The 72,089-nt window shown below is 43.6% G+C and overlaps 1 protein-coding gene across 2 annotated transcripts; it reads left to right on the top strand.

The window, feature by feature from the left end:
* Nucleotides 1-22,363: 22,363 nt before the first annotated feature.
* Nucleotides 22,364-42,590, top strand: LOC127056491 (uncharacterized). Of its 2 annotated transcripts, XM_050964396.1 has the most exons (7): nt 22,364-22,443; nt 25,164-25,346; nt 26,777-27,184; nt 36,542-36,658; nt 37,609-37,652; nt 41,439-41,619; nt 42,502-42,590. In XM_050964396.1, the coding sequence occupies exons 2-6, from the start codon at nt 25,304-25,306 to the stop codon at nt 41,580-41,582; spliced, it is 756 nt and encodes a 251-aa protein (XP_050820353.1). In that variant the 5' UTR covers nt 22,364-22,443; nt 25,164-25,303; the 3' UTR covers nt 41,583-41,619; nt 42,502-42,590. The 2 variants fall into 2 exon arrangements, with proteins under 2 accessions (XP_050820353.1, XP_050820352.1); XM_050964395.1 differs by lacking the exon at nt 42,502-42,590 and having other exon boundaries at nt 41,439-42,459.
* The last annotated feature ends 29,499 nt before the right edge of the window (nt 42,591-72,089 follow it).

Raw genomic sequence — 72,089 nt, forward strand, 5'->3', positions numbered from 1 at the left:
CTGAAGTAGCAGCTGCAGGGAGGTGAAGGAGGGGCTGCAGGAGGGCACTGGGCCTGAGCTGCAGCAGTGAATTTCACCTCCACCTGCACAGACACCAACTACTCCAGCTGTACAGGAGCAGAGTGAATCCCACTCACATGAGCCTAGATCTCATAAGTGCAAGCTCACACCACCTTTCTGCTGAGTGGGGTTTCTCTAAGTGATAAAAGCTCTAAGGGTGAGTTTACGTTAGAGAAGGTGAGGTAGAGGCACAATGTATTTTATGATCATCTGTAATGTGCATCTGTCTTGCTTTAGTGTTATGTGTGGCTGTTGTTAGGGAAAAATATACAGCAGTGGCACAGAGAAGACAGGGAGGCACTGACAAGATAATGTTCAAAAGGAAACTGCAGTAACAATTGGGATGGAGGAAGGAGGGGTAATCCTACCCCTCTCCTGACTGAGCAGTTGCACGTACGGGGAGGCAAGGTTCCAGTAGTTGGTGCAGGACATCTGTGCCCCAGGTAGAATGGAATTCAGTTCCGGGGGGTCCTCTTACATGGGGAGACTAGGGGATGGGAAAAATCAATAAGTGAGGTGAAAATGCAGGTAAATGGAGTTTCCATGCTTCTCATTTGGGGAAAATGGAGTGTTGGTTAGGTTAGGTTACCCGCTGCTTTTCTTACCACTGGGAAGACTAGAAAGATCCCACTTCTCCCATGGAGAGGGATAGCAGATCTGGTCCTTTATGTTGTGTATAGCATGTAACACATTCACGTATGTATGCAAAGTATATGCATATACCAACTCCTGTATATCTATTTCATTTGAAGTAATCTTTGGTTGTATTTTTTTCCTTTTTCCATTTGTTTTACAATCTAATAAAACTACTTTTAAAACTAAACAAAATTTAAGAGTTCAAATTTCAGACCTGCTGCATCTAAAGTTTGGCATCTCAAACCATATTTAGGCACATAAATAGAAGCAGACTGATTTTTTCAGAAGTGCTAACCCCTTTTAGCTCCTACTGAAGACACATAAGTTTGAAAACATTGGCGCTAGTATCTAGATACTGTTGTCGAATAGAAGAAAAAGTACAATGGCATTTGGCAATGTGCAGTAGTTTTAATATATGATCCTAATCAGTGATAAGCTGCCAAAGTCTTAAGAACTGGTTCCCTACCAGTTCTTCGGTGGCACTTCAGCAGTGGGTCCTTGACTTGCTCTGAGTCTTCGGCGGCGGGCCCTTCAGAGCTGCCAAAGACCCAGAGTGAGTCAAGGACCTGCTGCAGAAGCGCCGCCGAAGACCTAGTAGGGAACCGCCCTGTGAGTACAAGCCCTCTGTTGTCCCCCTATCTGACCTCCATCCAACCCCCACCCAAGTCCTGCCCCCAACTGCCCCCCTCAGAACCTGCAACCCTTCAACACCTCCCCACTCCCTGTCCCTTGACCACTCCCTCCCGAGACCCCCCCACCCTAACTGCCCCCAGGACCCCACCCCCTACCCAATGCCCCCTTCGTTCCCCTTTCTCTGACCGCCCCCCAAGAACTTCCGCCCCCTCCAACTGCTCCCTTCCCCTTATCCAACCCCTCCTCCCAGCCCCGGCCTGGCCCCCTTACCATGCTGCTCAGGCCAGAGCATATAGATGCCGCTCAGTCCACTGTAGCTTGCAGTCCCACCCCCTTACCATGCTGCTCAAAGCGGCAGAAGCTGCAGAGCTGCCCAAGAGTGGTCCAGAGTGCTGGAGCTGGGCTCTGTGACAGGGGGAAGGCGGGGGAGGGGCTTGGGGATCCTCCCCAGCTGGAAGTTCAGGTGGGCCATATGTGGCTCATGGGCCGGTGTAACAACAGAAAAACCTCCCTCTCCCAATTGCCTACCTCTTTAACAACCAGTTCTAAACCTGCTTCTAAATTTAACAGTTGGTTCGCGCGAACCGGCTCCAGCTCACCACTGCTCCTACTGGTCCTGTACACTACTGGATTGCTTAGTTACTTATCTATCTACTTAATCATATTTGTCATCTATGACCTTTCAAGTTTCAGGCATTTTTTTAATTCTATTTTTGCTTTCTCTCTATTTTTGCTTAATTAACTTTGAATTAATTTATAGCATTTTAGCTAGATACTTATTAGATCACTCTAGCACCTCAGTGTATCACATACATCAATGAATATTATCTCAGAGGGGTGCTGTGAAGTAGAGGGTACAATACATTTTATGTTCATCTATAATATGCATCTGTCTTACTTTAGTGTTTATATGTGCCTGCAATATTGTTGAAAAGTGATAGTTAAATAAAACCACCTCACTGTTATTGATTTGTTCTTTCCCTTAATTGTGAGCTGCAATAAAGTTATAAACACTATCTGCTTGCCATGGACATATAAGCTGTTTAGACTTTGAAATTCTCTAGATTGTTTTCTATCCAACAGCTATACCAATCACCCAAAAGGTGCGTGTTGTGGTTCAGAGTGCCTCTGTCTCTCCACACGTGGGGATGGGAAGAAGGTAATGCTTTCTTCAGTTCAAAAGACAGTTTTCTATATTGGGGTTTACTGTATGCCAAATTGATGATGAAATAGAAAATATAATGGAAAAATGTGATTTCTCTGTACTAACCAGACATCTTACAAGGTAGCTAGCCCTGTCCTCATAAGATGATCTTAGCACCTTCTCTGTATAAACTAAATCAAGTAATGATGAAAAAGGAAGTCAAAAGGATTTTTGTAAAGAGTTCTAGTAGCTCTGTGTGCAGAGTCTAAGGCCACCAGAATGATACTATCTGGAGACCTGTCTAATACCTTACCCACTAAGGGATGTTTGAGAGGGGGAGTCACTGCAAGGCTAAAGTGACGTGGATGTTAGATCACTGGCCAAGCTGCCCCTGTTCTTACCACTGGTGGCTGTCCACTTGGTGGGTGCCTCTCTGTTGTCCTTTCAGGGAGGCTATCCCTCCAAAGGGTATTCCTATCCAGCAGGGAAGATCTAGATGGTGGTTTCCCTTGTTTTAGATCTCTCTGTGTGAAGGCACCTGATATAGTGCACTAGGTTTCTTTCTTTATTCTGAATTTCTTGCCCCTTTTCCTTCTGCTTGCTGCTGTAGGCAAGTGTATGTTGTAGTGTTGGTCAGTTTACATTAAGGCTGATTGAAATTTTTCTGACAAAACTTGGGTTTTCAACTTATCAAGATTTTTTGCTAAAAGAATCTTTCTGCAAAATCTTACTTTGTCACTAAAAAGGATTGACTGAAAATTGACATGTTTTGGCCAAAACCTGAAGTATTTTATTCAAAATGTTGGCTCCATGCCTTATATAAGTTTTAGGCCTTGGCTACACTCACACTTTACAGCGCTGCAACTGGGGTGTGAAAAAACACCCCCCTGGGCGCTGCAAGATACAGCGCTGTAAAGCGTTAGTGTAATCAGGGCAGCAGCGCTGGGAGCGCGGCTCCCAGCGCTGCACGCTACACCCGTAAGGGATGTGGTTTACATGCAGCGCTGGGAGAGCTCTCTCCCAGCGCTGCTGCTCTGACTACACTCACACTTCAAAGCGCTGCCGCGGCAGCGCTCCCGCAGCGCTGCCGGGGCAGCGCTTTGAAATTCCAGATGTAGCCATACCCTTAGTTTGGGTGCCGTCTGTTCCCATTCTCTTCTTTGGGGTCTCTATCTGGGCTACATATCCCATATGACACTTTGGCCCCGTAACTCCTATGATGCAGCCACACCGCTCACCAAGGGGAGAAAATGTTGTTCATTATGGGAGATGTGATTTGGCCCAACAGTCTGGACCAGAGAAAAGAATGAGAGCATAAGGCCAACCTCCATGATATGGGACAGTGCCATTTTGAATCAACATTCTAGTTTTTGACCAATGAAAAGTTAGATGAAAATGAAAAATGGATTTGCCAAAGCCACATCAGAAAAAGACCTATTTTTCCAAGCAGCTGTAATGTTCATAGAGGCTTTTTCTGAAGATAGGAAATATCTGTGTGTGTTACACACCTTTTCTTTCTCTAGGGTTGTTCATGAATTATTTTACTTACTTGGAAGAAAGGAATGTCTTCTTTTGCCCCCACTGCTCCCCTTGGAAGGCTGTTCCAGAACTTCACTCCTCTAATGGTTAGAAACCTTCCTCTAATTTCAAGTCTAAACTTCCTGATGGCCAGTTTATATCCATTTGTTCTTGTGTCCACATTGGTACTGAGCTTAAATAATTCCTCTTCCTCCCTGGTATTTATTCCTCTGATATATTTATAGAGAGCAATCCTATCTCCCCTCAGCCTTCTTTTGGTTAGGCTAAACAAGACAAGCTCTTTCAGTCTCCTTTCATAAGACAGGTTTTCCATTCTTCGGATCATCCTAGTAGACCTTCTCTGTACCTGTTCCAGTTTGAATTCATCCTTCTTAAACATGGGAGACCAGAACTGCACACAGTATTCCAGATGAGGTCTCACCAGTGCCTTGTATAACAGTACTAATACCTCCTTATCGATATTCAAAATACCTCGCCTGATGCATCCCAAGACCGCATTAGCTTTTTTCACGGCCATATCACATTGGTGGCTCATAGTCATCCTGTGATCAATGAATACTCCAAAGTCCTTCTCCTCTGTTATTTCCAACTGACGCGTCCCCAGCTTATAACAAAAAGTCTTGTTATCATTCCCTAAATGCATGACCTTGCACTTTCCACTATTAAATTTCATCCTATTACTATTACTCCAGTTTACAATGTCATCCAGATCTTCCTGTATGATATCCTAGTCCTTCTCTGTATTGGCAATACCTCCCAGCAAAAAGGGCAGCTGCCCCGGGGTCTGGCCTTTTAAATCACTACTAGAGCCTCGGGCAGTACAGGCCAAGCAGCCTGGAAGGGCTGGCTGGGGGAGGCTCACCCCAGCCCCGCCCCTTTCATCTGAGGCCTCGCCCCTTCCAGGCGCCCAGAGCCGGGCCCCAGTACCAGTAAGTCTTTTATGTTACTTTCACCTCTGGAGACAGATGAGTACTCTGGGGGAAGAAAAGAGAGGCCCAGGGTGAAACAGAAGCAGCAGCAGAGAGCACCATCGTAAAGAATATTCTTGGTGAGTCTGGCCAGAGCTGGGGAACCCCTGTTCAGTTACAGGAGAGTTTGTGCAAAGGCCTCTAAGAACAAGCAGAAGAACCAGTGTGCTCAGGGGAAGCTGAGCCCGGACAAAAGGGTTGATGCTGGAGGGTGGATTCCAGCTGTAAGGATAGGACATATGGACGAGAAGGTCTGGGGAATGTACGCTGCTGGAGTTCTTTCATGGGAGACCTGATGTGGGGCTACAGGAGAGATGTCATGGGCAAGAAGTAAATTGAGGTGCCCTCAGGTGGATGGCCTGGATAGCAAAGCCATGGAACAAGGGCAGAAAGAGTCTGGGGACGGACTGTTTAATGGCCCTCTTGGGAAGATGAGTTGGAAATGATGTCCCTGGATGTGGCATTGAAAACTGCTGTGCACCTGTTGTATTTTGTGAGAATGGTGTGATCAGAAGTGTTCTTTGGTAGCCTACCTTCACTGCTGCCCTTGGTGAAGAATTTCAGAAGCCAAAGCCGAGCATGAGCGCCAAGTGTTTTTAGGAATTCTGGAGATATGTGGTCATAGACCGCAGCTGTTCCACACTTGATGCTACCTGGTGTCTGTTCCAGCTCTGTTACAGTGAATGGTTCTGGGCAGCTTCTGATATGATGTACACATTTAAACATATACCATTCGTTCCTCACTTGTCTTCCCACCTATTTCTCCAAAGGTGCTCTGACCATTTTAAGTAGGTGTCCAGCTACCTGGTTGGGTGTCACTGAGAGTTGGCAGAGTGCAAGTGGCTGCTGTGCTCCTCCAAGACTTCGGAGCAGACTCCAACACTTGTGGCTGGAGGGGTAAAGCTCATCCTCTGGGTCATCTCCTCCCGTCTGGCTTGGTTAGCAGTGTCCAATGATTCGATCAGATGGTCCATGATATCTGGGTCACCAGATGTCTCATACTGCTTGAGCAAGGCAGTGCTGTCCTCATGGAGACAGGGGATGTAGACTTGGCGACAACTGTGTGGGATGGCTCTGCAGCCTGCTTTGCAGATAGCACCACAGAAGCGACACTAGGTCTCATTTACTGAGGTATGCCGGGCTGGTATTGTCACCACACTCTTCTCCATTGCTTCCTGATATTTTTCCCAGTCAGACTTTTCGAATGCTCCACTGCTTCTTTTTGGAACTGTTGACAACTGGGATCTGTAGCCCGATGCATCATTACCTGTAAAGGGTTAAGAAGCTCAAATAACCTGGTTGGCACCTTACCAAAAGGACAAATAAGGGGAGAAGATACTTTCAGATCTGTGGGGGAAGGTTTTTGTTTTGTGCTCTTTGTGTGTTTTCTCCGGAACAGCAAGGGACAAGGGTAGGGAAAATACATCTCCTAATGCCATACCTGAACTAAGCATCTAAGATTATAAAGTGTAAGGAATTGGAAGGAAACGCATTAGATTATCTTTTGTTTTAGCTTGTGAATTTTCCCTATGAGTAAAGGGAGATTTATTCCTGGTTTGTTTGTTTTTTTGTTCTTTTTTTTTTTGCCCAGAGGGGAATGCTCTGTGTTTTGAATCTGATTACCCTGTAAAATTACCTTCTGTCCTGATTTTACAGAGGTGCTTCTTTTACTCTTTCTTTATAATAAAGTTCTGCTTTTAAGAACCTGATTGGTTTTTTAGTGTCTGAAAAACTCAAGGGGCTGGTCTGTGCTCACCTTGTTAACCTAGTTGGTTGGTATATTATTCTCAATCCTCCCCAGTAAAGGGGGTGAAAGGGCTTGGGTGGATATTTTGGGGAACAGGAATTCCATGTGGTTCTTTCCCTTGAATCCCTTGGTGGTGGCAGTGATACTGTCCAAGGACAAGGAAGAATTTGTGCCTTGGGGAAGTTTTTAACCTAAGCTGGTAGAAATAAGCTTAGGGGGTCTTTCACGCGGATTCCCACATCTGCACCCTAGAGTTCAGAGTGGGGTGGGAACTCTGACACCTCCAATCTGTGTGATGGCTGTGGAAGTTTCTGACATAGACAGCTGGGTGTGGCAGGCTTGGTGAAAACCCATTGGCTCTAACTTGCAGGCTTGTAAACATTTTCCAGCCAGAAACTGCCAACCTGCATGGTGTCACAGAATTCAGTATACATCAGCTGAATGGCATCTGCAATATCGGACCAAATATATATGGTTCAGCTGTGCTTCGGGTGTGCCACATGGCACAACAGGTCGAAGCCATTGATACTGTAATGCCTGGCTTCGGCAGTTGCCACATGTGTCTCTTGCAAGCAAATGATGTTGATAGTATGTTGATGAGCAAAAACACTGAGTAAATCAAGCTTGGAAGCCAACAAACCCTCCACGTCGAGTTGTAACATGCATAGAGCTGGACCAATGACATAGAAGTCACCGGGCTGCACCTTGGGGTTGTCCATGACGACAGTGCCAGGATTCATTGATCTGGTGCTCATGGAATTGGGCTCATTGCTTGGATCATTAGCTTCCCTGACAGATACTGGGGGATGGTGCAATGGGAATGCTGTCCATTGCCCTCCCTGCTACCGAAGATATGGCTCATCTCAAAAGTCATTGGCCTCGTAAAGCCTGCAAAGGAACCAAGTCAAGCATAAAGCTATCATCCCATATCATTATTGTCAGTGTGTTTCAAGGCACTGGAGAATTTGGTCCTACAGCACATATTATCCAACGTAGAGAGAATTTTTGAGCCCTGACCAAACCGGCTTTTGCCGAGGCTATAGCACATGCCACCAAGTACTTGCTCTGACCACATCTACTGAAAATGGCTTCCAGAGAAAGTTGAAAACAGGCACTGTTTTCATTGATCTAACAGTAGCGTACGATATGGTATGGCACACTGGCCTGCTGTGAAGATATCATGGGTCCTCCTACCTTAGGTCACAGGCGTCGCTGAACTGTTGCTCTGTGGTAGGCAGTTCAGAGTCCATAAGGGGAAGAAGACTAGTGCTTGGAGACAACATAGCTATGGGTTACTCCAGGGCTCTGTGCTTTCTCCAACCCTGTTCAACCTTTACATCAATGACCTGCCAACAACAGAGTCATAAAAGTTCATTTATGCAGATGACATCTGTTGTGGTACCCAGGCCCAGACGTTCCATGAGCTTGATGCCACCTTAAACCAGACATGTCAAATTTATCTGACTACTGTGGGATTTGATGCCTCCAACCACGTGTCATAAAAACAATCTCCAGTTTGTTCCATCTTCTTCATGCCAGTGCAACATGAGAACTGAATGTTTATCTGACTGGTCAGAAGGTGAAGCATGAAGTATAACCAATCTATCTAGATGTGACCTTAGACCACACACTAAGTTACCAGGCCCACCTGAAGAAGACAGCAGCTAAAATCTTCTTAGCAAATTGGCAGGTTCGTCATGGGGTGCTCATGCTCTAACTTTGCGGACATCAGCTATTGCCACCTCGTAGTTGGTGACAGAGTACTGCACACCAGTTTGGAGTTGATCATCACAGACTGAACTGGTGGACACACAGTAACATGTCAACATGTTTATCATCTCTGGCACCCTGCATCCGACTCCACTCCCATGGCTTCCAGTTTTGAGCAATATTGCTCCTCCTCATATCAGATGAGAGGTAGCCACTGGCAAGTTACTGGAGAAAGTATGCACCAACCCAAGCCCGCTGCTACACAATGACCTTTCTAAATCTTGAGCTGCACGTTTGCCATCAGCTCGCCCATTATGGTCTCATCCACCACACCAGGATTTTGGGGGGAAACCCTGTGGTGAGAGGAACGGGGCAGTTTATGGCTATCCGGGCTTATCTAGACAAACAGTGTATGGCGAGCTGGAGTGTGAACCTAACTCGTGCTAGCTGGGCAAACACTAACTGTCCCTATGAACCCTGCACCTGCTCACTAACAGTTCCCTGGAGAACTTTGGTGTACCCTGCTTTGGAACATGAGTAGGTCAGTGTGCACCAGGGAAATGTTAGTGTGCAGTAGCATGGTCCACACAGACACCTGATGGCCAGCAGGCTAGTGTGAGATAGATTTATGCCCTAACTTCCCACTAACTGACTAATCATCTAGACAAGTCAACAGGGCTATTGTTATAGGCTCTCTGAAAACTCAAGCAGGCATCACTATATTAGTTACCCTAGGCTCATGTTTCAAGCTGTTCTTCACAACCATGAAAGATAGACACCTGTTTTTTAAAAACTGCTAAGATTCTGATGTTAACAGGTGTCTTCAGGAGCTGTGCCCATAGGTGTGTACCTATTGTGCCTGTATCTTAACCTGCACTTGTAGCAGCACTGGTGTAACTTAAAGCCATCCTTATGCTAATCTAAATTATGCCAGAGACCAAAACATCTCCCAACATCCTACAGGATCAGGGGAGTTGAAAGGGGGATTAGAGCCACTTTTCCTGCCCTACTCCCCTCAGTTATTCTGAGCAGAATTCAGCCACTGCTGGGGATCTGGCCCTAAGGTTATATGAGGATGTGGTAATAGGAACAAATTCCTAAAAAGTGAAAGGTAGAGAAAATTTCAAAAGATGGTCTTCATGTTAACTGACATCACTGCTCTCCAGTGAGTGGTGGGAACAAACTAACTCAACAAAACGTATTTCACAGAACAGCTCTATGGACCAACTTCTTTCTGAATGATTCTAACACTTCAGTGTTATTATTCTCTAATACAATATGTACCATTTTCAATACACCTTTCTCATTTATTTATGTAAGAATGCTGATGCGGTTTGAATGAGTCTTTATGATGAGCTAGAATTATTCCAGCAATTTAGGGAACTCTAGGACTGAGCCACAGCTGTAATCATTTCTCAGTGATGCAGTTCTCTGCATTCTGATTGGAAAGAGTTGGGTAACATATCAGGAAGCTTGGGATTAGGGGGTGTCCCGTGGTTGTAGAAGTTCATGCGCAGAGAGTTCAGAGCAGAAGGATTCACAATAGTCATGCTGAGCTCTAGTCTGAGAGGAGAGTATATCTCAGTATAATACATTGTAATAATTTGAGATTGCTACCTGTTGACTTGGTAATATTCAACTTTGAAATGTACTTAGCCCAAGCCAGGATTCAGTTAATACCTCTCCAACAGGAAGCAATCTGAAGCTATAAATGTCTAGGTAAATAGAACTTGCAATTTATCTGATGCCTCGGCTATCCTTTAACATTTAATCAATTGCAAATGCTGACACCATAAGCATTATTTCTTAATTCAATAACTTGTTCATTCTTTGCTTTTGATTATATTTATAATGCTGTTTTAGAAGTAGTTTTATCTTTTAAACTGAGTTCATATTTTTTAAAAAATACTGATACCTTTCAATTCATGGTTTTAAAACCCTTTAGCTTAAATTTGTCACTAACAATATCACGGGAAGGCAACAGCATAGTTTGGTGGCAAATCAAATTAATCTCTTTTTGATTGTGCAATATAATTTTTTCTGTGTTAATTGTTCTCCTGTGCTGCACTTTTGATTTCTTCTCACATTACCTCCAGGCTGGACAACAAAGGGACATCTTCCAGGAGCCTATGCATGAAACTTCCATGAACTGCAGAGGGAATGAGAGCTCTTAATGAGAGCAGCTCCAGGAAGAAAACAGGTATTGCCAGAACTAGCATTGGTGTTTCTGTATGGCATGCAATTCCTTCCAAGAGCAAGAGACTCAATTGCAGGGGATTGGGCAAGAAATAGAATATTGCCACTCTCTACAACCTAGCCTGATGTCAGAACTGCACTGATGGCCAAGCATGGTGTTGGAGGCATTGTGTTGCTGGATGCATTGTCATCTAGAGCAGATGTAAAATACAGAACTCCACTCTGCCAAGTCATGAAAAATGTAACGAGTGCCACTAGAAAAGCAGCAGAGCTGATCCCTCCCTCCTGGCTACAGTCCATCTTCTTTCATTACATTTTACTTCCAGAAATTCTCAGCTTTTCAATTGCATGTGAAATTCTTCCCTTCCTGGCCTAAAGAGATGTGGTGTTTTACTGGGAAATGTTAAACAATAGTCCTCTGTGTGTTTGTGTAACTCTATATATTTATACAAGCAGTTGTAAAGTGCTTTGAAGTACTGGAAGCTCAAAAAAGTTCTGGCTGAGTTAAACGGATTTCTCAGTTTTTGCTGTACTATGGAGAACCAATGAGAATATTTTCAAAGTCCAATGACAAGGTTTTCTGGGACACTGCATCCTTACTTCTGCAGGTTCTCTTTCTTGCTGATCCTTTTCTTGTTTTTTTTCTTCCTGTGATCTAGAAAGCATAGACAGATTAACTCCTGCTTAGTGTTTTATATAAGCCTCAAACCCAGTGGAAGGAAAAGATGTTACACAGAGAAAGTCACTGGAGACTGCGGTGTGAGAGTGAAACTAGAACCCTTCATAAAAATGGGATCTGAGAGTGGCTCTCTGATCCAAATTCCATGAGACTATTGTCTTGCCACAATACTAGAGAAAACAGGAAGATCTGCAAAATATTTTTGTAAAGAAGAAGTATGGCTGAAGTGATTAGTTTTTGGCATTTTGGTGTAATCAAAGTCATACCTGCCTGTGTCTCCCTTATTATTTCCCTGTTCCAGTAAAATGAAATCTGTATGCTTTGAAGTTAAAGGATTTATATTATCATACACACATATATCAACAGCTCCGACAATAAAATTATTTTGTGCTGGAAGGGATCTGACCTCTCCCATCACAACAAGATCATCGTCAATCTCTCCTACTCCCTCCAAAAGGAAATGATAACCAACAGCACCGGCGTACCATGTGATTGTCACCAATCTCTTTTTTCCTCCATCCATCTGCTTTTCTGCCTCCCCTCCACCCCAGCCACCAGAGAAAACAGATCTCAGAGCCCCTCCTCCATACAGGAGGGTGCTGGGGTCCCCCTGCAGCAGGGCACATATAGGTCCTCCAAGAGCCACCCAGCTCCCGAGGTATAGGCTCTCAGTGTTCTGAATGTGTAATTCCATTTTTTTAAAAATCCACTGAGGCTAGCAACACCATATGCACCTGGGAAGTGAGTTTGCTGCAAGGAAGTCCAGGAAGGTGGATTTCAGAATGTAAGCGGTGAGACACTTATAGTGATTGGTGAGGTTTTTTAATTATATAAACTTAATTATAATTATAAAAAAGAATAATAACAACATTATAATTATACAGCTGGGCACTATCAATATTTAACCTGCAGCCAGCAGCTGCCCTTGAAGTTCACTGTAAACAGGTTTCACCCCCCTCCATATTAAAAACGTTAAGGGAGGCCCCATACAGGCTGATTTGCCCTGGGCCCCAAACCCTGCTAGGGATGGCCCTGCCTTCAGGTGGTAGGGGAGAATTGTCCTGACACACCACTGCATATGGCTGTCATAAGCAATCCTATGCAGGCTTCTTTGCAAGCCCTGTTGTAGAAGGCTGGACAGGGACAGGGCTGGAGATGGGAAAGGACGTGCTGTAGGGTCCCTATAACATTGAGTGCTATGGAGATTCTCAGCTGCTGTGGGAGGAACTTGAAAGCTCTATTTTGCACCAGATATGAAATTCTACTGTACAAAAACTAGCACTGAGTCTGTATATAACTACATTCTCTTTTAAAAAAAGGAGGGGGGCATCTTTGCAGGAAACTACACAGTATAAATTTTAATCCGTGCAGGATGGGGGCTTACTTTGTAGATGCTGGACATGCTATATAAGGAAGATGACAAACAACACAAGTAGAATCACTCCCCCAGGAACTGCAGTATCCAGAATGACCCAGTGCACTTGGAGAGAGAAAAGAAATAATAAAATGCTGCCATATTTGATTGACACAACTGAATGTCGATGGAGATTGTTTTGTTTCTTCTCTTTGTACGTAGGATCATTCCTGCTTCCTGTACAATTGCAAAAGCCTTTGAAACCTGATTCTTGAGGTGAGTCTCAGCTCTTGAGACTTCAGTGAAGCAAGTAGCAACAGGAGTCAATCGGTCTGCAATAGTTTATTGAGTTTTGTAACATGTTATTTGATGTTAAGCTCTCTGTACATATGTTTTCTTTGTTTAACATTTTAAGGCAAAGCAGGTATGGGCAAACGTTACTAAATAACAGCCAGGAAGGGGGAAAGGTACAAAGTGCACCTTATCTGCTGCCAAATACTAGCAGCTGCTCAGGAGGCGTGGGGGCCTTGCCCACATCACAGTCCTGCTGGCTATGGAATTCTGCAGGCATTCAACTGTACAGCTTATTGCTGGGTCAGTTTTGTGTCTGGCTCCTTATAAGATGTGCTAGGTGAGGGCAGGAGAAAAATGTCCTTGTACCTTCTTCTCCCTCTAGCTCATGGACAGCCCTCAACATATGGGATACGTTTACACTCTGAGCTGGAGGTGTGATTCCCAGCTCGAGGAGACAGACCTGCACGAACTCTCATCGCGCTACCGTGCTAGAAATAGCAATTTAGCCGTGGGAGAGGCAAGTCGGCCTGAGTACTTACCTAGCATCTCTGATGGGCACGTGGAAGTCTATTACCTTCAACAAGTAGGGCACAGTGCTAAGCTCATATGAGCACAATTGGAATTGGGAAAAAAACAGGCCTAAGGCCACTAACTGGGGGAGTCTGGTTGTCACGCTTTAGACCCACTGTGCCAACAAAGCTCAGCATTTCAAGAAATGTATCATATAACCAATGATAATCGCTACAATACATTACAACTACACCACTCACTCTGAGACTCAGACATGTAGGGCTGGAAGAGGCCTTGAGATCCTCTTGTCCATCTGCCCGCACTGAGGCAGGAGTAATTACACCTCAACCATCCCGGATGGATGTTTGTCTAACTTTTTCTTAAATGTCACAGATATATAGGTACATATATAAGTAACCTATTACTTACTTGTTTTCTTTTTAAACATCCCTAGGTGCTGGGGACAAATTGCCAAGACCACACTTATGAGAAGTGTTACCATGATCACCCACGTGAGGAAGATCATATACAATACAAGGGCTGTGGAGAAACCTGTGGAGAAATGGGGAATGAAATTAGAATGGCTGTACCTATAATTAGGCTCTGCTCCTGCAAATCACTCTGCCTGGGCAGACCCCTGCAACCACAAAGAGTCCTCTTGGAGGTCTGCCAAGATGGAGTAAGCAGCAGGATTGGGTTTTAGTTACAATGACAGAAGGGCTGTTTTGGCTAATTCTGTTTCATTGTGGTTTAATATCTGCCAGCCAAAACATGTTAAGCTGGAGTTAAGGATGAGAATATGTATCAGTAATAAACATTCCATCCTCAAAAGCATTATAGACCCAAGAGATTCCTATTTAGCTAGATGTAAAATATCCAAATATGATAGGATATGGAAACGTACAGTTATGGCATCCAAAGAACCTTAATTGCACCCAGCAGAGATGTCAAAAGAGAAAAAAGTGGGAGTAAAAAACACTAATCTAGCTATAAAAACATATTAAAGCTAATGAAGGAGCAGTGGGACCGAAGTTCCTTGTCGTTAATTGTGTGGCATGACCACAGTTCAGGTTGAGGGAATGGGGATGCCAAATGGGTGAGGTGGTATGGAAGGGTCAGAGAGGTCCCAGTTGACAAAAGAACTTATTCAAGAACTCCCCCTATTGTTTGACAATGTCATGGGTTCCACTGGAAGATATCTGTCATGGGAGCACAGAGGGAGATCCCTTAGGTACCTAGGGTCAATGCTAGGTCTTGGAGTAGCCTCCTTTTGAAAAGAGATCTGTGTTCAGTTAGGAGCCAGTTCAGACCCGGAGCGCTAAGTAGTCATGTTTGCGCTTACCTACGTCCTATGCAGATGGGTTGCTACATTTTGTACGAGCTGGAACTTTTTTGGAGAGTTTGTTTCTTTTCTAGATATAATGATTTGCAATAATTAAGCCCGGAGATCATGAATGCATGGATCTCTGTGACCAGATCTGTGTCTTGGAAGTCCTGTGGCCTGAAGCTCTGAAGAGATGGGAACTTACTTCTACCGTCTATTGCTGAACAGGGGAAAGAGCAGTCCAGAACTGCTTGAGAACTCCAGGTGGACAGAGGATCCATAGGGGAGAGAGCTCTCCACTGACATCTGTTGGTAAACTGTGGAAAATGACTGAATAGTCCAGGCCTTATTTACATTTTTGTGTATGTGAAGGTTTAGGCAATGTTATTCAAAATTCAGTAATTTTTTAAAATTTTTTGTGGAGGGAATAATAAAAAGTTGTTGGGTAATGAAAGGTCAAGAGAACAGCACCAAATGTCCCTGGGGTGACAGGTCACCTTGACCATTACAGCAATCTGGCACAGTTGAGTAGCAGAGCCTAGAAAAAGTCAAAGAAAGAGGTTTTTATTTTCTGGCATGAGTGCACCCCAGGTGGTGAGAACTCTGTTCAGGGTCCTATATGCCACTGATCCCTCTCTGAAGAGTTTGTGGAGAGGTGACTTTGCTGTGCAGCTGCTACATTGTGACCTGAAGCAGCACGGAGGTGGTTTTTGGTGAAGCTGTAAAGGACAGCAGCAGCATAAGGGGGGAAACTGAGTGATGTCTATTGAGAATTATTAGAGCTTAAATCACCACAGCTGCATTATATCTTGGGGGCCCCAGAGCAGACCTGCCAGCATTTCATTTAGGGGCTGGAGATGGATTAACTCTGGCCTTCACTAACTCTAGACAACAAACAGTGAGCGGGGGTGCAGTGGAAGAGAGAGGGTGGACTGGCTATTGAAGGATCATTGCCTGTTTGGGTGTTTAGACCACAAGTGAGGTGGGGAGGTGGGAGTTATGTTTAGTAGTTATATAGAGAGACATTTGTGGTTTATTTTGCTAGTTTCTCCCAAAGTGATTCTGTGTCTCTTTTTCCACTTTTAATACAACGTTCCTTGCTTCATGCACAGACTCAGTGCTTGTGAGTGGGGAATTATTGCCCCAGGGGATGTATTTAGTTTTCCTAGGTTTTCAGGGAGAGGGAGCTCGAGCTGGTGGTGTCTGATAATTTTTAAAGGAACTACCAGCTAGCTGAACCTGACTCTTGTTGCTTCCAACAAAACCTGTCAGAAGGGTGGCAGTCTGCTAGAAGAGCACACAACCTTCTAGTCAGGTGCAGATAGAAATGGTGTCTTTGTTGCTGTGGGTATTTAGGTGTTCAACAGCACTGAGTCCAAGAGGACCTCGAGGCTATCGACTGCCTTAACATTCTGCGGGCACATACTCTCAATAACAGGGATAATTATGAAGGAAGGAAGCTATTTAAAGCATTTCCTTCTTTCTACCAGCATCACCTCAGACAGGCCAGTCTTCAGTATTTGCCTGCTGGTTTTCATCCAGGTGCTTATTTGGCTAACTAAACATTGAGATTAGTGGCAGAGGGTGCTGTTTGCAGTTGACATGAAGCAATTATAGACATGGGTGTTTGCAAATCACTGGCCTTGCAGCTTGTGTTGCGTTATTTGGTCCCTTATATGTTGAATAATAAGAAGGGGGTGGAGTGCACCTTGTGTAGGCAAGGGACAAGTAGGTGCCATAACAACCCTTGGGAAAGTCTGATGTGACCCTGAGTTCTTATGGTGCAGATGGACCATAGTCATTGCTGCACCATTTAAGAGGGTGCAACTGGCTAGTTTTACTGGGTAGCACAGAATCAGGAATGTCATTTCAGAAAAATTCAATGGAGGGAAGTAAAATTGTGTCAGCATATCAAATATAATGTGAGATTATTTTACATCCTGCAAGGTTTGGGGGTGAGAGCATGTAGATTCATGAAAATTCTGGGTGGGGGCAACTGCCCTCCTTGCCCTTGGCAAATAATTCTCCTGCACAAAATAGGGAGCTATAGCTCCATATCCTCCCAGGGGCACTAGTAGAAAATAGTCCTTGTACACAGGAGAGTGTAGGGCCTGCGGTATCCTGCACTTCATGTGTGAGAGGTGGGATGTTCTGCGGGGAACAACCACATCTGGCCCTGAAGCATTAATCTGGGCTGGGGAAGCAGTTTTGAGATGGCATCTTTTATATTTGATTAGCTTGTTTGTCTGTCTGGCCACTAAGTCTTTGATGGTTACATCATGGGTGGCCACCTCCCGCTTTTATAGTTTGTTCATAGCTTAATTCTTTTAACAATGAAGTGCTCTGGGTTACAATTTTTAGATAAATCAAAGTTAAAAATGGCTTGGTTGTTCCCAAAGTGCCAATGAATCCATCAACACCACCAACTCAAAGCGGCACCAGACCCTGCCACAACAACAGATGCAAAACTTGCAGACATGTATCCACTACTACAATGATCAACACCTCCACAACACCTTTCAAGATCTATGGATCCTACACATACCTATCACAAGGTGTGGTGTGCCTCATTCAGTGCACTAAATGCACCGCTAGCTACTATGTGGGTGAAATGAGGCCAATGTTACACTGTCAAATTCATTCACAAAGGAAAATGATAAAAGACAAAAACACCCTATCACAGTTTTTATAAAGCGATCCTACTATATCTGACCTATCAGTCCTGATCCTCAAAGGACACCAGCACAACACTCTTAAAAGATGAGCCTGAGAGCATAAATTCATAACTTTGCTAGACACTAAAAATCATGGTCTTAATAAAGACAGTGGATTGAAGGTTTATTACAACAATCTGTAATCCACTAACCTCCCCTCCTCCACCGCTTTTTTTTTGTCCTGTGGCTGAAGGTGTGTTAACTGGCCACTTCAGCCCTGAATGGTCCTTTACAATATGTATTATTTCTTTGATTTTGTATTTAGCTGTGATACTCTTGAGTACCTCTCCTAGACTTGAGAAAGAGCTCTGTGTAGCTCAAAAGCTTCTCTCTCACCAACAGAGTTGGTCCAATAAAAGATACTACCTCATTCTCCTTGTCGCTCTAATGAACCCATCACTCAGCCAGTGGGGGGGATCTAAAAAGGACCATTTAGTTTCTTAAACAAACTAGCAAACCCAACTTGCTGACTTTGTTACTTGTTTCCAAAGTCTGTATTGTGTTCCTGAAAGATGATCAAGTCACAGATATGATTCTAGTCTAGGGGGCTAGGAAGAAAGGTGGGAGAAGGTGATTGAAGATAAACAGTGGACAGCCACTAGGCACCAACACCACCCAGAACCTACACTAACACCAACAACTGAAAGGAGACAAAAGTATTACAGCCCATAGGAGACTAGACTTTTATGTGCCACAGGCAGAGAATAGAAGGGACAAAGGTGCACCAATGCCTAAGGCCCCCACAATGACAGGGAAATGATTGTGAGGTATATTCAGATAATCCTGGCAAGTGACCTGCACCCACATGCTGCACAAGAAAACTAAAACCCCTCAAGCTCACTGCCAATCCTACCCAGGGAAAAATTCCTTCCCTACCCCACACCTATGTCAATCAGTTAGAGCACGTGGTCATGAACCAGTCAGCCAAACACCTAAGAAAGAGAATGCTTGATGCCACCTCAATGTCCCATCTCCAGCTGTGACCATCCCTAAGGCTTCAGATGAAGGAGATTTAAAAAATCCTCCCAGAATATATTAGGGGATCCCTTCCTGACCCTTGCCAATGCTGGCTCAAACCCTGAAGCATGAGCTTTAGGAACAACAATATATAAACCAAAGAGAACCCCAGGACTGCCAAGCCCTGTCCCCTACCATCACATACAACTCTGTTATACAACTGCACTCAAAAATTTGTCCAGCTCTCTCTCCGAACTAATTAAATTGTTTGGTCCCACAACTCCTAGTGGAAGGCTGTTCCAGAATTTCACCCCTGATGGTTAAAAACCATCTTCTAATTTCCAGTCTGAATTTGTTCACAGCCATTTTATATCCATTTGTTCTTGTGCCAGCATTGTCCTTTAGCTTAAATAGCTCTTCACCCCCCTTAGTATTTACCCTCCTAATGAATTCATACAGTGGAATTTTATCCCACTCTGCCTTCTTATTGCTAGACTAAACAATCCAAGCTCTTCCAATCACCTCTCATAAGAGATGCCCTCCATTCTCCTGATCATCCTAGTAGCTCATCTCGGCACCTGTTCCAGTTTAAATTCATCTTCCTTGGACATGAATAGGTAGAACTGCACACAGAATTCCAAGTGAGGTCTTACCAGTGCCTTGTACAGTGGCATTTAAACTTCTGTCTCTACTGGAATGCCTCACCTCATGCATTCTAGGATCACATTTGTCTTTTTCACAGCTGCATCATATTGGTGACTCATAGTCATCCTGTGATCAACCCACACACCCAGGCCTCTCCTCTTTAAGTTTTTCTTCTACCTCAGATGTGGTAATTTCCATTTCTAAACATGTATTCCCATCAGCCATACTCTCTTCATGCACATGTTCCATATTATTATCCTAATTGAATACCAAGGCAAAATATTCATCTAGTTTTTGGATTAGATTTAGATTATTTTTCATCTCCTTCCCAGCCACACTGCAGAGTGGCCCAACTTCATCCTTCCTTATCTATTTTATTTATATAACTAAAAAACCTCTTCATATTTATTTTAGTTTCCTTGACTAGAGCAAATTCATCTTGACTTTTAGCAATTCTCAGTTATTCCTACATTTTCTAACCTTCACACTGTAGCTTTCTTTACTGATCACCTCCTTTTTTTCATTCCCTACAGGCTTTCTGACTTGGGATGCACATTTAATAGCCTTTTTGTAGTTGAGCTGAAGAAATTTCAAACTGCCTCTATATTTAAGTCCTTGCACTCTTCAGTCCAGCAGAATATTTTAGCTAATTCCCTTAACTTCCCAAAGTCTGCCCTTTTGAAATCATAGATAAACAGATAAAGCATGTTACAAAGGTGAATCAAACACTTTTGATCCAAAATTCCACTGCCAGGTTTAGTGCAATTGTTAACACCGGGTATAAATTGCACAGATAGAACAACTAATACTCAAGTGTTTTTATACTTAAATTGTAAGTTTTTCAGGGCAAGGACTGTCTCTCTGTACAAGGCCTAGGACAATGGGGCCCTTATCCATGGTCGGAGATCTACATGTTACAGTAATCCAAAATACAGATCTAAGCACAGATCTAAACCAGATGCTCAGTACTTTAGAGAAAGTGTAATTTGATATTCATTTCTAAATTGTGGACATAATATTGAAGGAAGGTAAAGGACAAATTGCCCAGGAGGCTGCTGCTTTCAATACATAAAACAACGTATCGACATTCCATTGTTAGCAAACACAAATATAAAGTGACCACTGGTCAGATAACATTTCAGTTGCACAGTAATCGAATACAATGCAACTTTGCAGCACAGATCTTTAAACATGCATACAATTCCCTTCTCATGTGCTGCAACAACATGAATTACTACTGTTCAGAGTTGCCAACTTTCTACTTGCACAGAACCAAATAACCCTGCCCTGCCTTGCTCCAACCTCTTCTCTGAGGCCCCACCCCAGTCCCGCCCCTTCTCTGAGGCTCCGCCCCTGATGATGCCACCTCCCCCATCAATTGATCTCCCCACCCTCACTCACTCACTCATTTTCGCCAGGCTGGCAAAGGAGGTTGGGATGCAGGAAGGGGTAAGGAGTGCGGGCTCTGGGATGGGGCCATAAATGAGGAGTTCTAGGTGAAGGAGGGGGCTCTGGCCTGAGGCAATGGGATGGGATGTGAGAGGGCATGAGAGTTCCAGATGGGGGTACAGACTCTGGGGTGGGGCCAATTATAAGGGGTTTGGGCTGTAGGTGGGGGCTCCGAGCTGGGAGGTGGAGCTGAGAGGTTCAGAGTATGAGAGGGGGCTCCGGGATGAGGCAGGAGGTTGAGGTGTGGGAGGATGTACATGCTGTGGGCTGGGGGTATGGGTTCCTGGGTGGGGCCATAAATGAGGGGTTCAGGGTGCGGGAGGGGGCTTCGAACTGCGATAGGGCCTTGGGGTGCAGGGTGAGTGAGGGATCTGGCTGGGAGTACAGGCTCTGGTGTGGGGATGGAGATAAGGGACTTGGGGTGTAGGAGGGGGCTCCAGGCTGGGGCTGAGGGGTTCAGAGTGCGAGAAGGGGCTCTGGGCTGGTGTAGAGGGTTGGAGTGTGGGGGTGTGTGAAGGCTGCTGTTGGGGGTGCAGGTTGGGGATGGGGATGAGGAACTTGGGGTGCAGGAAGGGGATCTGGGATGGGACTGAGGGGTTCAGAGGGTGGGAGGGGGATCAGGGCTGGGGCAGGGGATTGGGGTGTGGGAGGGGGTGAGGTCCCAGAAGCAGAGGCATGTCTCCCCTCCGGCTCTTACGTGGAAGCGTGGCTGGGTGGCTCTGCATGCTGCCTCATCTTCAGGTGCTGCCCCCGCAGCTCCCATTGGCTGGGAACCACAGAGCCAGCACTTGGGGTGGGAGAAGGGCGCGGAGCCTCTTGGCTGCCCCTACTGGTAGGAGGCAGAGGGGGGACATGCTGCTGCTCCTGGGAGCCATGCCGAGCAACGGCAGACAGGGAGCCTGCCTTAGCTCCACTGTTCTGCTGACCGGACCCTTAATGGCCTGGTCAGTGGTGCTGACTGGAGGCTCCAGGGCCCCTTATTGGCCAGTCATTCTGGTCATAATCTGGACACCTGGCAATCCCACCACCGTTGCACTACACAACTTTTCAGTGATCTAGTTCAATACACTCTGGTCACAATCACTGAACATCTAGATTAAATTCTCAAACAGTAACTAAGCTTCTAACAGTGTGGTAACAGAACTATACTTACTTCCTAAAATAGTTATCCTCCAAAAAAACAGCATAAGGGCTGTATTTCTTCCTATTTAGCTCAGTCACCATGGCTATCCATCCTCAGCTGTCTAACAATTATAGCTGAATATGCGACAAGGGTCATGGTCATGTCAAGAGACTCTAAACTATTAAACCCCAGTTTGCTGAGCAGAGCTGGTTGATCTATTTGATACAAAGAACATTAGTTAAGATTATGATCTCCATTTCGGTTAGCAAATCATTTGTGAACTGTTCCTGATTTCTGCATATTCATTATTTGTAAATATTCACCAAATAGTTTCTATGAAAAATTTTCATCCTATTGAATTACTTCAAATTGTTCAATTAGTGTATCTGACATTCAGCCTGGGTGTTGTATGAGTGGTTGCCTAAGTTGCATGGTATTGTTGCTCTTTTCTAACTTGATTGAAAGGTTTTAAAATTAACTTCTATAACAGGTTTTTGGATGAATAATCATGGAGACTAAATTTTGGGAAACTCCTGGCACCTGCAAGCATTATGAGAAATTTCCAGCAGTCGACTAAATAGTTGCAAGTGGTGGATAAGAGGACCTCACAAATCACATTGAACTGAACTAGGCAAAGCAATTTGCTAATCAGTGTGTTTGGGTTTTATGTCTTTCTGTTTAAGAATTTGAACAGCTTTGCACCTAGTGCACTCAGCAGACACTTCAGACTGGAGAGAATGTTTGCTTCAGAAAATATTAAGGTTAGTCAACAAATATGTTTCTTTACTTTAAGAGAGAATAAGAAAATAAGAACAAAAAAGTCATTGTAAACTCTCTGCTTGAGCTGATTTCATACACGTATACCCGTATTCTATTCTGGAGAGCAGACCCATTACCACATTTGCTCTGTCTACTAGCTGCTACTTGTGTGTGGGCTGAATTTTTGGCATATTTTACTACCACAACATATTTGCTGCTACTGCTTTGAACTGCTCTCTGCGTGTTAGTCACCTTTAGGCTGCTGCCCCAGAACTTGTATCTGTGTAGCTGAATTTACTGCTTTGTACAACTGTAATTACTTACAGAAATGTATGTGGGTTTTAAAGGCACAAGGTACAAATTTCAGGTATAGATAGTGGATGTTAACTCTATTCAAAATGGTTAGATCAGAATGAGAGGAATTGAGGGAGAAATGGAAGTCCCATTTCCATTCTCCTCATTGCTCACTGAAAGCAGTCCTAGCTGAGATCCAACTAGCTGGCCTCAGCATGGGACGAAACAAGAAAATGTGACAGAACGTGAGTTCTGAAACTCTTAACAATGATAGCTTGGAGTTAATCCCTTTGTTATCCTCAGTGCTATTTATTGCATAGCAGTATTACAAATGTAATATGTTCTGAGGGAGAGAATGTCTGTTGTCCTCGCTTCACACACCTCTTCATCAGAGCCTAGTTTACAGTACATTACTTGTAATACCCAGTGAGTGCAGCCCCACCAGTGGTACCAACAATGAATGCTACAGCATCAACAATATGCAGGCATTTTTACCACCTTCCCTGAGCAGGTCTAGATGACACAACTGGGAAAAAATGCATGGGCCATCTCCAAACCATCCACCCCTCTGCCATTGCCTCCACCAGTCAGTCTGCATCTGATAGAAATAATTATGGGTAAGACAAAAACTCAAATTCAGACACAACCTAGATGTGAACTTGTGGAGGGATAAAACCAATTGTTCCACTGCTACTAAATGAAGGCTAAACTTTGACTTCACTGTTCCTGTGGGATATTTGGAGGTTTAAGGTTATATTCTGCTCTCAGAACTCTGGAGAAATGCCATGGAAGTAAATGGAATTACTCCACAGTATGTGAGAACAGAACTGGATCTGAATCTGTTACTGCAGTAATAATGTAGGTTTGTGTGTTGGATAATAGAATTGGTCTCTTGTGGTCCCCAGCATGATGCAATACAAATTCATTGTGTAAAAGAACAGGCTTATCACATAGCTATGTCCACTGGCCACGGTAGTGACAAAGATTGGGTTAGGCGATAAGAGGGCTTTCTCTCTGTTTCAAACACCTGGTGGTCACAGCTCAGTGAAAACACATGGAGAGAAAGCCCCATTTTTTCTCAGTCTCAAGACCAGTGAAGCAGAAAGTTGGAGTCGCTTTAGCTAAAGCAGAGTTATCACTGTGGTTAGCATGAGCTCTTGAAGGGCTGTGTGTCTGAGTGAGGGGGCAACTACGTTGCCTACAGGGAGTTGTCTCATATATACAGAATTCCACACGAAATATTTACTGTCTTTAATACTCAGTACACTGAATTACATTAAATTGTTGTGTTCCCTATGTCCTTTCTGGTAATATGGAGGTTCCTCTTGGGACAATTAGAAGGATCTGTGCATGGGTTGATGTTAAGGTGACCAGATAGCAAGTGTGAAGAATTAGGACACGGGGTGGGCGGTAATAGGTGCATATATAAGAAAAAGCCCAAATATTGGAACTGTCCATATAAAATTGGGACATCTGGTCACCCTAGTTGATGTTGCACCATTTCATTCACCCCGTGCAACTAAGAGTTCTTGCTTGAGTCTCAAAGTAACTGGGCCAAATTCCACTGTCAATTAGAACTTGCAGGCTTGCTGTCACCTATAGGGCAGCACTCGTTAACTGATAGGAGAATTTGCTCCTCTAATTGAACCAGGTCAGTTCTATTTAGAAATGATGTCTCCTTCTCTTTTGTATCAGTTTCATGTCATCTAATATTACCAGTTCTTGACACCAATGGCCAAGGAATATTGCACACAGAGTTTCAGCTCCATGTGAATGGATGGACAGAATATTCATTATCTTCTCCCAAATGCACTCTCATATTTATACATTCTTACTGTATTTATTGGAAGCAGGACTAGTAGAAATTCTTATCTGCTTTGTTTTTCCTCCAAGAATCTATGAAAACTGGAAATAGAATTATGATATCATGGATACTAATGAAGTGTAACCAGGTAGAGAGAGAAAGTGATTTTTATTCCAGACAAACTTTTAAATAGTTTTACTATTGCATCTATTAAATGCAAATGCCCTGCCATAGCTTAAGAAAGAGTCTCTTTGTTAGAGAACGCTGCCTCTTCAGAGAAGGTTTGAAAAGTATTATGATTGATCTCCTTTCAGAGATAGCTGTGCAATACAGAGCTTGAGCGCAGTGGGTGTGGAATTATGAGCAAAGGGGCATATTCTGCTCTCTTACCCCAATATAAATCCACTGATTTCAGTGGAGTTACTGTGGATTTACACCAGTGTATCTGAGAACAAAATTTGGCCCAGAATGAGGTTCAGCCTTTACTTTAGTAAGTACTAACTTTAGGAAGAGGTCAGCTAGATTCTATTTTAAAACTTCTACAATTTTGCATACCTGTTTCAAGTGTTGGGGGCAAAAGCTGATTCTTTTCCATTTATAAACAAAGCCCTCTGCCTATTGTAGAGACCCTGAGAGCGTCAGTAACTTCCTTCCTGGCTGAGATGATATTTCAGAGACGTTCACTTGGACTATGAGGTCAGTAACGAGGGGCTTTCCTCCCGCCCTCTCTCTGCTGCAGTCACATATACTGGTTCTGAAGAGACATGAAGTCACGCAGGAGCTGCTGGTCTATCCTCCTGTTCGTCAGTAAGTATGGGAAGGGGAGAGAGCTGAAAATGCCTCATTGGAAATGTCCTCACTTGAATTTGACGAATAGGCTCTGCATTGTTTCTAAATTGTGATCAGCACTTACATAGTTTCACATCATGGGAGGAAAAGGGAATTGGTTGGTACTGTCCAAAAAAGGTTTTCTGTTTGTATTTGATTTAATTTAATGACCTGTAATGGTTTGATTGTATTAATCAGTTAATTTAAGCCTTGGGGGCACAGTGAGTATACAAGGTGCAGCATATGATAAGGTTTTATTGTACAGGCCTCTTTTCTGAATGGGTTCATTTGCTCTTAACTATTACAACATACCTTACCTTATTTCCCTGTAGATTAGTACAAATGCTGTTTGAACCGAACTGATTTCTGTTGGTTTGGTGCTCACACATTGTGGGCTGGGTTCACAGTAGTAGGCAGAGGTCTGTCACACGTACCTTCACCAAGAGGATGAAATTTGATTAACTTGAACTTCCAAGGAGAAGCTATCACTCCTTCCCCCGGCACCGCCTAGCCCAGTCCCTTCTTTCTTCCTTTCGATGTCTTTGGAAGGGAAGGACCCATCCCATACTAACCTAGTCCTAAGCAACTTCTTCCATCTCCCCGGTGGGGTTTCCAGGGTGTACCAAGGGGTCTCTGCACCAAGCAAAGTCTTTGTACCAATCTGGCCCCAAGCTATTACATCTCCAAGTCCGTAAAGGATCTTCTGAGAGGCAGAATTCAGCTGCACTTCACCCTCCCTCTTTCTCTCAGTGCAGGTGCCAAGAGAGTAACCCATCAGCCCTTACTCTTTTTATTAAATGAGTAAAAACTAAACATTTTTGAGAGCGCTTTGGGTTATTTTGAGAAAGCCTATTTCCCAAAATGATGAAACCACATTTCTTGCTGTTATGGTCATGCCCTGCCCATTGCTGGTTCATATGTTGACACCCTGGAAACAACTTTATTCTGAGAGATTTCATGGGGTCCAACCATCTCCTCACATGCACATATAGAATCTCCACCAAATTCAGTTGGAGCAGACCCAGGTGTCTCCGGGATATAAGCATACCCCTGGAGAGTTTTTGTTCAGCATGAACCAAGCTTACTGCCTTCTCCTCACATGCAGATTTCATTGTGTTCAAATTTCCACCCCAGTGTACCTCTGGAAAGTACTGTTCTTGGAGCTATAATACTGATGATATAACCATGATTATATTGGAATATAATAAAACATGACATATGCCACTAGAGTTTACCTCAGTGTGGCCAGTTTTGGTGCAGTGTGTACCACTGCATATTTTGTGGGAAGCTGTCGTTAACAATAGCATTAGGTTATTATTTTCCTACAGACACTGTGAATTATTCTAAGGAGGAAGTTTTCTCTGGTGCCAGTTGCAGATGATTTGCTGATCTCTGTGTGTTTTCTGCAGGTTTCTCCCATGCTCTTCTCATTGACATTCCTCAGGATTCAGTCAATGGAACTGTCGGTCTTTCTGTCCTCCTGTCCATCTCCTACAGACTCCAGGGGCCATTTTCCTCTCCTCTGTCCATTCAGTGGAATTTCAGTAACACCCCTAATCCACTCACCATGTACACAGTGATTAACTGTTCTGTCAGTGCGGAGGGGATTCCCACCCGCTGCTCTGGACTTAATTATACACATGAAGCATACCAAGGCCGGACTGAATTTTTTCCTGAAAATGCTTCTCTGCTCCTTCGGAACCTGCAGCTCAGTGACCGCGGAGTCTACAGCGTCACCTTCAAAGCACCACAGCAAACCAGACACATCACGTTAACTGTATCTGAATCTCACCTGAACCATGGAAATGCAGACGGTGGTATGTATGTAACTTACAATGCACACAGCACTGAGGAAGTCTGTCCCTCCATTGGTAACAGTGACAAGCAGTTCCCTCCAATGTGCATTATTTTGTGCTTATGTACATTAAACCACTTCTACTATATCATTACCCAAGCATCTAATTTAGCTAAATCTTTCTGCAGTTCTTCAGTCTTCTTTAATCATGATTAAACTAAATATTTTGTATCGTTTGCTAATTTGGCCACTCACTTCACAGTTCACTCCCTTCTCTAGATCATTCGTACATAAACATTGGTCCTGGTGTGGATCCTTCAGGCACTACCAAAGCAGATGCCATCTGTCTTGAATGTTTTGAGCATGCCTAATACATATTGGACACTTCCATTAATAATATTAACCATCTATACTTCATATTCAAGAGTTGTGCTTGCACTTTGTTTGCTTTATTTTTTAACCAGTTTCCAATATATGGCAGAACTTTATCTCTCACCCCTTCACTATTTAATTGCCATAATAGCCTCTTGTGAAGGAGTTTACAAAGGATTTTGGAAAGTACAAGTAAATAATACCAAATATTATTTTACTGAGGCCCTGGGAGAATTCTAGCAGAGTCAAGAGGCAAATGTTCCTTCCCAGATGCCAAACTGACTGGTTTCTACTAGATCATGTTAATTGTATCAAAGGTAATTTCATCACACCGCAGCTGTTGCCTCAGTTTCCCCTTTCTCATTAGGGTAGTGTAGTCCTTTGACCAAACCCCAAAGATCCTTCCCAACTGGGATAAATGCAAGAGTCCAAACAAACAAAACTGAGTTACTTCCAGGACCCTGTGATGGAGACCCATAAACAACTATTGATCTCTTCAGGTTTCCTCCAATCTCTAGTTTTCTAGTCCAAAAGAAAACTTTCTCATGTTGCTTTACCAAGTCCCTCTAGCCTTCTCCCCACCAAGTTTTTCCTAAACCAGTATGGGGCCTCTTGCTTGGAGAAACCAATAACAGGTCTTATTTCCTTCACGCAGAGACAATCACAATAGAGCCTGACTCTTCCCTGGTCTCTCTCTTAGTAGAGCAAAAGAAGTTCTTTTATAGTCCTGCCTCTTTACCCAGCATACATTGCTGCAAGGTCTACTATGCCCAGTCCCTTTGGATTAGAAATTCCAAGATACCTTTGTCTTGGGATCAGGAACAGGGACCAGGGGACCAGGAATTGAGAACCAGGACTGGAATAGGGCTAACATTGGACCTTGAACCCCTTTTATAGGACCAGCTCACCCGATGACATTCATCTAGGTGTCTTATAACATTCTGTAATTATTAGTTCCATCAGTTTACCTGATACTGAAGTAAGGCTTGTTTAAGAGTAATTTACAGGATCATCTGTATTGCATCTTTTAAAATAGGTACAAAATTGGCTATCTTCTGTTCCTCTGTAGTAGTAATAACATTTAGCATTTATTAATAAGTACATTAATAAATACTTTCCATAGCTCAATAGCTCATTTAATGATACAATTAGCTGGCTTTAATCATATGATTTTTAGCAGCTCAGCATCTTCATTCTTAGGATTTTTCAGAACTCTTGGATGAACGCTACCCAGTCCTGATGACTTTTTTCTCTTTGTCTTATCAATGTGTTCTAGCACCTCTTTGGCACGTCAGTCATTGACAGTGCCTCTATTTTATTACCTGAAATGAGTGCAGGTGAAATTCTGTTCCCATTGACTTCAATGGGGCCAGGATAAGTATCTCCCCAACATACACTGTGGGGAAGACTGATGCAAAGTAGTCATCTAGGCCAAAAGTTTCGAGAGTGTTTTCACTAATTTTGGATACCTTCATTTTGGATACCCAAACTGGGAATTCTTAGGGCCTGATTATCAGGGAGTACTGAGTACGCACAATTTGCAATTTCAAGTGCCTGTGAGAATTAGGTCTTAAGCAGTATTGTCAGCCCTCATGAAGTTATTGCAAATCTCATGATATCTGGTGCTTATCTGAAAGCTCCAGCTCCTGGAGTCATGTGAGAATCTCTGATTTACATTTTAAAAAACGGAAATTTCTTTCACCCATACTTGTGGAGAATACTTCAAGAGATGAATTCTAAAAGATCAAAAGCCAGAAGGGCAATAAAGATTTCAAATCTATTTTTTTTAATCTCATCATTTTTAAGCCAATTTTTCATTATTTTTTCTGGGCTCAGTCATGAATTTTGAATACTTGGGGTTGGTAATAGTGTTTAAGCCTCACAAATAGGGAGCCCAAAAACTGAAATGCCCAAAATCAGAGGACACTTTGAAAACTTAGGTCTGAGCTTTTCTACAATATCCTTAGTCTAGCATCTGATTCTCTCAGTCTTCATATACCAAACACACTTACAAAATTTAGTGCCGTTTCTTTTTATGACTTTGGCTAATTGTTTGTCATATGCCTTTTTAATCCTCCCTAATTTCTAATTTACAATTTATGTGCTTTAGCTCCTGGTCCTTTCAACTGGTTTCACTTGGATTGGACTTTTGAAGTACACTGTTCCTGCTTGAATATTCACTGATTCCCTAACACTTGACCATTTTTTCTTGACTTCCATTTTCCTTGTTTTATTTATTGGTATGGATGCCTCTCTTATCAGGACCAGCTTTAGGCCTATTCCACCAATTCCCCCGAATTGGGCCCCATGCCTAAGAGGGCCCCACACCTAGTGAGAATCCCTTCCCTGACTAGAGGCGCCTTTTTAATTTTTACTCACCTGGTGGCACTTTGGGTCTTCAGCGGCACTTCAGCGGTGGGTCCTTTACTCTCTCCGGGTCTTCGACTGCACTTCAGCGGTGGGTCCTTCAGTTCCGCTGAAGACCTGGAGTGAGTGAAGGATCCACTGCCGAAGTGCCACCAAAGACTCAGAGCACCGCCCGGTGAATACAAGCCCCACATGTTTTTTTAAATGTGTTTTTTTTTTTTGTCATCCCTGTGTCGGAGAAAAACTCAATTCTCATTTTTCTGTTTGGGTGCAGCAGAGTCAGATACTTTATTCTGTTTAGCAGCTACAACAGGGAGAGAGTGCACTAGGACATAGGGTCTCCCCTTCCTAGACAGGTCTCTCAACAGATAAACAATTACAGCAAGCATTTATACTTTTGTTACAAACAATAATAAGCAACAGCTGCATTTTTTTTATACATAGGTCATCCTGAAGTCTTGTTTTTCTCACTTAAGAGACTCCAGTCTACATTTCGTATTATCTACACAAGGTCGAAAAACAGCTTCTCACACAATTCTTTTCCACTCGCCTCACACAATCCTCGCTTCTACAAATCTCGCGTTATTAGGGTTATAGTTAGCCTAACTCTTGCTAACAAAAACTGTCATGCATTAAGATCCCCTACAAATCCCTGTCAGTTCTTTCTGTATTTCCACACCTGCCAGGACCTGGTCGAAACTGTTTGAATTGGGCCCCACACTTCCTAAAGCCGGCCCTGTCTCTTATTTGATATGCTGTTTCATTAGCTTGCAGGCTGATTCTAGGGATTTTAAACTCTTTACATTTATCTTTAATTTCTAATTGTCATCCTCTTTTTTTTTTAATCCCCCTTTCTAAAGCTTAGTGTGACAGGGCTAGTATTGGATATTTCCCCCTCTCACGTGGATGTTGAACTCAATTATATTTTGAGTATTATTATATTACACAGTTGCTCAACTATCTCAACTTCTGTAACTAGCTCAGGTGTGTCAACAGAGACTAGAGCGAAAATAGCCTCTCCTCTTGAGTTCTGTAGAACTACCTACTCCAAGAAGTAATGTTTGTAACATTGAGAAATTGCTTCTGCAAACTGTCTCTCAACATGTCATTTGCTTAGATGATATGCAGTTTGCTAAAGTTATCCATTGTCACTATAACAATAGATTTTGTGGCCTCTTTGATCTACTTTTTTGATCTGCCAATTGCTATCATTAACGTGGTTGGAAGGCCAGTAGTATAATCCAGTCATTTGGGATTTGTAGCCAGGCACATGCTACTGAATGCTGCCATCCCCTCAGAAATGCTATTTCTTTAGATTCAACTGGAATCTTTTAGGTACAGGGCTACTGCTCTCACCTTTACAACCAAATCTGTCCTTCCAGTATAGTATGTTCCTATGTATTACTGTATCCCTTTGGTTGTGGTCATCCTACTGTGTTTCTGGGAACACTACGAGGTCTTTTTGCACTGTTTTAGACTGTTCTTTCCAACAAAGCAGTCTGAAATTTGATATATTAGACATAGGATTAAGCAAGGTAGCTTCTGAATCTACTCATACAGCTAATCGCACCCAAGGTCTTATCACTGTATAAGTGAACATCAGGAAGGGACTAACCACACTCTTATCCTGTTCCAAGTATCACCGCCTCCAGGCTGAGATCAAAATCTAACCACAGTCCCATTAGGGGAAAGGAGCAACCATACAAACCCCCACTCTTAGAAGTAATGGATAGGGAAGATTTCCACTGCTTCCAGTTGGAGAGCTGTTTGTCTGTGGATCTGTCTACATTGCAAGTGAAGGTGTGATTGTAGCATGGGCAGGCATACCTGTGATGGCTTTAATCTAGTCAGCAGGGGTAACAACACTGTACATGTGGTTGCAGAGGTTGGCAACTTGAGTGTGTACCCAGGCTCCTGGGTGGGTTTGTGCCACCATGTCCTCACCATTTTTGTAACCCATGCTAGCTGGATTAAAGCTCTCATGAGTATTCCTACCTGTGCTACAGTCATACCTTCTATTGCAGTGTAGACATACCCTATGAGCCCAGTCTGTCAGTGGTCTGGTCTAACACTAAACTGTCTTCTAGCCACATCAATTAACACATTGTTCCTAAATGTCCCTATCCTCTCCATTACCTGTGCAGATTGTCATGACTTACTTATAAACAGTGATCAATGAAATGTGAGAACAGGAGACTTGATCACCAGTGGCGGAAGATCCACATGGAATTTGACCAACTATAGTGTAAGGAATATGTGATCCTAGACCATGATTGAGAAGGAAACAGAGATCTTTCTTTTCTAAAGCAACAGCACCTGGCAAATTTTGGCCAAAAGAATAGTTTTAGACAATGACAATGGGGTCAATCCAGACTGCCTTGTGCCTACCATAGAGCTGAACACCTTCTGCTGTGAGGAGGTCTCCTCATATTTTGCAGGGAAAACTGCACATACCCTAGACAACCTCTCACCCCTTGAGTTTTTACCTTGAATTTTGTGTTCAAATGAAACGTCAATTCAAAATCATCACATTTCATTTGGTTTTGCATTAGAGCCATGTGGAATTGTGCATGATTTCAGTTCAAAGCCATAAGTCAGCCTAGGTTTTCTGGAAAGGCATGTGCGCCATCTGAGGACCCAAGTCTGAGTTTCCAGGTTGTAACAAAATCCAAAAATAGCTGAGTTTTGTGTGGTTTCAAATTTTATTGCAACCATTTTGCACAGTGCCAATACTGAATCAAACTAATTAGTACTGAATGTAAATCCTTTTCCATGGTTTAGTTTCAGGCTCATCTCTAGATAAAAGTGAATTATGTCTAAGGCTAGCTGGATGATTCTCTTTCTCAGGCCATGTCTATGCTACAAAATTAAGTCAAGGTAACTTACTTCAGCATACAGCCACTGTAGTAATTACATCACTTGTGCTTGTCTAGACTTAGCTTCTTTTGTTGGCAGCGTGCATCCTCACCAAGAGCACTTGTATCGATAGTGTCGGTGTGAGGCATTGAGGAATGGCTCCTTAAAGCCAGTAACAGTTGATGTAAGTAACGCAGTGTCTACACTAACACTGCACTGACCTAACTACATTGACTTTGACGCTATGCCACTTGTGGAGGTGGAGTTATTAAGTCGGTGTAGTGGGGCAGTTATGTCAGCAAGAGTGAAATTTGAGTGTAGACACTTCCATAGTTAGGTCAATAAAAGCTGCCTTGTGTTCACCTAACCTAACTCTAGTCTAGAGTTCAACCAGGCATCAGTTTTGTTGTTATATCAAGTAAAAACCAAAATAAAACATAGAAGCAAAAATCAAAATTAGCCTGTGGCTGTTACGCAACAATGGGAAGTAAATATACATAATCCAGACAATGTGTAATAATAATCTCTGAGGCACAGTATTGCTCAAGAATGCCTCCTCACTTCCTGTCTCATATTGCGGCGTGCCATTCATTAAGCAGGCATGCTTGTGCCAGCTAAGGTCAAAGTTCTCTTCTTAGTTCTCAAAACTTTCCAAAACTTTCACTGATCAAGCTGAAATTTTCCAAGTGTGGTGTCTGACCAAAGGTTACTTGTTTTGGAAAGACTGAGCCAAAATAGTTCAGCAATTTTGGAAAATGGAAAAATATACTTTCTTCATGACAAAAAGTTTCTCACAGTCCATGTTTAATAGCTCTGGTGCCAAAAAAAGTTAGGGATAGAAAGCTGAAATTGGCAGGGAGCTAGTGCTCATTGAGGACAAATGCTATTAAACATGCCAGTGAACACTGGGTTTAATTCATTGGAGTTATAGTCCAACTTCAAAAAGGTCTCACAAAACTAAATGATTGGGCAAGAAAATAGCAAATGAAATTTAATGTGGATAAATGTAAAGTAATGCACATTGGAAAAAATAACCCCAACTATACATACAATATGATGGGGGCTAATTTAGCTGCACCTAATCAGGAGAAAGATCTTGGAGTCATTGTGGATAGTTCTCTGAAGATGTCCACCCAGTGTGCAGAGGCTGACAAAAAAGCAAACAGGATGTTAGGAATCATTGAAAAAGGTATAGAGAATAAGACAGAGAATATCTTATTGCCCTTATATAAATCCATGGTACGCCCACATCTTGAATACTGCGTACAAATGTGGTTCCCTCATCTCAAAAAAGATATACTGGCATTAGAAAAGGTTCAGAAAAGGGCAACTAAAATGATTAGGGGTTTGGAACGGGTCCCATATGAGGAGAGATTAAAGAGGCTAGGACTTTTCAGCTTGGAAAAGACGAGACTAAAGGGCGATATGATAGAGGTATATAAAATCATGAGTGGTATGGAGAAAGTGAATAAGAAAAAGTTATTTACTTGTTCCCATAATATAAGAACTAAGGGCCACCAATGAAATTAATGGGCAATAGGTTTAAAACAAATAAAACAAAAGTTCTTCACACAATGCACAGTCAACCTGTGGAACTCCTTGCCTGAGGAGCTTGTGAAGGTGAGGACTATAACAGCATTTAAAAGAGAACTGGGTAAATTCATGGAGGTTAAGTCCATTAATGGCTATTAGCCAGGATGGGTAAGGAATGGTGTTCCTAACCTCTGTTTGTCAGAGGGTGGAGATGGATGGCAGAAGAGAGATCACTTGATCATTACCTGTTAGGCTCACTCTCTCTGGGGTACCTGACATTGGCCACTGTTGGCAGACAGGATACTTGGCTGGATAGATCTTTTGTCTGACCCAGTATGGCCATTCTTCTGTTCTTATGTTCCTTTGGAAATTACATTTCGTGCATGTATAGAATGAACAGCAGGATTTTTAGCACTGTTTTGCAGTCATCTGAATAAAGCAAGGATGCACTACTGTGCTCAGGGAATGACACAGAGTGCTAGGGTGTGATTCTCTGAGCATGTGCTGTGAAGTGCTTGCTGCTCTGAACTCCCACTTAGAGCTGGGTGAACATCTTCGAACAAATCATTTATTAATCAAAAATGACAATTGCATCAACCAAAAACTATTTTCAAATTTGACATGAATTTACTGAATAGTTTCAGACAGACCATAATAAACAAATACAATTGGGGAGGGGGTCTAGATTCACAAAACAGCAGGAGGAGGAGTTGCTACTGCTTACCTTATAACCTTTAGCCCAGTGGTTAGGGCACTCACTTGAGACACGGGAGACCCAAGCCTGAATTCTTACTTTAGACCACAGATGTGAATGAAGATCTCCCCTCTCCCTGGAGAAAGCCCTGACTTCCAGGCTACAGACTAGTCTGGGGTGGCATTCTCTTCTGTTGAAGTTGTTCCACTTTGTGTTAAATATTTGAATGGTCTCTGGGTCAGAAAGTAAGAAAAAGAAGGACTCTCGCACTCACCTGGAAGGGGGGCAACATGAATTCAAGTCTCTGCTCCAGTGAATAGTCAATACAAAGTCCAACAGCTTCAGCAGGGGAGTTTAAGAGCCTTACACCAGAATAGCTGATAGCCTGGTGGTTAGGGCACTCTCAAAGGCGATTCAAGGTATTTTGCTGTCCCAAGTATGGCAGGCATGCTATCTTCTGCGGCTTGCCTGCGGGAGGTCCCCGGTCCCGCGGATTTGACGGCCCGCCTGTGGGAGGTCCGCTGAAGCCGCGGGACCAGTGAACCCTCCGCAGGCATGCTGCCGAAGGCAACCTGCCTGCCACCCTTGCAGCAACCGGCAGAGCGCCCCCCATGGCTTGCCGCCCCAGGCACGCGCTTGGTGTGCTGGTGCCTGAATCCGCCTCTGGGCACTCTGCTAGGAGGAAGAACTGCTGGGTTCAAATCCCTGTTCTAATGGGGGATATGAACCTGGGTCTCTGCCCTCCTAAGTGAGTGCCTTCACCACTGGATTAAAAGTCCTAAGGTGAGCAGCTTTTTCTTACCCATAAACCAAGAAATCAATTATTTGCCCAGCTGAATCCCTCTGCCTGTGTCTCCTAAGCATGCAGTGAATGAGGCAGGGCTCTGCAGAAGCCCTGGTGTCACTGAGTGACATCTTTCAAGGTGTAGTGGTAGCAAGGACTCCACAGCTGCATAGTCATCCAGGTAGCAAGTGCTGAGAAACATTACCTGAAATCACCACTTATGCCAGTGGTTCTCAACCAGGGGTACATGTGCCCTGAGGGTATGCAGAAGTCTTCCAGGGGGTACATCAATTCATCTAGAGATTTGCCTAGTTTTACAACAGGCTACATAAAAAGCACTAGAGAAGTCAGTAAAATTAAAATTTCATACAGAGAGTGCCTTGTTTATACTGTTCTATATACTATACACTGAAATGTAAATACAATATTTATAATCCAATTGATTTATAATTATATAGTAAAAATGAGAAAGCAAGCAATTTGTCAGTACTATTGTGCTGTGACACTTTTGTATTTTTATATCATATTTTGTAAGTAAGTCGTTTTTTAAATGAGATGAAACTCATTGGGGGTATGCAAGAGAAATCAGACTCCTGAAAGGGCTACAGTAGTCTGGACAGGTTGAAAACCACTGACTTATGCTGTCCTAGCACTGCTGCCTGAGTTCAGCAAAATACTGTAACTTACCAAGACCTTCTCTGAAAATATACATTTGCCATTATAGTTATTTCTTTATAAAATACTCAGACAACTTGTTTCCTTTTATATGCCAGGAAAAAGAGAAGAAACTAACCAATCTCCAGACCATCTTCTTGGACTTCAGATCACTGGTGGCTTCTGTTTTCTCCTACTTATCCTGTTGCTGCTCTTCTGCTGCAGACAGCATAAAGGTGAGTGGTCTTGCTTGTACACCTCACTCACTGCTGTTGGTGCTTCAGATTTTTCAAAAGTATTTTAACAAACAAATCCAAATGACCCTGTCTGACTTCTGGGAAGTCCATGTGCTGCCCTCCCAGCCTGAGTGAAGACCTCCCATGACATCATGCCCTGAAATATGCACGATACTTCTCATCCATTATGAAAGCGTGAGGAAGTTGTCACAAGACAACTCAAGGGACATGCATTTAATTAGGGTTCTCTGACACAGTGTCAGGTTAGAGATTCACAGCATGATCCCATGGCTTTTGTACATAAAGACATTGTGCTGGTTCCATGCAACATTGTCTCCATGTTGTGACTGAAGATGCAAACTTTGGCGTCTTTGTAGCTCAATATCAGGGCACTGCAACAATATATTGTCCCATATCACAAATAATAATAGGTGATGTCTCTAGTGCAATAGGCATGGAAAGTTGTGAGCAACACCTTAGGACCTCCCCCAAAAGGAAATATCACAGGGTGACACAGTATTTTTGAGGGATATGTAACTAAAATACTGTAGTTAGTTCAAATGATTAAACCTAAAGGTCTGATTCTCCTCTCACTTATACTAGTGGAAATCAGGAGTAATGCCACTGAAGCTGCTGTGGACAAATAGCATAAAACTGGTGCTAGTGAGGTGAGAATTCATCCCACACTCTTTAGACACCTTCCAATGGATCTTTCAAGAATTTGAGGTTAATTATTTGCAACTAACTTTTGCTCCCAGAATACACACAGAGAAATCTCTAACTCAAAGGCAAAAATCCATTTATCTTTGTGTCACTGTTGGACATCTTTGGTTTCAAAAGCACAGTGTGACTATTGATTACAAGAATTAATATATCTGCAAGTGATTTAACTGAAGCACAGAATGGCTACTGTCACTGTAATATATTAACTATTCAAACAATTTTCACAGGTGCAGTTCAACAGAGGAAGACAAGAGTCATAGAGCAAGAAGAGGTACTGTACAACATAATAAAACATGGGATCTGGTCTCCAAGCATAAGTTGCACTGGTTTGGCTAAAATCAGTTTTTAAGCTGAGTTAGTTACACGGATGTAAATTCCTGTGTGGACACTCTTAGATCAGTTTACAACTTGCTTGTGTTATTTGAGATCAATTCATTACCTGACCAAATTAAGCTAAACCGATTAGAAGGCCAGTTGATTCCAATGGAACACTGCTGATTTAGACCAGCAAGAGATTTGGCTCATAAGCAAGTTTGGGAGAATATTTAAAGAAGGCAAATTTTGAACAAACAAATATAAGCATTTACATCAGAAGCCTGGTTCTATAAGTGACATCATCCATGTATCCAATTAAGAATTTTGAATACTTGTAACAAGCTGTTTGCAAACAATCTGCACACCTAGAGTTACTTCCCAACAATATACATCATTCACAGGACATAACAGAAAAAGACAATTTCTGAGATGATTAAAGATTAAATATTTGCTCATCTCTAAAACTAACTAAGGTGATTAGTAATAAATATAGGTTGCCTTAGTGAGATATTTGTACTTTTTATGTGCTTAAATGATCAGTTCTACATTTTAATCTAGATTTTGGGAAATAACAAAAACAGCTAAATATGCAAATACATAAACATATGGCTGTAAATGTGAAATTCAAAAACAACAATACTCTGAAATGATGACAAAATGGGATCAGTAACTCCTCACAGCTCCAGTTTACCCTGCCACTCTTCTAATGCAGCTTCAGCATCAATGCAGTCCACTAGCCTGGTTCTTCCATGTTGGCAGCTGCTTTCATATGATCTTAGGCTCTTCCCTGCAATGCATGTGATCAGCAGCCACCATGGTATTGCTGACAATATTTTGGGACTTGGACATAACATTATAACAGAAAAGCTTATTACAAAGATTGAAACCCAATGAACTGAGCAAATGCATAATCAAACACTAACCATAGTAAATGCAAACTGCCTCATGCCCTGCCAGGCACTAGACTCTGACCCTGGTGGACTGCAAAGGGTGCGGTTGCCTTTGATTTGCACTTCTCTATGAGTCATTCTTGGCCTGTTTCCACAACTACAGAAGAAGCTTAGTTGGAAGTTCTCCTTTATGATCATTCACATCCCCTTTTCTTCTTGTTCTACCCCCTCGCCCCACACACACACACTACACAATGAAGCCTCTGGCCACTCTGCATACAAGCAGAACTACTTTCATTTTGCATCTCCATAGATTATCACATTAGCACAAATTAGATAATTGCACTTTGCCTCTTTCACTTATCTTCTGCCTCTGTCTCCTATCTATTGAGTAATTTACACACTGCATATATCACTCCTGAGCTGTGCTTGTGGCTACTGGAAATTATAGGGCTACTTTTTAATTAATCTGGGAGACTTACAGACACGAATGATAGGCTGTGATCAGGCTGCTCTTAACTTGTAATGCCTATTTTCTGTACAGTACTAACTGGGCTATGATTCTGCAACCCTTATGCACAATGGCTAGATGGGGAAATAGGTGGTTTAAAGCATTTTAACACCAATTACCATTTAGTGTAGACTGGGTTTAACACATTTAAAACACTAGTGGGAAACTGATGGTTGACCATGAACACAGAGCATATTTTTAAATAAGCTAAATCCTGTTTACACTAATATGTTGGCTAACACATTCTAAATCATTACCTGTTTTCCTAGCCTAGACATGCCCATTGAATAGTACTTAGAATATAAGCAAGCCTCATACAGTTTTGTATGATGTGAGCACTGAGGCGTATGATCGCCATATTTGGGGTCAGGAAGGAATTTTCCTCCAGGGCAGATTGGCAGAGGCCCGAGAGGTTTTTCACCTTCCTCTGCAGCATGGGGCATGGGTCACTTGCTGGAGGATTCTCTGCAGCTTGAGGTGTTCAAACCACGATTTGAGGACTTCAGTAACTCAAACATAGGTTAGGGGGTTGTTACAGGAGTGGGTGGGTAAGATTCTGTGGCCTACATTGTGCAGGAGGTCAGACTAGATGATCATAATGGTCCCTTCTGACCTTAAAGTCTATGAGTTTGAAGACTGAAATAGGCTGTTACCACTCCTCCCTCCCCCAGACACAGTGGCAGATACTGGAGGGTGAGCCTTTGCAGAAGAGGAGCACTTGACTTTTGTGCAGGATATTAAAACCTGGCTGCTGAAACTGTGGGTTTTGTGGCCCTGGAGGCCTCGTCAGCGAACCCTGCAGCCTTCCCCTCCCAGCTGCCTGGCCAGAGCGAGCATGAGCCCACAGGGGCTGAGCTCTGACACTGCTCCAAAATCATTAACTGGTTTGTTGCAGCATTTCTCTGAGTGATCAAAAGTGAATTCACTAGAGAAGGACACAGATTTTAATGGGAATTAGCATTTGTAAATGGGAAGGAGAATTGTTAATCTGAGTGGGAGGTCAAATCTGTTCTGTGATGCCTGGATAATGGTGATGATCATTGATTATTATTTAATATTTATATCATGGTAGCACCTATCTGCTATCCAGGCCAGGGCCCCATTTGCCAAGCGCTGTGTAAAAACTCCCCATTAGCTGGCACAGCATTACAGGAGTTCTCCTTCTCAGTCTTTCTTACTCTGATCACATTCCTCAGCATGGATGCTCTTGCAGCCCCTGACATTGGTCATTCTGGGTAGTTATTTCCTCTGGCTGAAGGTCAGCGTGGCTTCATGATTTTCTTGCAGCAATAGCAAGGGCTGCTATAGCTCTGCACGATGTGGTTTTCTGTGCTTCTCCTACATACCTCGGTGACGCCTGTCTTTGCAAGACTAAATTGTCTGCTGCTGGGAATGGAGGAACCAGCTTACTTTAAAACCAAAGCTGCACGAACCACAACGCACGTGCTAAACACAAACTTATATAAAACCGAGCTCAGTATGGATATTGGGTCCTCCATATGTCACCACTTCCATTCCCCAGCTCTCTCTGCCTCTCCTTCCTTCTCCCCATTGCTTACCTCCCACCAAGCTCTGCATGGCTGACTCTCATCCTTCCCACTACTACCCCTTTGCTCCCTGTGACACCCACTACAGACAAAAGCTCAGACTGTCCCACTGACCCACATACAAACAGGCCCATGACTAGAGCTGTGTAAACGAGTCAACTTGAGTCACAAATGAGCTTAACCTCAGTCCTGAGCTCAGATTGCGTCAGCCAATCAGCACTGCTCTGTTTTAACTGTGCTAGATTCTGTGATCTCTCCATAAAAGGCTTTTTGCAAATGTTTATCTCTCTCTGGATAGTTGTGTTCTGCACCGATCTGCTGTGCAAGGCATGTCCCACGTTTGGGCCTGGTCTTTAGAGATAGGTCCATGAGGTAAGCACATGGGAGAAATATCATGTTATTTCTATCATGTGATTTGAGCCATGTCCCTGATTAGCTGAGCCTGCTTTCCATAAGTTGACTGGTTCAGGGCCCCAGATCACAGTACTTTTGCAGTATGTCACAATGTCAGTCTTGGCCTTTGCAAACTTAATTTGTCCCTTATTTTAATGTTTGCAATGCAGTCAGTAGTTCCTGGCCCAACTTTAAGCTCAAGGGAGGAGGATGGGGAAGGAACAGCTGCTGAACCAATTGTTGCTCCTTGGTGTTACATGATAAAGAAATATAAATAGAGCAATATATAGTAGATATATCAATATACAAAGAAATTTCTTTTTCATTAAGACTGATCCCCAAGAACAAGTTTCTTAACTCAGTGTGTGTGTGGGGGGGGATGTTGTTTGTTTTTTATCTAGATCCCAAACCATGAGGAATCTCACATGGAAAGTTCATTACCAACAACGGTATCAACAATTTATGCAAGGATTGGAGAAGACACTGGGCAGCGGCAGCGCAGATCAGAGTCACAGACTGAATATGCCTCTATAAGCTTCTCTTAACAGCAGCTGTAACCTCAACATGCAGAGCTGGTTTTAGGTATGATCAGCACATGTAGTTACTCTGGGAGCCATGCAGTTCAGGAGCTGTGCTGTAAATAACCAGATTATCCTATTTAATGGGAATGGTACATAGTGGCAATATTGTTTAGATGGTTTTTCCAGACTTCTGAGCTTTCCAGAAGAGTATATTATACACATGTAAATAGATGATGGATTAAATCTAAAGTGTCTTTGTGAATTCAGGACTCCTCTGTTTTAAGGTGCAGCTTGAGGCACTGAAGCCTGTAGATTATCATCATTGTCTCTTCATATTGGGTAGAGCCTGGAGGCCCCAGTCAGGGATCAGGATACCATTGTGCCAAGCAATGTACAAACACAACCTAAAGACGGTTCCAGCCCCAAAGCATGTGGGACATCTTAAGCACTAATATGGGTTCCATTGACATGTATCCTGTGTGCCCCTGCTCCACTAGCTTTCTGAGTGCATCTGGTATGTAATGTGTGTAGCATTTGGAGCTACCAGGTGATATCCAGAATAAGAAATTTACTGTACCTTGTTCTAGGCTCTGCTGTTGTCTGTGTTCTCCATGAAAATCTTGGAACGAGCTGTTCTTTATTCATTTTAAAGTAATTTTGAAAACACAGAGTGAAAATAAAAGGAATTGGGTGTGTGGGCTGTGGAATTTCTACTTATCTGGAGAAGGAAGGATCTTCTTTTTGCAACTGTTAAAATTTTTCATTTAGCAAAAAGCTAATGTCCACGGGCTCCCCTTCATTTGGGAGCCTGGAAATGTAACAGAGAAGCTTAAATTCTTTTTAAAGTGAGTTTCTTTCCCTTTCACTGTGAAGATACCCTTGATACATTAAACTGATACAACTCGTGCTGAACATCTGTTGTTTATTTTTCCTGGCACCACAGCCTCTCCATGGTTCATTCTGCAGCCAAAAAGGCCTGACTTTAGGGATCCATGAAAATTGTGGCAACAGAACCCTCCATTTTGGTTCAACCCACATGGAAATACTTTGAGTTGAAATTACCTAAAACATGTTGGTGAGAGTCAGTTCAAAACAAAATTGTTTCTCTCTGTTGTGGATCATTGTGTTATGGGAGTCACAGTTCGGGTGCCCATTCTCACCTATGGGCTGAGCTCCCTGGTCACACTACTTGTCCCATGAGGCAACAGTCTTCCCAGTCACTGAATGCTGTGGTGCATCATGGGAGCCACATGGGTACAGGTATATCATGAAGATGCAGTCCAACCAGGGAGTCTGGCCCATTGGGGAGTGTGATGTTCCCCTCTGGTGTTATCTGGACTGGTGATCTGCTAGGTCACGTCAATCCTTGACTCTAGGAGCCAGCCTTACCCTGCTCTGCTATGAGAACCCCCACTCCTGGGCTGTTCACGCACAGCCTCTGGCATGTAAGCTGCTGCCAGCTACTTACAAGCGAATGACACTATCCAATATCTCTGGTCCCAGACACAACCCTAGGAATCTCTGTCTTGCAGTGTCCAGTTATGCCCACTGGATGCTGCAACCTTATATAAGTTCATCAATTTATCAAAGAAATTGATGTATACCAGGCTTGTTATCCCAAGGGGAGCCTCTGACACACTTCAAGCCAAACACACTGCTTCTGGTAGAATAAACAAACAGATATATTAACTATAAAGATAGATTTTAAGTGATTATAAGTCAAAGCATAACAAGTCAGATTTGGTCAAATGAAATAAAAGCAAAATGCCTTCTAAGCTGTCCTTAAAAACTTAGATGCTTCTCACCACAGGCTGGCTGGTTACTTTTCAGTCAGGATACCCCCTTTGACCAATGTTTCAGTCACTTGGTGTTGGTGGTGTCTGTAGATGTAGGTGGGAGATAGAGAGCATGGCAAAATGTCTCTCCCTTTTATCATGTCCTTTCTTTCCTCTTGGCTTTGCCCTCTCCCCTTCAGAGTCAGGTGAGCATTACCTCATCACAGTTCCAAACTGACCAAAGGAAGGGGGTGACTCTCTCGAGGGTCTAATAGAGGGATCGACAACACTTTGGCACGCAGCCCATCAAGGAATCTGCTGGAGGGCCGGGACGGTTTGTTTACCTGCAGCATCCACAGGTTCAGCAGATCACAGCTCCCACTAGCTGTGGTTCGCCGTTCCAGGCCAATGGGGGCTGCAGAAGCAGCAACCAGCACATCCCTTGACCCATGCTGCTTCCCACAGCCCCCATTGGCCTGGAACAGCGAACCATGGCCAGTAGGAGCGCGATCAACAAACTGTCCTGACCCACCAGCGGATTTCCCTGACTGGCCGCATGCCAAAGGTTGCGGATCACTGGTCTAACAGATTCTTTTCTTGCTGCCTAAGGACTCCAAAGACACCCAACATGACAAACTTTGCATTGGATACCACACAATCATTTTATAAAGATGAACATGGGGTGCAGGGTGTCCCTCACAAGGTACAGAGCATCACAGGGACATCAAGGGCATTGGGCAGCCTGAATTACAACCAATGAAGCAATGCACTGCAGTAGGGGAACTGACTGAAACAAAGTGTTTTCAGTCAGTTGAGCAAAGCAAAATGAAATGTTTCGATTTGGGACTCTTGAAATATTTCCTTTCAATTGATAATGTCAAAACAAAACATTTCAACTTTTCCAAATTGAAAATTTTCAGAGCTTTTCATTCTGCACAAACTTTTAATGATTCAAGATTGTTTTTTTCTCAAAGTGACCCCAATCTTTAAATATTGGAATTTCCTGGGGTGCAAAAATTCTGATTTTTGCTCAGCTCTGCAGATAAATTTATGGCTCTGAAAAGTTTAAGGAGAGTGCCCTCTTGTGTCCACAATGTATATAATTGTAAACAGGATTATTTTACACAGCCAGGTTCTTAGAAGTGTTCATTGATTGATTGATTTTTTAGTGGGGGGGTCCCTCCTCTTCTGAGAAACCCGGTGCCTGATTTTCAGATATACTGAGGACTTGCAATGGCCACTGACCGTAATGTTCACTAATCATAGGTACATATCTGGGGGCAGGGGGAGGAGGATGGAGTAGGTGATGTGGTGTGTCTTTTCCAGCCCTGTTACTATGGTCTGATACATTGTATACTGAATAGAAATAGAAAAACATCAGCTGGAACACTTTTGACTATCAACAAATATTGATTCAACAAAACTGAAACATTTTGGACGGACTGCATTGGTTTTGCAGAAGGTTTCAATGGGAAATTAGTGAAACACTTAATTTCTATAAGGTCAAAATGACTAGTTTTTAATAAGGCTGAAATCTTTCATTTAGACTTTATAAGTTATAACATTATATAATATAAATATGTTACCCCTTTTTTTGACCCAAGCCAGTCACCAATTTCTGAGGCTTAAGGGTTATTCTGGTTAGGAGGAGAAATTGATGATAAGGTCAAATGTATATTTGATGAAATCCTTTTTATTTACAAACAGTGTACCAAGTCCTGTTTCCCTGAGCATAGCAGGAATCAAACAACAGTGGATGGTTTCTTTGCTTACGGTTCCATGCCTCTTTCAGCCAGCACTCTGCCCAAAAGCTCTCTGAGCTAGTTCTCAGAGTCATGCTGCCAGGGTTTCTCTGAGGCTTTTTTGCTTCTTCTCAGAATGCTTCAATTTCCATTGTGTTTTTGTTCTCTCCACTGCTTTCCATAAGTTGACTGATTGGCTGCAGGTGTTCTAATCAGCCTGTCTGCCTTAATTGGTTCTAGCAAGTTCTTGACTACTCTAGTGCAGACCCTGCTCTGGTCACTCAGGGAACAGAAAACTACTCACCCAGTGACCAGTATATTTGCCCTCTACCAGACTCCTGCACCCCACTGGCGTGGGTCTGTCACACTACACTAGACAGCTTACAGCAGCACAGCTGTACCTCTGCAGCTGTGTCGCTGTAAGGTCTCCCATGTAGTCGCTCTGTGCAGACAGGAGAGAGCTCTTCCACAGTGTAATTAAATCACTCCCAATGAGTGGGGGTGTTATGTCAGCGGGAGATGCTCTCTCGCCAACATAGCACTGTCCACACCAGTGCTTGTTGGTGAAATTTATGTCTGTCAGGAGTATGGGTTTTTTTCATACCCCTAAATGAAAAACATTTTACTGGGTTCTAGGAATCTATGAGGTTATAAGGTCCCAAGGCTGAGGCTGCACCAAGCCCAAATGTCTACACTGCAATTAAATAGCCTCTTAGCCCAAGCTCAAGTCAGCTGGCCTGGCCAGCAGTGGGTATATAACTGCAATATAGACATACCCTGTGACTCTCCATCTGCTGTGACTCCCCATGACTCCCCTTTGCTGAAGTGGCAGAAGATTTCAGATTGATGGGGCAGTTGATCCTTCTGAGAGCTGCTGTTTCAAATTTCCTGTAGACTCATTGTATCGATTACACTTGGTCATATATTGAAGCTTTTCACAACCCCATAAACTAGAAACACTATCACAGAGCATTAGCTCCGCTATTATTCAGATCAAAGCCAGCTAACCGTTTTAACAGCCAGTTAAGTGCTTTGACCAAAATCCACATGTTTCCTCAGAGTGTCTTTGAAATTGCAGTGACTCATGGGAATCCAGACTGAAATCAGTGGTCCAAATTTGAGGTAGTTTAGCAAGAAATTCCTGGAACACACACTCCCAGAAGAAAAAAAAATCATGACAGCAACATGCTAAGATTCTTGTAATATTTTTGTGCCTCCTGTAGTTTAAGCCTCTTTTAATTTTCAAAGTGCTCTAAAACCCATGTGCACAGTGGGATTATCTTGAATACTGGTGGTCGTCTTCATGCAAATATCGTTTTCTCACATAGAGCAACCAGCACCCCATAAGAAGCAACTTTTAAATTCTGATTGCTCTGAAACCCAAGACCATAATGAGATTGTCTTGAAAATTGGTGTTCCACAGCATGGCCTGGTGTAGATGTGGACATCTGTTGAGATGAATGGGCCAGTTAACACCTTTTGCCTCTGCCCTCTTTTTAATAATGCCACAACTTGTCTCTGGCTGACATCTTAGCACTTTTTCCTTCCAAATATGGAACACCGTGGGAACACAGCATGTGAGAGAGATGGAAACTGGTTAACCACCAAAAACAAACAAATGAACAAACAAAATTATTATTCAACATGATGTAAAACCAGGACATTTATAAATGAAACAAATAACAGGAGGAGAACGTCTAGCTTCTCCCCTGCTTGAGCATCACCTCCAAAAGTAACTGTGTCCATCATGGTAAACTTGAGGCTGCCATGCCAGGAGTGGCTTGGGAAAGGCTAGTAATACCCCACTCTGGCCACCCTCGCACCTCCTTATGCCCAAATCTCAGGCAGGATAGAACGATGGGAAGCATCCCTTGTACAAAGCAAAAAAAAAAAGTGAACTGGTGCACTTTTAGCTACAGTAACCACAGACATTAAACATCTGCTCCTGGAAGCAGTGCTGGCCCTTGTGATCTCGGTACAATAATCCATAGCGCCTGCCCTGAGCACTGTGCATGGGTGCAGTGCGCTGTGGGCACCTGATACGAGATGGCCTGTGCTGGGTCAGTGCCACTGGTGCAAGTTACATCGGTGCAATTTTCTAGGGTAGACGCATCCTTCTGTAAGAGATTCCTCCTATTATACTTCAAAAGTTCAGTAGCTATAGTTGCCTGTTGCAGATGATGGGCAAAAACTTAACTCCTTTACATTTACAAGGAAAGCCCTTCTGCATAGTGTAGAGATCCTCAGAGCATCAGTAACTTCCTTCCTGGGCTGCAATGACATATCACAGGCATTCATTTGGACAGTGAGGTCAGTAACGAGGGCTCTCTTCTTGCACTGTCTGCTGTGGCCACTTACACTGAGTCTGACGAGCCATGAACTCTCACAGGAGCGGTCAGATTTGCTGTTCTATCCTGCTGGTCTTTGGTAAGTCTGGGAAGAGGAGAGAGCTGAAAATGCCTCATTAGAAATGTACTAACTGGGACTGGATGAAACCCAGTATGTGACGTATAGCAATTGAATAGTTTGACATCATGTGATGAAAGAGGAAACGAGATGGTGACCATTGAAGATGTTTCTATTTGGATTCAATTTAATAGCCTACAACACTGTAATTTTAATCATCATTTTATTATTATAATCTGTTAGCTCCTAGGAGGTACAGTTTGTATGAAAGATAACATACACAGTAAGGCTGGTGTATTATACAGGGATCTTTTCTACATGGCTCTGTTTGCTGTTAACTCCTTAAAATGTCCTTTGTCTTTCTTTGGCATTAGCTATTGAAGAAGATTGTTGGTTTGGGAATCACAAATTAAAACCCGCCTGTTAGACTTATACCAGTCGGCTCAGGTCCATCACATGCACGGTACTTTGGAGATTCAAGTTCACACTGTGCGTGTATCTATGTCCTGCCCACTTCCCCACTCCAATCCTGAATTGTCAGGAGCATTTCAGAGCTTCCCTCCCAAGCAGGCTGATAGATCTACACATTGTTAAAGGGTTTTCTGGGAGGCAGGATTTGCTTTGACCTCCTCCTTCCCTAATGATGCAATCTGGGCACATCTTCTCCTATGGCAGATAGCAGCTCTTTACTGCAGTGGTTCTCAACCAGAGGTACATGTACCCCTGGGGGTATGCACTGCAAGGGTCTTCCAGGAGGTACATCAGCTCAGCTAGATATATGCCTTGTTTTACAACATGCACATAAAAAGCCTTTGCAAAGTCAGTACAAACTAAAATTTCATACAAACAATGACTTGTTTATACTGCTCTATACACTATATACTGAAATGTAAGTACAATATTTATATTCTCTCCAATGCATCATCAGTGATCTGCAACCCATCCTGGACAATGATCCCTCACTTTCGCAGGCCTTGGGAGGCAGGCCAGTCCTTGCCCACAGACAACCCGCCAACCTTAAGCATATTCTCACCAGCAACCACACACCGCACCATAGTAACTCTAATTCAAGAACCAATCCTTGCAACAAACTTCGATGCCAACTTTGCCCATATATTTACACCAGCGACACCATCACAAGACCTAACCAGATCAGCTACAACATCACTGGTTCATTCACTTGCATGTCCCCCAATGTAATATACGCCATCACATGCTAGCAATGCCCCTCTACTATGTTTATGGGCCAAAGTGGACAATCCCTAAGTAAAACGATAAATGGACACAAGTCAGATATTAGGAATGGCAATATACAAAAATCTGTAGAAGATCACTTCGACCTCCCTGGACACATGAAAATGTATGCTCCAATACTTCCGTTAGTCTATAAGGTGCTACAGGCCTCTTTATCACTTTTTACAGATCCAGACTAACATGGCTACCCCTCTGATATATAAAGCAAAATGTTACCCAGCAAGGTTATCTGGAAACTACAGTGCAATTAGCTGAGTATTTAAAAATGCTGCTGGACTGGAACATGGATTAATATCTCACAGTTGAGAAAGTTAAGTAGCAAAAGGTTTTCTTGCATTTTTTTCTTGCAAGTAAGATTAGGGGTGAAGGTGCACATACAGGATCCCTTCATCCCAAGGGTGCTGAAGTCTCATTCTATTCCCTCAATCTCTTATCCTTAGTCCTGTACAAAGAGAAGAGGAATAGTTGTGCCAACAAGAGAGTAAGCACTGAAATGGCAATGATTTAAAGCCTTTGGCTAACTGACCACTGGAACTCACCCAGTGTAAGCAACGCAGGAAAAGGGCCCTACAGGCACAGAGCACATGGATGATAAATTTGACACAACTTCCGACGCATCTTTCCTCCTGCATTTCTTCAGTTCCTCAAATATTTCATGGGAACAAAGAAGAACAAAGAGGTCACTGTGGGCCTGGTTAATCCACATGTTGATGACTGAATGACTAATTTGTTTGGTTGGGGCCCTTTTCACTAGGGAACTTAGAGCCTCTCATTCTTTTCTGTAGTTTGTTTTCTCCTAAGTGCAATGGTCTTAAATTTAACGCAAAATTTATTCACAAATATTAGTCATCAAATCATATATGAGTATTAGACACAACAAAACACATAAATGAACACTATTAATGTTGCAAAGTCAAGCACTCAAAGTTAGGAAATGACAGAATTATGGTTGCCTGGTCACCCTTAGTTTGACTGCCTTGTGTATATGCATATACAGTCTTTAATTACATGATCACATGCAATTTTTTTCTTAGGAACCCTGCCACATTCGGTGCACAGACTAATGAGTCATGATTATGTAGTGAAGAAAACTGTGCCCTTGAAGGGCTTGACTTTGCAACCCTTAATAGTGTTTTAATATAGTTTTTTGTCGAATAATTTCCTAGTTTTTTAAAAAAGCAAATTGCACCCACCCCCCACATACCTAACAGAATTTTAATCATGTGGTTTTATACTGACACCCACATGGGTCATTAGCAGGGATGAAATGTTTAGTTACACAGCACAGACCTCTGCCCCTTGAGCTAATAGAATAACTGTTAGCAGTAGTAGATTGTCATCCTTTATGGAACCAGCACTAGAGGGGATGGGACATTTTGCCAATGGGCTTCACAGGCATTTGCTGGCAGCAGAGGAATGGTGCAAATGAGAAATGTTGGGCCCCTTTTCAGGCTCCCGGAGGGTGGAAGTGATCTACTGGACACAGGTGCTTCTGCTCCATCCCCTCCAACCTGTCTTTCCTCCAGTCCTGGATCATCATCCCAGTCCCAATCTCTCTCTCCAGGCTCCTCATCCAGTCTCAGCAACTCCCCCAGGCTCATTGTCCCAGTCTGTTTGCCCAGTCACTGCCATCAATCCTCCTTTACCCTGGCTCCTCATCAGATCAGTCTTCCTTCCCATCTTACCCAATTCCGCCTTCCCCACTGGTTCTCAGTCTCAATCTCCTTTCCCTATCCTAATATCCCTCCATCTTCTCATCTGATCTGTCACCCCCTTGTCTACTAATTCCCACCTCATATTTCCCTTCATGGCTCCCAGTCTCTGTCTCCTGGCCTGGCCAGTTCCAGTCTCCCCATACCCAGACTTTTGGTCCCAGTTTCCCACCCCCCGCTCCAGCCTTCACTCCCAGTTTTTGTCCATTCTTAGGCTCTTTATATCAGTCTATTCCCCTGCTCCAGCCTCCAGGTTTGGCTCTTGTGCCCTCTGCATTCCAGTCAAACAGCTTCCACCTCCCTACTGCTTGGACATCAGCAGGGGAGTCACGGAGAGCACAGGATGGATCCCCTTCCTTGGCTGAGTACAGGTGCCCAGATCCAGCCCAGTGCTGTAATTACAGGGAAAGTCCTGCTCAGGGCTGGAATGTGCTTAGTATGGATGGAATCTTCAGGGAATTTAGCTGTTAAAATCCAAGCCATTTCTACTGAGTATGTGCAAACCCCAATTTTTCAGAGGAGGATAACTTGACCAAAATTGGGCAGGTTTTAACAGGGCTGGCAAAAGGTTGCCCCCTCACCCCCCACTACAAAGGTCACCCACACCAAATTTCATGTCCCTGCTCTAAACTATGGGGGCGCTAGAGTTTTTCAAAGAAGAGGTAATATGAATGTTTTAACATGAGCAAAACAATGTAATTTTCCTTAGCTTCATTCTCTGAAATGGTTGAACTATTTTCACCTGAGGCAGACACCCAGCATGGACATTTTTGAGCCCAAATGGTTAAAAGTTTGGAAAAGTTGTAAGCAACTGAAAACAAATGTTTATACTGGAAGTTACAGGCAATATTAATAGTAGGCTAAGTTCCCTCTAAGTTGCGTGGCCGAACAACAGGCTATTAAGGGCAGTGCAGGTGGGGAGAGGTGCCTCTCTCCCGGCCCCAACCGCAGAGCTGCTGAGGCCTGGGAGAAGTGCCTCTTGGCCCTGGATCTGCCGTGATGGGGAGAGCTGCCTTTCCCCCAGTCCTGGCCCCAGAGTTGCTGCAGCAAGAGAGGGATGGGGGAGTCTTCTCTCCCCGCCGTAGCCCCAGGGCATCCTGAACCCCTAACCCCTCATCCCCAGCCCTCCCCAGAGCCTGCACCCCTAGACAGAGCCCTCAGCCCCCCAACTCCAACCCTCTGCCCTAGCCCTGAGTCCCCTCCCACACCCCAAGCCCCTTATCCCTGGCCCCACCCCAGATCCTGCACCTCCAGCCAGTCCCTCACCCTCTGCACCCCAACCCTCTGCCCCAGCCCTGAGACCCTTTCCACACTCCGAACCCCTCGGCCCCTCCCCCACCACACATCACCTCCATGTTGGTGCACAAAACAAAATTCATTCTTCACATCGATGAAAAAAATTAGAGGGAACATTGATAAGTGGTGCTGCCTGTGCTGCCTTTAATTATTTGTTGATACTGTTGTTAATTTAATTATCTACAATAAGCCCCAGAGCTGAGAAGCTAAAACTATATTCAGAGGAAAAGTAATAGTCACAATGCATGTGCATGTGGACATCTGGCTGGTTGGAAATTAAAGGGTATTGATGTCACCGGAAGCAGAACTGGAACCAAAATCAAAGTTACCATTGAAAATATTGAAAATACCATTAGCATAGGCAACCCTATAACAGTTCTTTTTTCTTTTTGTCAAGGAAGATCCCTTTCTTTTTTCTAGAAAAAATTGAAAAAATATTGATTTCTGTCATTACCCCACCCCGGCTAGTGCCAGTGTAGATATTATACTGTTACCTCCTGGCTTCTTGCAGGAACATTATGTTCCAAGCTTCAGGAGATGTATCACATTGCCCCCTAATTAGAATTATTCTAGTCTGACCTAAATCTACATCCTTGACTGGAGAATGTCCTAATTTCAGAACACCTATTGTAAATAGCATCAGTGGCTGGTCAACCCACTCCATGTTCTGCACATTATAAATGACAAACATTCCATGAACTACCCTTTCCTTGGTAAGAGGTTCAGATACAATGAATGTGACATGCCTGGTTTGCTGTGCTGCTCTCCTTTGAAGGTGACTCCACAGACACCATTGACATTGAGCTGCAGGCTTCAAAGCAGCAGAGAAAATTTCTCATGGACAAGTACAGCCCAGCTTTGGTATGTGGGATGTGCATAATTATATACAGCCCGCAGATGGGAATCCCTTCTGCTCTGCCAGTATTTCATCCCTGTGTAGTTGGCAAGTGGATTAGGTGTGTTACTGAAATCCCACTGAATTGACCAAGGACACTGAAAAGTCCTCTTGAGTCTGTAGGTGAGAGGTGGAAGGACAGACTGACTGATGAGTCTACTGACCGAACTCTGATTTCAGTGAGGACAGGCTCAGAGAAACCTCCAATTAACAGAGACAGAGATCTGCAAATCACCTGCGCGGGCTCCCTGAGAGATACTGCAACAGAATTGTATTGTAACTAACATTATAAATGGCAGAATTGGTTTCCAGAAAGTAAGAGCTAATTTGGGGCCCTTTTTAGATTCCCAGACATTTGCTATGGTGGGGCCAGGTGAGCCTAGATTGGAATGGAGTAAAGCTCCATCCCCCAGTGTAGGTGGGATGACAAGCTGGGCTCTCTTCCCCACGCAGGACTGATCCTAATGCTGTGTCTGTGCTCATCTGTCTGTCTGGAGATGTGCCAGGAGTGGGAAGCCCAGGGTAACTCTGCCCCAGGAGTAGAAGAAAGATTAAGCTGTTCCTATGTAAAACAAGCAATAGAGCAAAACTGGGAGTGGTGGGAGCTCTTACAACTCTCTTCTTGGACTAGTGAGACATGTGAGTGAGGTTCTTCAACCCTTAACTGGGCATGAGCAGAGGAAGCTACTGCTCCAATGACTGCTGGGAGGGAAGGGGGTATCCATGACCATAGCATGCTCTTTTTTCCACAGGACAGCTTCCCTAGTGAAAATAGGCTCTGTCTTCTGGGAGGAAGGATAGCTCAGTGGTTTGAGCATTAGCCTGCTAAACTCAAGGCTGTAAGTTCAATCCTTAAGAGAGCCATTTAAGGAACAGGCACTCAAAAAAAAAAAAGCGTCTGGGAATTTGTCCTGCTTTGAGCAGGCACTTAGACTAGATGACCTCCTGAGGTCCCTTTCAACTCTGATATTCTATGACCTCCTGAGGTCCCTTTCAACTCTGATATTCTATGACCTCCTGAGGTCCCTTTCAACTCTGATATTCTATGACCTCCTGAGGTCTCCTCCAACCCTGATATTCTATGATTCCTCCTCAATTGTAATTTTTTTTTGGCAGGAATATAGTGAATCTTCAGCTCAACATATCCTTGCTCTGCAGTTCAGAGATCCCACTCTACAATGGAGCTGTCAGTCAGGAGCCCTAATCTTTGACCTGTGCTGGCCTCTTTAACTTCTTCCCCAGCTGACAACCCCTTCTTCTGCTTGGAACTGGAGGAATCATCCCATGTCACCTAAACACTATCCTTGGGCTGTGCAACCCACAGCCACTGCCCACTGGAAACTTGCTCCTTCAAACAATGGGTTTCCTATGGTGCTGTAGAAACCCTGGACTCTCATATTGCTTCTGCAGCTGTGGGCTGAATTAAGCCCTTTAATTGGAACATGGCAGTTTTCACAGGTGAGTTAAAATAGCTGAAATGACATCCAAACTAGGCTCAGTGAAGTGATGGCTAAGATCCTGTTCTGTGTTTCGCAGCAGCTCATTAACATGACTGTTGTTGGAGGAGGAGAAATGTCATCAAATAAACACAGATTAAAAAAACAATTATTTATGGACATTTTCATCCACTTCCCTGTTTTCCTGTTTAGTGCATTACTATTGAACCAATGATATGTTAACGAACCAGGTATTCATCTTTCTACTGTTTGGCGAAGAGCTGGGCCCGAACCAACACCCCAGATCTAACCCCCCCTCAACTTTAAGAGGATTCAGGTTCTAAATGTAGAGTCAGATTGAAATTTTGCAAATACCCCTTTCTCCATAGTGGGTTGATCCAAAATGCCATCCCCAAACACTCCCAAATGTTGAGATGATTGAGACCTGGATCCAACTTCCGGATCTTGAGCCCTCTCTAGTTTGAAAGCAATTATTTTTAGCTCTGATCCCTTTCTAGACTCTCTGAGAAAGAAGATGGGAACGCAGCTATGGACCCGTCTGTAAAACCACATAGATGCTGCTCCAGGTGCACAGCAACAGCAGCTGTTATGTGGTAAGAGCCTCTTTTGTCATTGACCTCGTGGTTCCAATGAACATCTCTGAAATGTCCCCTCAGACCAGGAAGGAAGTCATCACCACTTGTGAAACTCGCTCCCTTGTTACTCTTTCATCTGCCTTAAAAAGTTTCTGAGGTTTTCTCCTTTGTTGGACAATGTCTATATGGGTTTCCTTTGGAAATTACAAGGACTCTTGCATTTCCACTGCCTTGCCCATCTCCCCTCGAAAGGAGAATTTTGCTGCAGAACTTTTAATCTTAAAATATGATGTGATCCTAAACAAAAGCCTGAAGCAACAGTGGGTAGGCTGCTCATTGCTACCAAAGAGTGGACAGATGCTCCGCAAGGAAAAGGAGCTATCTGTCACCATCTTTTGGAGAACAGGGAAAGTACAACTACAGATGATTTATTTGCGTAAGATTTCTATCCAGAATTCCTTCAGTGACACTTTGCACATGAACTCTGAACTGGTGGAGCAGAAACTGAACTGAACAGAGAGAAAGGGGGCTCTTTACCTGTGGGAAAATGTGCATTCCAGCTGGGAAGGACTCTGGCTGAGGGTTCTATATGTCATCGATTGTTCTGCACTAAAGGTTTTGCAAAGAGAAGATGGAGGGGTGACTGTGACACAGAGACGCTTGTAGCGAAAGGCAGTAGCAGGATTACTCTTTGCTGAAGGTGCAGAGAGCAGCAACAGAGCTGAATGATCTCTGGTGAGGGTCCCCTCCCCAGCACCAACAAAGCTGATATCACTATAGGTGGGTGAGGTGGTGAAAACCCCGGACCAGACCAGCCAGCATTTTCTCTAGGGGCGGGAGGCAGGGCTTGGCCAGTTGTACTCCTGGAGTCTTGGACATAATTTACCATTGACAACAAACTTGGAGTGTGGTGTAGCAGAGAGAAAAGCAGGGCAGGGGCTAGAGTGAACTGGGGTAAAAGATTACTGGCAAAGTTACCAAGAGGTTGGATGTTGTATTGGTTATTCATTTATACAGATTTATACAGTTTACTGCTGCGTTTCCTTGTCCCCGGATAAAGTTTTTCCTTGTTTTATATGCAGGGTCAGTGCTTGGGGGCAGGGAAGTATTACATGTTATGGGTGCTGGGGGATGTATTTAGTTTTTCCCAGGTTTGTGTGTTAGCTCACATGTTTCAATAAGCTAGTATAAATAGGGCATACTGCCTTTGACACATGCTAAGGCGCAGGCTTTAACTCAAGAAGTTTAGCATATGTTAAATTGGACACAGCCTTATCTACACTAGACATTTCAAATGTACTAGCATGTGCTAATGTGACAGTCATGATCTTGGCTTATGTACTGAGGACCTCCCAAGTGAAATGCATGAGCTGTTAAAGGATAAGCTAGACAGCCATGTAGGGTTGCCAACTTTCTAATCGCACAAAAATAAACACTTCTGTCCTGGTCCCTGCCCTCTCCCTTCGCTGAAGCCCCGCCTCTTCTCCAATGCCCTTCCACTGCTCAGTCCATCCCCCCTCCCTCCACCACTTGTTCTTCCCCATCATCATTAAATTTCATTGGGCTGGAGCTGGGTGTTAGAGTGGGAGAGGGTGAGGGTTCCAGCTGGAGGTGCAGGCCCTGGGACCAGGGATGAGGGGATTCGGGGTACAACAGAGGGCTCTGGGCTGGGGCAGGGTGTTGGCCTGTGAGGAGGTATGGGCTCTGGGGAGGAGGGTGGGCTCCTGGTGTGATCAGAAATTAGGGGTTCAGGGTGTGGGAAAGGGCTCTGGGTTGGGGCTGGGAGGCTGTGGTGCATGGGGGTGAAGACTCCAGCTGAGGGTGCAGGCTCTGAGGTGGGGCCGGAGATGAGGGGTTTGGGGTGCAGGCTCTGGCTGGGGTGTGAACTCTGCGGTGGGGCTGGGGATAAGGCATTTGGGACAAAGGAAAGGGGGGATTGGGGTGTGGGGTGTGGGAGGGAGTTTGAATGTGGGAGGGGACTCTGGGCTGGTGCAGGGGGTTGGAGTGTGGGGTCCCAATGTTGCTTACTGCTGCTCCAAGGAAGCAGCTGCCAGGTCCCTGCTGCTTCTAGGTACATGGGCAACCAGGAAGGCATCACGTGCAGCCCTCATGCCTGCAGGCACCACCCCCGCAGCTCTCATTAGTCACGGTTCCTATCAGGTGGTCCCACAGTCTGCTCCTTCTGTGTCTTTCTGGTATGCCGTATGGCTATAAATAGATTACTGGTATGATGTATCAGCTATAAATAGCATACTTGTCCGGCATACCAGACCAGATCACCCTACTTGCACCATTGACAGGGTCATAGTGTGGTCATAGAGATGTGATTCTTGATATGGCATCTTGTCACTGCCCACCTCGGTCTTCAATGGCCTAAGCAAAGAGCTTGGTTTACTGAACAACGCAAAGTGTTATAACCTACTGGTTTGGGGATGATGCATGAAGCAGAAAAGATCACTTTCTGCTCTTTCACCTACCCAGCTCAACTCCCACTGCTGGCTGCCAGAAATTATAGATTTGATTTTTAGCCAGAAAAAAATACAATTTTTAAATACCTTCCCTGAGTAGTTACTTTAGCTTTGTCCACCTTAATCTCTATTCTGTAGAGATGAGTGATGTGAACCCCAAAGCCTGCAGGTATGAGGGCAAGAAGGTAAAAGCTGCATACCTCTGCCTTAGTCAAAGCATCTCTGTAAACAAGTCAGAACTAGCACTAGCCCTCTGCTTATTGACTAACTGATTTATAACCTGTCTTGTGCTGGAGTAGCCCGATATTTTTATTTACAAACTGAAAATATAAACTACGTTTAACTACCCTCAACCTCTTCTCCACTTCTTCTCTCCATCACCTCTTTCCTGTGTGCTCTTTCTACCCTAAAAAACCTGATTAAGGGTCTGAAAGTGTACCACTGAGGGCAGCACAGGAGTTCTGTTATTGAGCAAGTTGAGCCCTAATAGCGGACAGAAATATCAGCATTTCCAATACTAGAGTCCTGAGTTATCTGACTCAGTCCATATGTGCCCTGCCCCTCTGTCATCATCCTGTCCTTGTCTTCTCCGCTCCTCTCTATCCTTTCCTTCCCTCCACCTCACTGTTCTATCCCCACACCAGATGGAAGAGGTAGACATTTTCCAGCACAGATAAAACAAAACTCAGTCAAACCTCGGGTGATTTGCCATCCTAGAAGACAAACAGGAATTTTACCCAGTGCCCCTTCCCTATTTGCTAGGGTGGGGAATGGCTGAAGAGGTAAAGCTGAAGATCCACTCAGTCATTGTTCTGCTATTTTAAGTTCAATTGTTTGACTTTTTTCCCCCTTGATCTTTTCTTTCACTTTCAGTTGACATATCAGGCCAATTATCTCTTTGTCGTGCTTTCTTTCACCCCAGTATCATGTCTCATTGAGAAGATGGGGGTCCAACTACCCAGGCCAGCTCCAGGCACCAGCACAGTAAGCAGGTGCTTGGGGCAGCCAACGGAAAGGGGCAGCATGTCCAGCTCTTCATCAGCAATTAGGTGGCAGGTCCCTCAGTCCCTCTTGGAGGGAAGGACCTGCCACCGAATTGCCACTGAAGAATGAGCTGCCGCCGAAGTGACGACAATCATGGCTTTTTTTTCTCCCGCTCTTGGGGTGCCCCTGCCAACCACAATTCCCTATTCTCCTCAGGAGTGAAAAAAGAGCCAGTAATTTGAACACATGAAAAGGCTCTTTTCCCCCAGGTCAGTACACCGAATGATAACAGGAGAGGGAAAGGAAATTTTAGGATTTGGTTACTAATTTTATTATATTAAGCCTAAGGAGAATTGTATTAACCATTTTAAGTAGTAATAGGGAGGGCATCAAATATGCAAGAGACTAGTGCAGAGTTGAGCAATATACAGCTGTGTTACAGCATTATTCATTTTAAAATTCTACCAGTGATTTGTTGACATTCAATTTACCCCATTCACTCCACCTTTCCCAAGACAGTTCAAGTGTTAAAATATTACAAGATCACACTCTTTCCATTTCTCTTCATTCTTTTATTCCTGTGAATCACATTTCTGGGTCTCAGGGTTCTTTATTTTTTGTTTTTAACATGTTGTGTCTGTATTGATGATACAGAGCTAGGTAACAAGGTGCAACAAACACAAATGGGTGTGTTCAATATAAGGAAATCTTTGGCATTTTTGGGTGGTTTTGGTTGATGTAGCATATGCTTTGCTCCAAAATAAACAGTAACATGGTTCTTTCTTTATATCTTTCTGTAGGGGTTTTTTTTTTTTATTTGTTGGCATTCCTCCTACTGTCTGTGAGTCCCATACTGTTCTCTCTTTACTGTCACCCTGTTGACAACATTGGGTCAAGTTCTTTGGCCCCTATATTCTTGAAATTCACTGGTGTAAATGAGGGCTGATAAAATTCATTATGTTACCATTAAACCTACTAGTTGCCAGTGGAGCTGCTTAAAAACTGTGCTTTTCCTTTGGCTGCACATTTTTATATTTTACATATTTTATCATTCCAAATTGGGAGAAATGTAGAAATGTTTAAATTTTTATAACAAAAAACTTTTAAATGATCAAATTGAAAATATCAAAATGGAAAATCTTAACTTTTTTTATTAAAACAAAAAAATGGATGTCAAGTGACCTTTTTGCATCAAAACCACATTTTGAAATGGAAAATGTCATTTCAAAGACAATCTGAAAAACAAAAATGTCTTTTTTTCTGTAATTTCTTCAGAAGATTCTGAATTCAACAAAGCCACATTTTCATGGGAATTTTTTGTGTGTATGAGAGAAAAATGATGAGCACTTCTGTCTTTCATTTATGTTGATCATTATAATTCTTTGTTTCTGTTGTTGTGAGTTCCAGAAGTTATATACATAAATCAGCAAAATGCACTGTAATCAATTTCAAAGGAATCCTAATTGCTTTGTCAGGAAAGTTCAGGTTGTTTCTACCCAAAGCTTTAGTTGAGTTTGCCCTGTGGATTTAGGGGATATAGGAGATAGAATTGTCCAGTGGAGAAAGCACCACATTGGAGCCAGGAGACCTGGTCTCTGACCGTGGTTGTACTATGGTGCCTATGTCACCTCAATTTCACCTCTCTTTGGCTCAATTTCCAGGCTCTAAAATGGGGAAAATATTGAATTACTTTAGTAAAGCACATGGAGATGTATGGTTGAAAAGCACCACCAGTATGTGGGCTTTGAATAGTCTTATTCTTCCCTCTGTATCCTCAGCCACAGAATGCTTCCAGTTCTATGTTGAGTTTTGAAGATTCCACACATTCTGCTTATAAAGAAGTCTACAGACCCCTCTTAAAAGCTGATGCAGGGTACCTGGGGGCAGCCAACTCTTATTTCATCAGCAGAATTCAAAGCTTTCCTGCGGTGAAGGCCGGAGGGAGCATGTCTAGAAAAAAAAATTGAGCCAGAAACGAATTAACTCAGGAAGGTGAAGATTTAGACCTTGATTCTGCAGCCCTTACTCATGTGAGCAGAGGTTGCAGAAGTGGTCCCACCAGTAGCATGGCAGAGGAACAAAACATTTACTTTCAAACTGCCATCTTTATTTATTTGAATAATTGTCTATTGTTGGACTTATAACTTTTGGCCCCAAAGATTGTGAACATAAAAATGTAAGAATGGCCTTACTGAGTCAGACCAATGCTCCATCTCCCCCAGTATCCTGTCTTCCAACAGTGGCCACAGCATTGCAGTGTGGCTGTAGCCTCTTTTCACTGTGGCGTGTACACTTATAATATCTGCACCCCACAATCCTGACCATAGACAAAAAACTGTCACTGATAGCAGGTGGGAGGGGTGCACCCCAGACATGTGCAGAAGCAACCACTTCATTCCAGTGTGCTGACTTCTTGCCATTCCTATTTCCTCCCTCTCTCACGCTTAATACTATTCAGACCCAAGAGGAATAGTCACCGCAATAAGAATGTGTAACACAGAACTCCCCAAGATTCAAACCCACTCACTGAAAGATTGACCAAACTCACCATGTGTGTGAAGTGCAGGAAAAGCCCCAGGAAGAGGACCCCAATGGTGATGAAACCACAGAGCACACGAACCGCAAATATGACACATTCTGATTTGGATGTACTCCTTGCCTTCATATCCTCTGATCCTAAACAATTCAATTGGAAATAAAGGGTGAATGTTTGTGGAACTGCACTGGTTGGCAACTAAAGCCACTTTCATTGGAGTAGTGGCCTTTTCAGAAGGGAATTTAGAATGTCTTTTCTAAATGTTGAATGTTGTGTGTCAATATTATTGGGTTTTCTATGTGCTGTAAGTACCAGCAGCTCTTTCTTCTTCCAGAGCTGAGAAGCAAAAGATACGGAAATAGAAAAGGCAATATTAGTAATGCAGGTGCTGGGTGGGAACATGTGACTGCCTGGTGCATTGGAATTCAAGAATTACAATAACCTCCTTCTGCTCCCATGAAAACTAATGGGATTCGGATGTGGTTCAAAATTTAAGATTGAAAATGGAACTGGCACCTTTGGACAAGTTGAAATCAAAATTGATCCTTTTGTCAAAATATGTTCCAAATGACTTTACAAATTGAATCAATGTGCTTTCCCTGTACCACTGCTACTCCTGGTAAGGGAAGGGTGATAATCAGACCTCTTTCCAAGCTTATTGGGCACAGTGGTAGTCCCTATTCCTGATGCTGAGAGGTGTATCAGTGTGATACATAATCAGGGCCGGCTCCAGGCACCAGGCAAGAAAACACGTGCCTGGGCAGCACATTGTAAGGGGGGCATTCCAGCCAATCTTGGGGCAGCACATTTTTTTTGCTTCAGCAGTCTGACCGCATTTATTTATTTATTCATTTCCTTGCTTCAGCAGTCCGGCCATGGGTTGTTGTTTTTTTTTTTGCTTGGGGCAGCAAAAAAGCTAGAGCCAGCCCTGTACATAATCTGCATTTTTCTATTTTGAATTGAGACACTGGTGATGGGTCAATGCTGAGCATATCATCCATCACATACCCACCAGTATCTGCATTTCCATGGTTGAAATGAGGTTCAGATACAGTTAATGTGATGTGTCTGGTTTGCTGTGGTACTTTGAAGGTTACTCTGTAGACTCCGCTGTCGCTGAACTGCAGGTTCTGAAGGAGCAGAGAAGCATTTTCAGGGACAAATTCGGTCTGGCCTTGGTATGCGGGTTATGTATAATTATATCCGGACCAGCGAGTGGGAATTCCCTCAGCACTGATAGAGCAGTTAGTCAGTGTGTAGCCAGTGAGTGGGTTAGGGGAGTTACTGAAATTCCACAGAATGGACAAAGGAGAGAGAAATGGCCCCTGGAGCCTATAGGAGATGGGCAGAAGGACAGAATGACCGACAGTTCCATTGACTGAATCCAGAGGAACATCAATGAGAAGAGCCTGAGAGAAACCTGCAATAAAGCAACACAAATAGAGATCAGCAAATTGCCGATTCAGGATTGAGAATACAACTGCCGTTGTCCTCTCACCACCAGTGTGCATGACAATCCTTGTTTCTAGAGCCTAATATGGGGGCTCTTTTTGGATACTTGCTATTGTGAGATCGAGCCAATCCAGTTCCTAAAGGAGAAAAATCTGACTCTCCCACCCCTTCCCTGCCCAGGTGTGTGAGGGGAAAGAGCTGTGCTCTCTGCCCCACATGCAGCACCCCTTCATTCTGTTTCCCTTACAGGTGGAGCCATGCAGGGGGTGGGAAGCCCATGGTATCTCTCCGTGCTGTACAGTAAAGAGGAGAGAAGGTGGCAGAGGAGCCAGTGTAGAAACCGATTAGCCAAAAATGGTGATGGAGGGAGGTTCTGGGCCCTCTGCCCCACAAATGTTCCCTGGGCTGGGCCAGCTTTTGGATCCCTGGAAGCTGGAATCAATGCATGTGGAAGAGGCCTTTGCACCTACTACTGTTGCTGCTGATGGATTGGTTTTGCATGCACAGCTCATGCACTCTTAGTCTTGTGTGAGACTCCAGTACAACCCAGCTACTGAGTTTTATACTGAGGGAGTCCTGTCCTCCCTCAAATTGTTATATAACAGAGGCAGACAGAGATCTACTCACCATGCCACTGCTCCCCAGCAAACAACTTCCATCCCGTAATGAAGCTGTCAGCAGGAAGCTCTAGGGCAGGTCTACGCACAAACTTATAGTCAAATAACTACACTGGAATAAAAAATGTCCTTTTATTTGGACCCAGGCCATTATGCTGCTGACAACACCTGGGAGAGGGATTGTTATATTGAACACTGATGATCCCCAAATCTGATCATCCCCAACATTTGAGAGTGTTCAGATTCTGAACCTGGATTCAGATCCAAGTTCATGAAGAGCTCCTATCTTTAGGGGGAGCTAAAGCAAAAACCCCAGCTCTGAACATCCCTAGACTTTGGGCTGTTTGAAATCTGGATCCAACTTTGGCAACTTAAGCCAATCTATGATTTTAGATCAAATACTTCCAGCTCTGCCCCATTCCCCAACTCACCAAGAACGAGAAGGATGAAAAAGCAGCTCTGGACCCTCCTGGAAAACATTGTGTGTCTCCAAGCTCAGACAGTGGCCACAGCAGCACCTATGCAGGAGGAGGCTGATGTGTTACTGATCTCATGATTCAAGCAAATGGCTCTGAAATGTCCCTTCTGCTGAGGAAGAAAGTTGTTACCACTGGAAAAGTTAATGCCCTTTAAGCCCTTCCCCTCTTTTAAAACCTGTGAGTGACCGTCTTAACTGCTGGAGAATTTGTGTGAGGTCAATTGAAAGGACTCTCCTATTTCCCCTGAGGTAAAGGGGAATCTCCTTTAGGTGTTGGTATATAGAGTTCGTGACACATAGCTGAACAGTTCTAATTCCCATCCAGTCCAAGACATACATTTTAACTTAAGCTGGTCTGCTGTGCTACATTTCACAACACTCTTGCATCCCTCCACAGGGCTCATGTCTCTCGCTCATTCTGCTCCCCTTCACCCACCCACCCACATGGTGAAGTAGGTGTATAGACACCTTTTTTTTATTTGGGGAGGCCAGAGTTGAAAAATAATAAAATAATAGTTGTTAAATGTCACTTCAGTGATTAGTTTTGTACCATGACCAAATATGTCCACTTTTAATAGAGTGAAATAAATGAGCTTCTCTTCCACTTTCCTTTATTAGTGCAAACCCTAGTTTCTGGGAGGTGGTTAAAGCCCCCCAAGTCTCCAGATGTCTATGCCCATGGCAAAAGGAGCTGTGGTACTTCACTATTTTTTCCTGTTCTTTACTCCCCACATTCGTTGGGATGAAGTTCAAAGAATCCTCTTATCTTTGCCCAACATTGGTATGGTCCCCAAATGGCAGGAGAATGAATCATGCTCTTCTCACATTTTTGGAGAGCTAAATATTCTCTCCTCCTCCCGAAAAGTGAGAGATGAAGAAGGTCCAGTATTTCTAATGATGTGTAAATACATTAAACCAAATCCTGTTGTACCCAGTACCTATCAGAAAATGTTGAGAGACAACTGCTTTGACATGTTCTCCGCTATCCCTCTCCCTGAATGGATCATTGGTCTATACTGTAGATCAGAGGATCCCAGAAATGAAGTTTCACAGCTAAAAATAAGTTGAGTGTGAATCTTAGAAATGTATTCACATTGCAGACACTTTCAGGTGAGCCCCATGTAATTTCTGAATTCCTGGTACATCCCTAGTCTCATCTGGAGGTGTGAGATAGGAGGCTAAAGGCTCAGGTGATCTTGGCTTTCCCTGTCTGTATCCTAAGGAATTTTCTTTCTGAATAGACAAACTTTGCAGTTCATATACATAATACACCAGGGGCTAAATATTCTAAAGTTACTTAGACAGTGAGGCCCAGATCCTCAAAGGTATTTAGGGGCCTAACTCCCATGATTTCAGTGGGAGTTAGGTGCCTAAATGCCTTTGAGGACCTAGGCTTTAGGGCCAGATTTTCAAAGGGGTTTAGATGCCTAAAGAGCGAATAGGTGCTAGTGGTATTTTTAAAAGCACCAGGGTGCTTAACTTCCACTGTTAAGGCACTATTGAAAACTTCACTAGAGAACCTAACTATCCTTGAAAAACTAGCCCTAGGTCACTTTTGAAAAGAGGAATTAGGCTCTTAAGTCATGGAATCATAGAATCATAGACTTTAAGGTCAGAAGGGACCATTATGATTGTCTGGTCTGACCTCCTGCACAACGCAGGCCACAGAATGTCACCTCCCACTCCTGTATCAAATTCCTAACCTATGACTGAGCCACTGAAGTCGTCAGATCATTTAAAGACTTCCAGAGGAAGAGAATCTTCCAACAAGTGACCCATGACCCACTCTGCAGAGGAAGGCGAAACCCCCCCAGCACCTCCGCCAATCTGCCCTGGAGCAAAATTCCTTTCCAACCCCAAATATGGCGATCAGCTAAACCCTGAGCATGTGGGCAAGACTCACCAGCCAGCACCCAGGAAAGAATTCTCTGTAGTAACTCAGATCCCACCACATTTAACATTCCATCACAAGACATTGGGCATATTTACCGCTAATAGTCAAAGATCAATTAATTGCCAAAATTAGGGTATCCATCATACAATCCCCTACATAAACTTATCAAGCTTAATCTTGAAGCCAGATATGTCTTTTGCCCCCACTGCTCCCCTTGGAAGGCTTTTCCAGAACTTCACCCCTCTGATGGTTAGAAACTTTCATCTAATTTCTAGTCTAAACTTCCTGATGGCCAGTTTATATCCATTTGTTCTTGTATCCACATTGGTACTGAGCTTAAATAATTCCTCTCCCTCCATGGTATTTATCCCTCTGATATATTTATAGAGAGCAATCATATTTCCCCTCAGCCTTCTTTTGGTTAGGCTAAACAAGCCAAGCTTGAGTCTCCTTTCATAAGACAGGTTTTCCATTCCTCGGATCATCCTAGTAGCCCTGTATCTTTTCCAGTTTGAATTCATCCTTCTTAAACATGGGAGACCAGAACTGCACACAATATTACAGATTAGATCTCACCAGTGCCTTATATAATGGTATTAACACCTCCTTATCTCTACTGGAAATGCCTTGCCTGATGAATCCCAAGACTGCATTAGTTTTTTTCACAGTCATATCATATTGGCAGCACAAAGTCATCCTGTGATCAACCAATACTCTGAGGTCCTTCTTCTCCTCTGTTACTTCCAACTGATGTGTCTTCATCTTATAACAATTTTTTTCTTATTAATCCCTAAATGCATGACCTTGCACTTTTCACTATTAAATTTCATCTTATTACTATTACTCCAACTTACAATGTCATCCAGATCTTCCTGTATGATATCTGAGTCCTTCTCTGTATTCGAAATGCCTCCCAGCTTTATGTCATCTGCAAACTTTATGAGCACATTCCCATTTTTTGTGCCAAGGTCAGTAATAAAAAGATTAAATAAGAATGGTCTCAAAACTGATCCCTGAGGAACTCTACTAGTAACCTCCTTCCAGCCTGACAGTTCACCTTTCAGTATGACCCGTTGTAGTCTCCCCTTTAACTAGCTCCTTATACATCTTTCAGTTTTCATATTGATCCCCATCCTTTCTAATTTAGCTCATAATTCCCCATGTGGAACCGTATCAAATGCCTTACTGAAATCGAGGTAAAAATAGATCCACTGCATTTCCTTTGACTAAGAAATCTGTTATCTTCTCAAAGAAGGAGATCAGGTTGGTTTGGCACGATCTACCTTTCGTAAAACTATGTTGTATTGTGTCCCTATCATAAACAGATAGTTAAGGGTTAATGTCTCTTTTACGTGTAAAGGATTAACAAACAGGGAACCAAACACCTGACCAGGGGACCAATCAGGAGACAAGATACTTTCAAATCTCGGTGGAGGGAAGCCTTTGTTTGTGTTTTTTGAGTTTGGCTTTGTTCTCTCTGGGTTCTGAGAGTAACCACACATACCTACAGGCTCTCTAATCTTCTGTTCAAATGTAGTAAGTACAAAAGGTAGAAAGGCGGTTTAGTCCTTTTGATTGTTTTTCCTTTATTTGCAAATGTGCATCTGGCTGGTAGAGTTCTAATGTGTATTTGGCTGAAAGTATTTTAAATTGTATTTCTGCTGGAGGAGGCTTTTTCTCCAGTTTCTATAAGCTGACAGACCCTGTAACTTTTACCATCTAAATTGCAGAGATAACTTTTACCTTTTTTTTTTCTTTTTATTAAAAGTTTTGCTTTTAAGACCTGTCTGATTTTTTCCCCTTGTTGAGGCTCAAGGGAATTGAGTTTGTACTTAACAGGGAAGAAAGGGAAGGGAGTGGGAGAAGGGAAAGGTGAATTTCCTCTTTGTTTTAGATTCACGGAGTTTGAATCTGTATTGCCTCTGGGTGAAGGGAAAAAAGGAGGGGGGGAAGGTAACATTCCTCTCGGTGTGGTGATTCAAGGAGTTTGAATCACGGTGATCTCCTAGTGTACCCAGGGCGGGAAAGATCTGGGAGGAAGGAAGGAGGGGGAAGGGAAATGATTTATTCCCCTTTGTTGTGAGACTCAAGGAATTTGGGTCTTGGGGTCCCAGGGAAGGTTTTTGAGGGGACCAGAGTGTATCAGGCACTGGAATTCCTGATTGGTGGCAGCTTATCAGATCTAAGCAGGTAATTAAACTTAGAGGAATTCATGCTAGTACCCCAACTTTTGGACTCTAAGGTTCAGATTGGGGAAGGATACTATGACAGTCCCAGTTACCATTGACTTCAATGTCCTTAACTACTTTCTCCTTCAAATATTTTTCAAAGACCTTGCATACTACAGATGTCAAACTAAGAGGTCTGTAGTTACCCAGATCATAGTCTCCCTTGATATTTTCCAGCAGGGGTGGCCAACCTGAACCTGAGAAGGAGCCAGAATTTACCAATGTACATTGCCAAAGAGCCACAGTAATACGTCAGCAGCCCCCCATCAGCTGCCCCACCCTGCTCCCAGTGCCTTCCACCAGCGCCGGCTCCAGGGGTTTTACCATCCCAAGCAGCCAAAAAAGTAAATAAATAAAAAGCCGCAATCGCGATCTGCGGCAATTCAGCGAGAGGTCCTTTGCTCTGAGCAGGAGTGAGGGACCCTCTGTCGAATTGCTGCTGAATACCTGAAAGTGCCGCCCCACTCCAGAGTGGCAGCCCCAAGCACCTACTTGATAAGCTGGTGCCTGGAGCCGGCCCTGCCTCCCACCCACCGGCAGCCCAGCCTATCAGCACCTCCTGTTCTTTCCCCACACATCCCGATCAGTTGTTTTGTGGTGCGCAGGAGGCTCTGGGGATGAGAAAGGAGGAGTAAGGGCAAGTCAGGGGAGGGGGAAGGGGCGGAGTAGGGGCAGAGCCTGTGGCAGAGCCAGGGGAACAGTAAGCACTCCCCTTCATAATGGTAAGTTGGTGCCTGTAGCTCCAGCCCCGGAGTTGGTGTCTATACAAGGAGTCACATATTAACTTCTGATGAGCGACATGCAGCTCTCAAGCCACAGGTTTGCCACCCCTGCACAACAGCACTCTTATGAGGTCTCGAGAGCATAAATACTAAATCAAGCTTTTCTTGTCACAAGCTATTTCACAACCAGCTTTTGACTCTCCAGTTCTGTCTGTTTTCTCTTCTTCACTTTCCCTTCAGAAATAGAGAAAAGTTCTCTACAACTAGACACGTACTGGTGAACAGGACTCCTCTTCCTATCACATAGATCTCTTGCTGGTGGGAATTCGTAAGGAATAATGCACAAACTCTTCTGGCAAATGGTTGCACATCCACAACACTGGCTGGTTGCATGTGGATAACTAAGTTCTGCTCTCTGTTATGCTGGTGTAGCTGAGGGCAGAATCCACTGCTCCAGAAACAGAAGGTCAGGAGGAGGCGGTGGTCTCAGTCTAAGATCACCAATGCAGAAAGTGTGAGTCAGTTAGATCAAAGAAGTGTTTTTGCTGTGGTTAGCATGGTTCCTTGACTAGCAGTGTCGTAAATCATTCTGAATAGTATGAGGTAACCACATGCATTATGGGGGCTTGTGTCATGCACATACAGAAAGTTACAGGAAATGTTTGCTGCCTTGAAACTGTTACAGCTTGAATAATATTTAAACCATTTATTCAGGGGCTTTAACTTTACTGAGGCTATGTCTCCACTGCAGAGCCTATGCTGGCATTGCTATGCTGGTATAGTCCCCTAGTGCACACACAGCAGAAGCTGACAGAAGGAACAGTTCTGTCACTGTAGGAACATCCCCCTCTCCAAATGAGTTAATTGTGCTGACAGAGGCACATTGCCATCAGAATAGCTGTGGCTACACTGTGGGGTTTGTGTTTCTAGATGGTGTGTTTTTTTCACACCCTCCACTGATGTAGTTGTGCTGGTATAAGTTTTAAGTGTAGACCAGGCCTGAGTCCCCTTTGGACACTGAAAGCCCTCATTGCCCCTTGTCATAAACAGATAGTTAAGGGTTAATAGAACAGGAGTACTTCATGTCTCTTTTGCCTGTAAAGGGTTAACAAGTACGGTGAGCCTGGCTGTCACCTGACCAGAGGACCAATCAGGGGACAGGATACTTTCAAATCTTGAGGGAGGGAAGTTTTTGTGTGTGCTGTTAGTGTTTGGTTGTTGTTCACTCTGGGGGCTCAGAGGGACCAGACATGCAACCAGGTTTTTCTCCAATCTCTCCGATACAGGCTCTTATTATACGTTCAAAATAGTGAGTACTAGACAGATAAGGGGAGTTAGACTTATGTTTGTTTTCTTTATTTGCAAATGTGTATTTGGCTGGAAGGAGTTCAAATGTGTATTTGGCTGAAAGGATTTTAATTTGTACTTGTATACTTAGGCTGGGAAGGTGTTCCCAGGGTCTATAGCTGAAAGACCCTGTAACATATTCCATCTTAAATTTACAAAGATAATTTTTACTGTTTTTTCTTTTTTTAATTAAAAGCTTTTCTTGTTTAAGAACCTGATTGTTTTTTTATTCTGGTGAGACCCCAGGGGACTAGGTCTGGATTCACCAGGGAATTGGTGGGGAAAAAGGAGGAAATGGGGAGAGAAAGGTTAATTTTCTTTCTGTGTTAGGATTACTTTCTCTCTCAGGGAGAGTCTGGGAGGGGGAGAGAGAAGGAGGAGGGAAGGTGGATTTTCCTCTCTATTTTAAGATTCAAGGAGTTTGAATCACAGTGATCTTCCTGGGTAACCCAGGGAGGGGAAGCCTGGGAGAGGCAACGGTGAGGGAAAGAGTTTACTTTCCTTGTGTTAAGATCCAGAGGGTCTGGGTTCCTGGGCAAAGTGTACCAGGTACTGGAATTCCTGGTTGGTGGCAGCGCTACAAGTACTAAGCTGGTAATTTGAGTTTAGAGGAATTCATGCTGGTACCCCATCTTTTGGACGCTAAGGTTCAGAGTGGGGAATTATACCATGACACCCCTTCACCAAAGGAATTTACTATTTGAAAATGAATGACCCTTCTTGCATGTATCTAAAATCACTCACCCAGGGCATGGCTGCACTTGCAGATGTGGAGCACTGTGAATTAAACCAGCCCTCGGAGAGCACAGTTGGGAAAGCGCTGCAATGTGTTCACACTATCAGATTCAAGCACAAGTTCTTGCAACACCACAAACAGCAGTGCCTTGTGTTAGCTATCCCAGCATGCAAGCGGCTGCAACATGCTTTTCAAATGGGGAGAGGGAGTGGAGTGTGACAGGGAGTGTGTTGTGTATACGTAGGGGGAAAGAGAGTGGGTTTTTGGGGGGCTGAGAGCATGACAGAATGCTGTCTTGTAAGCTCAGACAGCAGCAGACCCCTCTCTCTCACACACACTCTCAACAGCAGCGTTCCACAGTAATGATTGCTTTGTCCCAGAGCAGATAAGCTTGTCAGCTATCAAAAACAGAGCTTTGAAAGGGCATTTCTGCATTTCTACAGCAGAGTTCAAATCAATGACAAGAGTGGCCACTTGATTTAAGAGGATTATGGGATGTTTCCGGAAGACGATCAAAGTGCAGTAATACAACACCTCATTCACACTGGTTCTGGGGCATTTAAGCCGAGGCACAGCAAGCGTTATGCTTCTCGTGGAGGTGGATTACCAGGAGTGCTCAAGTTGCAGAGTGCAGGCGCTTTAGGTGCCTTGCCAGTGTGGATGGGTCGTAAGTTAGAGCACCTGGAGCAGCTTTAATGCACTCTAACTTGCAAGTGTAGCCAAGCCCCCAGCCACCAGCCAGGAGCATTAACCAAATGCTGCACCACGGAGAGCCTCTCTCATTCCTGGGGCAATTTAGCAAAAGGCCTTTGGATTGACCTTCGTGGAGACCGTTTGATGGAAGCACTCCAGGCAGAGTAACAGTCCTCCATGTGAGCATTTCTTGATGACCTCTGTACTTATTATTATGTGGCAGGAACTTTTTGTATTCATAGTAAAATGATTTTAACACACGGTCTTGCCTTCCTAGTTCAATACACAGTGACTTGTTACTTTCAAACTTGGACCTCTGCAGCCCCATGTGGATATCTATGGCCGGTTTCCAATTATGTACTGTCCTTTAGTGACCTTGTTTTACGTTCATCATTGAAGGCAACTTGGAGGATTTAGTGCCTTTCAAATGCAACTTCTTTAAACCACAATGACATGTACTGGGTTATCCCTGTGATAAGAAGAAACAAGCCCTCTCTTCTCCTTTGTCAGAATTCCCCAGTACAATTGATTTCACCTCTGTGGATAATACTCTGTAACACAATATAGTGTATAAGTCATGCTGTGTGTTACCAAGTGAGTGGAAACTTAAGAAAGAAGGGGTTGAATCTCATTCTGTTGTTAAATATTTTCTTCAGGAGCAGGTCACTTGGTTTGCATTTGAAAAGTCTGCAGTTAGCCTGGCTTTCCCAAGTGACATAGGCTCCAGCAACAGAAACTTCTGAAATGTTTTACATTCATAGCAGTGAAGGAAATCACTCACAGGTTCTAACAGACGTGAAAGGTTGAGGGAAAATCAACTCTGAATAAAAGCAGCTTCCTTCCTGGGAGGAGAGGGCATTTCAGACATCAGTAATGAGACAATCTCCTCCTCCATAATTGCAGCCACAGTTTGAGCGCAGAGAAACATGAGGTTTCGAATGAGCTGCCAGAGCTTCTCCCTAGTCCTCCTATTTATTGGTAAGTCTGAGAAGGGGGAAAAGCAGAAAATACTTAATAGAAAATGTAATAACTGGAGCCTGATAAATCTCAATAACTACCGGGAAAAAAAACAGAGGGAAGCATTATGATGTAGAGGAATGGGTAGAGGATCAGAAGCCAGGATTTTCTGTATTCTAATCCCAACTCTACCAGTGACTTGCTGTGCAGTTGTGAGCAGGTCTTTTCACTTCTCTTTGCTTAAGTGTCTCCATGTTCAAAATGAGTAGGACACTTACCTCATGGGGGTGTTGTGTGGATGACTTAG

Source organism: Gopherus flavomarginatus, chromosome 8 (assembly GCF_025201925.1).
Source record: "Gopherus flavomarginatus isolate rGopFla2 chromosome 8, rGopFla2.mat.asm, whole genome shotgun sequence".
NCBI classification, from domain to species: Eukaryota; Metazoa; Chordata; order Testudines; family Testudinidae; genus Gopherus; species Gopherus flavomarginatus.

Coding starts and splice junctions, on each gene's coding strand:
- LOC127056491 (XM_050964396.1), top strand. CDS start 25,304: ATGAAGTCACGCAGGAGCTGCTGGTCTATCCTCCTGTTCGTCA. Junction 27,185..36,541: donor CCATGGAAATGCAGACGGTG/GTATGTATGTAA, acceptor TTTATATGCCAG/GAAAAAGAGAAGAAACTAAC. Junction 37,653..41,438: donor GAGTCATAGAGCAAGAAGAG/GTACTGTACAAC, acceptor TTTTTTATCTAG/ATCCCAAACCATGAGGAATC.